This window comes from Dermacentor andersoni, chromosome 3 (genome assembly GCF_023375885.2).
Source record: "Dermacentor andersoni chromosome 3, qqDerAnde1_hic_scaffold, whole genome shotgun sequence".
Lineage (NCBI taxonomy): Eukaryota > Metazoa > Arthropoda > Arachnida > Ixodida > Ixodidae > Dermacentor > Dermacentor andersoni.
Window position 1 is genome coordinate 100,288,226 of NC_092816.1, and position 72,089 is coordinate 100,360,314.

General features: G+C 45.4%; 2 protein-coding genes and 1 pseudogene across 2 annotated transcripts; 2 read left to right on the forward strand and 1 right to left on the reverse strand.

The window, feature by feature from the left end:
• The first annotated feature begins 6,881 nt into the window (after window positions 1–6,881).
• Window positions 6,882–28,768, forward strand: LOC129386980 (uncharacterized). Its single transcript, XM_055075604.1, has 3 exons — window positions 6,882–6,908; window positions 27,311–28,553; window positions 28,645–28,768. Coding segments are annotated over exons 1-3 (1,272 nt in total). The 3' UTR covers window positions 28,647–28,768.
• Window positions 28,769–43,987: 15,219 nt separating this feature from the next.
• LOC126541620 (uncharacterized) lies at window positions 43,988–50,666 on the forward strand. Its single transcript, XM_055075597.1, has 3 exons — window positions 43,988–44,038; window positions 49,063–50,386; window positions 50,479–50,666. Coding segments are annotated over exons 1-3 (1,377 nt in total). The 3' UTR covers window positions 50,481–50,666.
• Window positions 50,667–55,648: 4,982 nt separating this feature from the next.
• On the reverse strand, window positions 55,649–55,829 carry LOC126542593 (U2 spliceosomal RNA; annotated as a pseudogene).
• Window positions 55,830–72,089: the final 16,260 nt, after the last annotated feature.

Here is a 72,089-nt window from a genome sequence, read left to right on the forward strand (position 1 = left end):
CTGGTAGAAAACCGCGCTGGCGTGTAACGGAAAGGTAAATATCTAGCTGTAACAGATCCTCGGCGATGAAAATTTGGCAGCACAATGCCGTGTACGTGCTTAAAGGCTCGACTTAAGGCTTAAGGGCTTGGCGACGCTGTACTACCACGCAGGTGTTTTTGTGATGCACAAATAAATCCAATCTCCCCTGCAGCTAAGACTACACTCTAATCTCGGTAACCTATAAGTATACCTATAAACATGAGTAACGAATAAAATGACGGTTACTTCGCCCGTCCTTTTGATGTTTTCATTATATTGCTCATGCTAAGGGTTACAATGACGAAACTGAGTGAGACGGGTGCTGCTTATTAGTTACATTGATCTGCTGCCAGCATGTAACCTCTATATTGTAACCTATAGAATTTTAGTAACCCTTAATCGAGACCCCACGGAGACATTATATAGGGAGGGGAAGTTCGCAATTTACACATTAACAAAGCGCAGGATAAGTTACCTGCGTGCACACATGGTTGATCCACTTGATAAGCACTTGTACGGGTGTTCAGTCGCAAATTTTGACTGAGAGCAAATTACTCATTGAGCCGGCAGAGCCGCATATCGGAAGTAGGCCGCGGGAAAAGAACGCTCTGCAAGAATAATGACGATTCCGGAAGTACAACCATCGACTGAGGAAGCATTATATACAATTAGCGCTTTTCACAGACCCTACATGTGTCCTGCAGAAATCTATCTCGTTGCCGTCGCATGCCGCTGCCGACACATGCCGCCGCAAGTGTTTTTGTTGTTTCTTATGGGTCTCACATTCACGGATTGGGGAGCCCTTTTGACATACGTTTAGCTTATAACATGATAAAATAATGCTCCTCTGGCACTTCTGCCTTTTTCATGAGGCGAGAAAAAAGAAGCATGGTTGTAATTATTATATGGTAGGAACCTGGAAGGGCCTTTTGCCGTGTTTACTCAGTGCGAATTTGGTTGGGTGCATGGGTGCAGCAAGCTCAATCGCAGACTGATGTACGAACATTTTCCTCATATTACAGCCATCCAGCGCAATGCGTCGTTGCCTAGAAAGCGTCCAAAGAAATTAATGAGTGTTGCCCCAACGGAAGATATATTAACTGAGCATTTTAGCAAACAATCTCTGCAGCCGAGGTGCGAATTCGGAGCAAACAAAACGCAATCATTAAAACGCTTGGCACGTTTCTCCCATTATTTTTTGTGCACTCAGCAACGGTACGAGTCAACGTCTGCAACACGCCACATTTCCCTATATTGTACAGCAGCAACACGGTTGACGCAACGCGCCAATGCATGTCAGCGCAGCAAACCCATCACGGAAAAGCCGCATACAGCCGCTCCATTACCACGGAGCCGTGTAGACAGATGAAAAGTACAGTTGGCTGAAGTTCTACCACCATGATAGCTATAAAGAATAATTGTGTTCAATGCAGCAGCATTGTTTCCAAGAGCGCACTATGTCCATAAGTTTGTGTTTTTGTTTTACCCTGAACGAACCTGTTTTCGTTTGAATATGTGCAGCCGGATCAGAATGTCCGAATCGTGCTTCAGTTACTGTACTTCAGTACAGAAGTAGCGGCCATGTTTTTATGTCATCTCTCCGCGTTTCCGTATATAGTTTTAGCATTGCATGACGGGAAGTACTTGCAAACATGGCGTTGTGAGTTGTGTATGTGCGTTTTGTTGCTAGTTTCGGCGCCAATTTTGTCAGTGGCAATGGCAGTGACCAACAGAGACTTGTTTGGGATAATGCGCGGCCGCTGCAAAGAGCCATTTTGTGACTGTGAGCGCTTCAGTGTCCTCATTTCGGCGAACATTCGCTGTGACTACTGCGACCACAGCCCCGGATCGCATGGGAAAATAGACGAACTTGGTAAGTGTTCTTGCATTGTACTGGTTCCTCTGTATTCAGCATATAGCTAGGCTGCAGCTTTTCTTTCATTATATGTCAGGGAAGTGCAAAAAAAAGAGAGAGAGAGAGAAAGCAGAGGGGTAAGCAGCAATTTGCGCGGAAATGCATCCGTGTTTCTTCCACGCTCAAAAACGACACTTTAAGGCTCGTCCACGTTACCGGCACGGCAGGCCGCCGCGCGCTGTTCGCGGGCCGCCGTTCGACGGCGGCTTTCCTCGCGAACGGCGAGATTTACTTGCCGTAGATAGGATGTGATCATATGATGTTACCGGGACCCATTTGTGTCGCATCCGTACAGCGAAGTAGCGACCGAGGAGTGGTCGTTCTGGCAACGTCGGCAGCCTTACCGCCGCTCATCGCTCGGCGGCGCCGATATCGTCGCTAGGCCTTTTCCAGTTCACGTCGAAGCGAAGGCTTATGGCGCTTCGGAATGAATCACCGACGCTCACAAGCCGCTATATTTCATACCGTTGCTGTCGCTCTTCGCAATAATTATACGCAATGCAGAAAATACGCTAATATTAGCGGCGACGTTGGCAGTGATGCGAGCACAGCCGCGCCCGTCGTCTGCCGTCGGGAGCCGTGCAGTGCAGATGAGCTGTACAGGTATCCGTGCTCTCGTTCGTGTTTAACGTTTGACAGTGGATATTGTTTTGCGTAACATGTACAATGTACGCATCACTTTATGTAGTGGAAATTATTTTGCGGGGATTTGCGTGCAACAGAAGCTGTAGCCGACGTTTGCGTTGCCGGTGGCGGAGGCGCGCAGCTTCGCGGTCGTCGATTGTCCCGTCGGTCGTGAGGCGGCAAGGTGGCTGTGGCGGCGGACGGTGCGCCGGCCGAATTTCCGTCTACATTAGACACCTCTCGCGCGGCAGACTTTCTTCGTCACTGGAGGCCGGTTTGCCGTTCAGAGATATTTACCGCTCGTGTGGTGTCGTTGGGATGCATCTTTGCTGAAAAGAATGCAGACGTAGACCAAAGTGACCACAATATTCCATAATAAGCTGAGGTATGCTGGTACAGTGCAGGTGTCCTGAGAAATGAAAGGAATTTGAGTTAGTGCCTCTCTTTGAAGTTGCTTGTCATCCTGACAACTGCAATAACTTTGAAACCAAATGACAGAAAATCTCAATTTACGCACTTTACTTTAGTTCATGCATATATAATGGATTTGATTCTATATTCAGGGCTCATCTTTCTATTATACTTGAATTCGATATGAAAGTACTGCTGCTTGAACAGCCCTGCTTTTTTACGACGATTCTCATCAGCTCTCAGATACAATCATGTGTCCTAATGTGCATCAAATGAAATTGATTTAATTTGCTCTAATAGTAATAGTTGTTGCTTAGGTTTTCTTGCAAGTAATGTTGGTCTGGACAGATCGTTAATATGTAGTGACGTCAGTATAGTGAACATGAGTGCGTATAAAGAAAAAAAAAGTGCGACGTACATTTTGACTGGTGGACCAGCCTTTGTCAAAGCGATACGTTCGGAAGATGTACTGTGCAATAACAGTGTGGCGTACATCTTTTTTCTTTATTATACTACCAGTACCAGCCCGACATATATATATATATATATATATATATATATATATTGGTTAATGTGCCATTTATGGTGCCGATATGTGGTTTACATCTATGCCGTGGCAGAAGATCTTGTGCATTGTGTTGCTTGTTGTGTGACCTCTTCTTGCCTTTCATTTACGAGCATTAAAATAATGGGCTACAGATGTCAGAAGACGAATAAGTTCTGCTTATATCCCTGGCTGAATAAAATTTTTTAAACAGATAGGAAGGCAATTTATTCATTATTTTTGTGGAGATATTTCTTCCACGAAAACTTTGGTAAGAGATGCGAACAATTAAGAAAACAACGCAGGGGAAGTGGCTCAACCTACACTAGGCTACAGATGCGAGTTTTGAGCGTTAGTTGTTTTCAGTGAGTTAGGAAATCCAAACTAAGGCACAGTCAATGCATGTTGACTGTGAGTAACACACCTGCCCGGTTTACTAGTGCCAGCTTTCCTAGCTGACTTCTCTCCTTTTGCCCTTGTTAGTACATCTCTTTGTTTTATTATGTGGGAAAATGCGACATGCATGCCGTGTTCTAAACTACATAAATAAATTTCGGGCAGTGGTTTATGTCATCTTTAATTTCTTTTCATAGATGGCATTGCCAGCTGATGAGCTCCAAGTAACAGCACCTCACATTCACTGCGCTCCTGACAAGATATGTATTTTTGCTGGCAGCCAAGCCGAAGTCATCACTGTCTCCAAGTCTGAAATACAACGGGCACTTATTTTTTGCCTTTTGGCATATTATGTTAAGAACCTAGAATATCCATTTGCATTTTACCAAATGCTTGCTCTCGTGCAAAAAGTTGTGCTGCCAGGAGACAAGCTAGTGAAAGGACTGCTTTCTACCCGTCTGAAACGTCTCTTTGCGCTCCTAAGCAGTAAAAATGTAATCTAGGGAGTAGTGCTGTTCGCGCTGCTTTCCATGTTTTTCACCAACTCTGTAGTGAAAGAAAAAAATAACATAGTGTGTGATTTACTTCAATGCGGTTGGTTAGCCCCAAAGGTGGGAGGGGTTTACACCATAAGCAGCTGTTTTTTTCACGTCATACATTGTTTACTTCTAGTCACAAGCAGTGCATTTACTTGCTCTAGTCATTTGTTCCTCTCCCTTGTGGTGAAGGCTGGTTAATTTTATTTCATTTGTGTATTCATAGGCCTCAGAATTTCTTATAAACATAGCTTAAGCATTTAACTCACCCACGCAGATGGTTGTTTTGCAAAATGTAATGCACTCTATTTGCTCTTTGCTCAGTGAGCAGATCGATGTATATCTCTGTGCCTGTGCAGAAATCTAGTATTGCAGTTATTAAATAGCATCAATTCTGATGTTTGTCATTTCACACAGTTGTGCTTCAATGACTGTATATGGGAGGTCTCAGGGATGGTATTTTTGTATCAGACCTTGTTGAACAAAAAACTTGTAATAAAGAATTTCGTACCTGAGAGTACTCCAACTTATTTTTCGAGAACATTCACAGAATATTAAACGGAACAGCTTATTACAAAGGCTAGGTGCATAGTTAGGAAGTGAAATAATGACATTGCCTTCAACTACATTAAAACAACTCATTGTCACAATATTATTGCCAGCAGCGCTTTGCAGTATGCTTTTGCTCACCTGAACTAAATTATTATGGCCAATCTACAATACTCATGCATATGTTGCTCCCCCAAGTGTTTTTCTTCATTGAGTGTACTTCAAGTAATTTTGTGCCTTTGGAAGATGCATTTTTAATAAATAGTGGCTTTTCTGCACAAGTATGTAATACTCTAGGAACTGAAGGTATTTTTGGCTTCCACATATTTTAGAGGGACATTAACTCAGAGGCAGTATATGTTAGAAACTTACAGCTGAGTTATATTGGCAGTCAAGCAGGAACTGTCCCCCAAAGGCTATGTTAAATTTAGGGGTTACTTCGGCTATTTATTCAGATGTCTTTATTGTGATTGCGCTGTATTGTTATAGCTAACCTATAAAATCTATCATGGCGTCATGATTGAAAATGTTCTGCATCTCGAATGGGGCCAACATTGTGATGCCTGTCAGTTGCCTCTGATTTCTTCTCGCCACAGATTGTCATGTAGAAGCTTGAATTATGGGACTGAAAGAAAAATGTTTGGGTCGATACCAACCCGAGCAAATTACATGCTCTCTTTAAAGCTCTAATGAAATGCATTGACAGTGAAAGTCTCTTCTTTTATAGTCCCACAATTTAAACACCAGCATAACTATAATCTGAGGTGAGAACATAGCCAGCTGGCAGGCATGACAATATCGCCCCAATTCGAGATGGCAATATCTTGTAGTGGAACAGTGCAAATTTTCTAATTTGGCTATAAAAATAGAATGCAATCAAGAAGAAAATATCCGTATAAGTTACTGAAGTAACCCCTAAATTTAACACATCCTTTAGAGGTTACATTTGCTCTTAGAAAATAAAGGACTACTGCGTAACCTCTAAAGCTGCATATTTTTCAAGGGTAACAATGTACCTTGTAATATAATGGTTACAACGTACCTTATATTTTGTATTAGTTACAATGTAACTTATAATATATTAGTTACAATGTACCTTATAAATGCGAATTCGTGCACCTATACTAAGGGTTACCCAGCTAAGGGTGTACAGCGTAACCTCTAAAGCTGCATATTTTTCAAGGGTAACAATGTACCTTTTATTTTATATTGGTTACAATGTACCTTATATTTTGTATTAGTTACAATGTAACTTTTAATATATTAGTTACAATGTACCTTATAAATGCGAATTTGTGCACCTATACTAAGGGTTACCCAGCTAAGGGTGTAGCTAAGGCCAGCGCGATAGATGCCCGGCCCTCTTGTATTCATTTTGGAACGGGCAGACTTCGCCAATTCTGAAAAAGAAAAATTCTGTTTTGTTCGGCAAGTTAATGCCTTTTAATGCGTGCACGTCAATTTGACGCGGTCAGTTTTCGCGGGTAATGCACGCGAAATTTCCGCGCGACTGGGCTCTCGAGGCACCTTGCCTTTATTCGCGGGCTTCTTTCAAGCTCGGAAACCCCTTTTTTTTGTACCACGTATTCAGCAACAGAAAGCTGTATCGGCGGTTTTTCATGTCGCTATACATTTCTTTATTGACAGCTTTCATCTAATCATAATATTTGAGAAGTTAATTAAATAATTAGGGCTAATTATCTAATTAGGCGGAATGAGCAAACAATTTCAGCATCTCCAAGCGATGGCAAACATTACCTTGATTCTATCTGACTGTGTGGCTTTCGCATATTTTTAAACTCTGGCTAAAGTTAGCTGGGACACGCTGTATACTAGTCTCTTCGCTCAAGCATAGAGCTTCAAGAGTCATGGCGTTCAATACATGATGAGTAATATTGACAGCGCCATCAAGGTCAGTTTACATAAGCACGTACGGAAGAGTTCACAAAAATTCCAAGAAAGAAAGAAATTCCAGAATTCCTTTCCCTGATAAATATGTGCACTATCCCACCCGTCACGTTATATTCATGCACTCTTATTTCAGTTCCCTTTACAAACATTAGAGCGAATCACCAACACTATCTTTCAAAACTGAGACTCAGCAGTATTATTATATAAAAGCAAATTTTCCTGTAAGCTTTCGTTGTTAACATTATTCTGGGTGGTTTTCATGTGTTGCTGCTTTAACGAATACTTGGTTTTGCTGTGAGAGGGTGGAATTGGTCAGACTTAATTCTAACCACAAATGCAGTCCAAATACACGCATGCGTCAGGTAAGATAAGCTTTTGGGTATTGAAAGCACATATTATCGGACAGTAAAAAGCCCAGCGCCAAATCCAGTTTCTGAAGCCGGACGTGTGAAACAGTGGGGTTTTCCCTGTGGATCGCAAGACAAGCGCTCGTTCTGGTTTCATCACTTACGTAGCCGCGGCCTTCGCAGGCATAACCTTTCACCAACGTCCTTGTGAGTAGCACTGGTTACCCGCCGCAATGATTCTGCACGTCGGATGATGAACGCCAGATCCGCCATACGCAACTGAGTGCATCCTGGTAGAGCCAGGCCGAGTCCCCTATCGACGTGCTCGCAATTCGCGAGTGGTGCGTGTCTGCACTACTGATGTCAAATACGGCGAGCACAGCCGGCGGTCGCGCATGTTTCCTTCTTTATAGCACCGACAGGCCTTTGTCGGAGGTAGGAACGGGCACTGTCGCGGCGACAAAAGACAATAATGTCTGCGGCCGTCGTTTCTCTTCACTTACATGTCGTTACGCAAGACGAAATTGTACTGCGGAATGCTCTTGGCGCGTGATCAGCAACTGTGAAAAAAAAAAGACCTGTTTTCTTGATTTTCTGCCCGTCTCGTGGCATAAGAAAAGTGAATGAAATTGTTCGATAGAATTTCCTGGAGTAATTCGCGGGCAATGAACTCACACCTCATTGCGGAATGCATTTGCTACTTGTTCAAAATTATTCAGTGACACAGACAACAGTTCTAGGACAACTGAGGACGAAGAAGCACACGTTCTTTACTAAATGACAGAAAGCGCTGAAAACTGACATAGTACCTGTGTTAATAGAGCAAAAAAAGAACTAACGACGTGAGAAAAGGCACACTGGACACAGCCCTACTAAGAATGGATACTTTATTGTACTTGGTCAGACTAAACGCGGCTGGCAACAGTCACATCACATCAGGGAGGAGCTTGGCGGCAGTACTAACCCTATTGAGTGCGTAATCATACGAACGACAATTAAAATGTGGAGTCGGATATCTCGGAGCACAGACACGCTAGAATTCCTCCAACGAATACTGCGTAGAATCACGACTGCCTCTAACTTTAGTACAAACATGCCCACTTACTGCACTCAACAAAAAATTAGTTATTCAATTTTACTTTGATGGGATGCTGAAAGCGATAATTATAATCTCACTTTGTGTCCCCATGGCAACATAACTTATTTTGCACAGGTGGTCCTCACGTGTCTCCCAGTGCCTAATGTTATGAAAACCACCAAGCTTAATTTTGAACACCCTGCATATAGCCCCGGACAATAGAAGACCGAAAAGGAGTGTAACGTCACCACAGCATGACAGATCGCCTAGCAACATAGCAAGCCGCCGCTACTGTGACAAGAATATTATCTCCTTCTCTGACAACGCGACAGATGGGCAGCTCACGAAATGTATTTGCGTTCAATTCAAACCCCTCTACAAGGGGCTCCTTTTCTCTTGGCTCATAACACCAACACGTGTGAGTGTTTCACACATGAAGAGTACACGAGGTCTAAAATCCTAATGCGTCCGTCAACAGAATCTTCACATGTAAAGGCGAGAGGTTTTAGGCATTCGCGGAAAGCAGATCAGATTGTGGATGTGGCAACCACGGTGCAATCACTGTCACGTTTTAAAATCACCAAATATTCATCCACGAATCTCAATACTGTTGCAACCACTGTTGTTACCAAGCGAGAGCACGAAATCTTGTCATAATGTGCAAGAAAGAGGTCACCTAAGATTGCGGCGAGGCAAGACCTCACGCAAACGCCTTCTTTCTGTGTGAACGCCAATCACCAAGAGTGCCCCCCCCCCCCCCGAACGTGGATGAAAAGAAAAACTTCAAAACTTTCAAGAACTGCTTAGCGGTTAGGCCACCTTCACTCAACACCACATTGATAGCACAAGTCCTATTCACTCCGATCCATGACGTCATGCTACTGGCCCGAAATTTCCATTGCCAAGGCTGGTGAGACGAAAGCGGTGACTTTGAAATCACCGCGGCTTACTCGGGAGCATACCCGTTAGATTCTATGGCAGTCAGGCCACTATCATCACGTCATAGATGGGAGTGAACAGGCCTTGTGCTATCTAAGTGGTGCTGCTTTATTCTGGGAACTCACTACTCCATGATTCTCAATGGTGTCCTTCACGCCTTCTTTCGTACCAACTACCACACCAGTGTGTTTTGTTTCACAGTACCTCTACCTCTGAAAAGCACTATTGCTAGAATTTCTTGAAAAATTAATATTTCTTCCGTCGTCCAAAGCAACTACTGCAGCCGGAAAAGAAAGCAAAAAAGCGCACTAGTCATGTGCGAACGACGTGTACTTCTACAGTGGCAGCTGGAGGCCTGCACCAAATGTCATGCAAAATCATATGCATTACATGTTTAAATTATTCAGGAGATCCTAAGTAAAACTACACAATAGCCCGATAATTTTATAGTTTTTATTTCAACAAACCAGTAGTAAATCCAGGAAGGAGTTTCTTCCACGGGAGCTTATCAGGCGCCAAAATTAGCTTTAAGCAACAGCTGTGATGACTGCCTTGTGTCATGAAAGCAGCAACTAATTTGTCGCAAAGATTAACAGTGATTTCTGGTATGTGTCCTATGTGTGGTAACTTCCCAAAGAAAAGGTTAGTTTGTGAGCACGCTTTGTCAAACAGAACGCAAAGAAGAGCAGTAAAACACTCATGGTATTTGTTCCCTGGCAGTTGTAACACTTCCGCTACCTTCGGGGCTTGAGCTTGTGCCAAGCTCGATTATGAGGCTCTGAATATAGACGTAAATTTCGCTATCCCAGTCCATGGTTCGTTTTCGATTCTTTCCACATGAGCGCAGTTCCGCTTCCAGTTTCTCTCGTTTACTAAGTTAATTCCTCCATCCAAAGTATTCTATGTCAGCAACCTTTGTTGCATTATTAGCAACCACGTGCTCTTTCACTAGACTCCGAATTAGCTTTATTAGATTGAATTCACAGTGATACGGCGGCAACCTTTAAACATCATGACCAGCTGCTTTGGCGAGGATGTTACCTTTGTACCCAATATGATTTTGCAAATGCTCATTTACAAGTTCCAGAAGCTCCGCCTTTCGCTGATTAGGATACAACGGGGCGTTCTTGCTTCTCAACCATGGCTGAATATCACCTTTTCTACTGGATGCAGATGCCACCTATTCAAGGTGAACGCTTTGATAAGAAAATTCCAGGTGTCATTTTCTTTGAAGACACCGGTCGCGCGTTCAAAATTCGGCAACCAACGTTCAACAAACGACTTCGCGAAACGGTGACCATCCATCTCTGAATAGTAATCACCGAACACTCTTTGCACGAAAGAGAAGGCGTGCTCCATTTACGAAGCCCTTCTCGCTGCCTGGGTGCAGCACAATGTGGCGACCACGCTTGCCAGATGTAGCTCGGAGACCCGACGTTGGTCCTTGTCGGAAAGCGTCTTGCCGTTTCACAACATGGGTGTCTTCCCACACCTTTTCTTTTGTGCGTTCTGCAGTTACCCAGGTCTCGTCGAAGAAGTATACGGTTCTGCAATGAAAATGGAGCGCTCACTTGGTATTACTCTTCGTTCCATGACGTAAACGTTAGCGAAAGTCTCCCAATCCACAAAAATTGGCAGCATCTCAAGACGCAAAGAGCACACTATTCAATGCAATAACAAGCTTTTTAGCTTCGCGTTGAAGGGACCTCGGAGCGCTGGATACGGTAGCTTTAAGACGCTACATCAGCCCCGCCGTATTCCACAGAGTGACGCGTAATGAAGGAGTGTTTGGGCAACATGCATTACTTGCTTCCGCATCTACTGCACGGTCCACAGGTACTTTCTTTGTCAAATGACCATACCCTGCCTTTTCGAAAGCGCGGAGTTCCGTGTCATCTACCGGGAAGCGAAGCAAATGTCGTTTAGCAGTCTGCGCACAGTACTTTCCTTCACAACAGGCATCTGCATGTCGGGGTCAGTTGACACATCCTTAGCGATTTTCACAGTCATAGGCAAATCGTTATGCATGAAATATTTTAGAGTTTTAGAATAGGGGCCCCAAAAGTCTGGGGCCCCAAGAAGGCTTGCGGGTGTTAGCGTCGGGGCACGCAGGAGTGAAGAGTTTTACAAAAGGACTTTGCTTTTGAGGATAGCGTGTTGCGCTGACAGCGGTACAACAGCATCAAAGAAAAAAACTATAAAACAATTAAATAAAATATGCCATTTATGATAAGAGTGATTTTGGCGTCCGTGTAGCGTTTAATTATAATTTAGAGGTTATACCATTAGCAGCAAGCAATTAGTTGCGTTTAGTTTTGAGTAATCAACTTTACGTGCCTTCACCAGCCAAGCTAAGCTGTGTCAGGCCTACAAGCCATGTAATCGGCAATCGAATTCGGAATCTGCGGCGTATAATGAACCAATCTTTATAACACACACTAGTTGAGAGAAAGCGATAACCACAGTCACTTCTCTTAGCTTGTGAAATTCACGCGTTACCATAAATGGAGCCCAATGTGGTGCTAGGTTAGAGCCGTCTCTTCGATGGGTGCCGCCATGTTTGTTGACGCAAATCTTCTGGAGCAACTTTTGGGGCTCCCGCTAAATCAGTGAAATGGCGTGCCCTACGCAAAACCCAAACGTAGTTTGGATCTCGCTCATGCGCATTGGCTTCAATGCTACTTCTCTGGCGCTCAAAACGTTTGGGGTCCCCTATTCTAAAAATCTCTATTGATGTACCCTGCGTCTCAAGGAACGAAGTGTGAAGCTGTCATACAGCTGCATTTTTGTCCTTCCAGTTTTCATAATGCTTCTTCCCCGCTTAAAGCCAGATCTTGTCCGATTTGGAGATAGCAGCGGACCTCGAAGGGCCTCTGCTTTTATCGCACTCACCGAACGCACACTCCCGCTGGTCAGCTGGCTGAGATTCTTATGCACGGTGATGGTGGTGAGACCCGGATGGGCGCGCGTTGTTGCAGCATAAACGTGGCAAACCATTTGCTTCGTCTGCTTACACCGTCATTTATTGGTGAAGTTCATCCCAAGCTTCTGTGGCGATTAGACGGTTAGATTAGATTATAGAGGTGCAGCGTCTCGAACGGCAACATCTGCGTCCCCAGCCAGAGGCTCAGTCTCAACGACGGCGCCTGAAACGTTAGCATCCCAAATTCCGCTCATGGAAACTTAACAAACCACAGGAAATTCGTGTTAGTTCACAAAGAACCTAAACGCATTTAAAAGGGAGGTCTTCAGGGAAGGGCATCCCATTTAGCGATGAACGCCTGCCTCAAGCGCAAACTCTCTCAGGGAGAGCAGCGTGTTTCCGGCTCGACTGTCATTGCTTGAGATAACCCAGACTTCAGAGGCGATTACATCTGGTCGCAGGTATTCGTGCCGAAGATCTGTGTATGCGAAGGATGACAGATAGCGAATGTCTGATGGTAGGACGGTCGCCCATTGTGCATGTGCAGCAAGCTATTGTTTCGGCGGCTTCTTCTCATTTTGTGTACTTGTATTTACTGCCAGCGGCTACCATGCAGGTGTCTCTTATTCGTCCCATATTTAGCGACGATGCCTTCTGTCAATGCCGCGACTCCAGTCCGGATCTCACGCATGTGGATTTGAGCAACGCGTGGCAGTCTGTGTGCTAGCGGATGCTTGTAGAGGGTGAGGCGTCCTCCTCAGTATGCCGCAGTAATTCAGGCCGCCGGGTTGGAGTCATGCCGCCCAGGCCGGATGTGCAATGCGACAAAGTGTTGTCCGAGATCCCGCCCGTCGACACATGCGCAGTTTCGCTGTCTTGGCTACCGGCGTGTTCTGGCACCAAGTCCACCCTCACATCTAACCTACAAATGGTTGCGCATATGCTAGTTGGTTTTTAATTATGTATTGGAATTGATGCTCCATACTTCTAACAGGGCGCACATCAAGAAAACACTATCGTACTGATTGCAATAAAACATGCGTGTTTCCCACATTTCTTTCCTTCTTGCTTATTATAACTTTGTGGACGCATGTGTAATGTGCTTTCTGAAGGTGAATAAAGCAGCTGTCAGCTTCGGCATCATCTTGTGTAATGACCCTCTTTTCTTCGTGTATGTCCTGTTAGAATTAAACAACGCAGCTTTGTATTCATGCTATAACCCATAATGTGTTTGTAGTCATAATGACACAGACAGGCGGGTCCATTTTACGGGAGTTGTCAAGCCGCTTCATTACTTTTCTGCTGTCGGCATGAATGACAGCGCATTCTCCAGTTCGACGCTGCCCCCGGCACGATTATATAAGCCCCTTCAGAACCACGAATAGAATGGCAGAATTTTCGAGTTCCCCGGAGCTAGCTCCGTAGTCACAGTGGTACATATATGTGTATTAGTATACGGGGATATCATGGCCTAGTTTACGAGTCGTGTAAAAGAGGCTCATGCTACATTCGTAAACCCTGCATTCCTGTTGATATTTGTGAGATGTCACTGCTCCAGTCTATCTGTCTTGACCTTTGAGTACTGCAATACCTAGGAAGTGGGCAGTATCATTAGGACGCCTCGCTTGGGTTTCAGAAATATAGGACTGGTTCCAATGTCTTAATATTCTAAATTCCGTCTGCAATATCGCAAAGACAATGGGGATATGCGAATCGAGCACTTTTCCCCTAAGTCTCGGATAAGAAATTACAGAGAGCGCGTCACAACGCAAATGCGCATTTGTGGGACTGTAGAGCAGAAGACTTCGTTAGGTGTCCCGAAGCGTTGGGTGTCCTGTGCTTTGCACATCATGTGGCATAGGGTCATGAAGAACACCTTCTCCTCTGGCAAGCTTCGAATAGTGAGGGCGCCCTTTTCCTCTCAAACGGCGTCAGCCAGTGCAGCGTAAGCAATCTCTACCACTGGTATTTCAGGAAATATGGTAATTGACTCGTCGCCCTTCAGACAAGCGTCCTTTTCCTCAACAGCTTTCACTCATGCTTCGCTAAGGATAGACGTGCTTTCCCTTCCGTCTTCATTCCAATGGAGACGTCTAAGTAAGCCCACAGATGTTTAACTGCCGCGGAATTTCGCACACCCCAAACTGTCAGCCATGTTCTGGATAAAATAGTGCACTTAACGAGTACTTCATTTAACAGAAACAGACCGACACTGGCGTCCCTTAAAAGCGGTGTTAACTATGACGGACCCTTAATCAGCCCTCTGGGATGCACATAGAAGACTCATGAATGAAACACCGCGTATATGCAGCACTGTCAGAAATGGCACCCCCCCCCCCCCCCAAAACAAGCACTCGTAACCGCATGCCATCATTCTCACTGCCTGCCTCCCGTCCGCTTTACAGGCACTACCGTCGACGCCGCCGCCGCCGCCGCCTGTGACCTCACCTCTCTCTCCCTCCTTCCCGGCGACGCTCATAGCCACTGCAGTGGCCACCATTGCGTCCTCGTCAACGCCACCCCCCCCCCCCCCTCCTCTCCTGGCTTCTGTTTTCCTTGTGTAAAGCGCACAAAAAAGGAAAAGAAAACGCGACAGAGAAGCGTGAGAGCGTTAGAAAACGGCACAAAGTGGGAAAGCAGAAAGAAAAACTTGTCCAAAGAAAGGAAAAGCGCACGGAGTGCAGCAAGGGGGTGCTTTCAGGTTTGGCACGCGTTGTTGCACTTTCTTTTGTTGGCGCGTTTTTGTGATGCAGTTTGACGTCATTTAATTAATTGGAGGTTTTTCCAAGAAAATGTTTCATTCTCTTAAGGAACCGCGAAATGAGAAGAAAGTAACACGTTTTTGCGACCCAAATGGGAATGAATACTGTGGGGGTTTAATGCATCGAATATTGTAATTATTGCCGTTTTGCGAAGTTTCAATCAAATAGTATTTATTGTCAATGAACGTTTACGAATATATAAATAGCTTGTGCATACTGTTTAAAATATCCAGTTGCAAGTTTTTTATCTAGTTGCTACAAACTATTACCATCGTTGTGCTTAAAATCAAGGGTACTCTGGGGAGCTGTGCATTTTAATGACCTCAAGTAAAAAAAAAATGCTTATAGGAGTGTAGGAGGGCAGCTGGCCAGCACACACGCAGGCAATCGGTAGGCTGTTTTGTGCCAGTATATGCTTAAAATAGGTTTTTCCGCAATGACAAACTGATTTACGTCTAAGAAAAAGACGAAACAGAAAGTTATGCACGCTGAACGCGCATGTTGGAATGTACGTGAAACTATCATTTAAATACATTATAAGTAAAGGCTGTATGCGCAATAGTGTTTTTTTCCTGCTGTAAAGAAAGATCAAGGATGAGATGTCCATGTAGCGATGTCGAAAGGATGAAGGCCATGCATGACGTTCGTCGAAGGAAGAATAGTTATGACAAGTTTCTGCGCAGAGTATAGCAACACAGATATCGCCACACTTAAGAATTCTGCTCCATTTGTGCCACACTATAGCACAAATAATTCTTAGAGGTTCACCAAGAATGCACTATGGGCACATGTCGAATAGGCAAGTCAAGATTCTAGTAAATAGAAAAATCTGTTGAATATATGTGGCACTCGCAGTTGGAAATCGGTGTGCTTTAAAGAGAGCTACGAGAGCGCATTATCTGTTGAGGTTTCATGCAAGAACTCATATTGTTTATTACGCAGAACCGAGGGGCATCTACTTGTCCCACTTTATCGGTCAGCATTCACTGGTGATATAGGCCAGTTTGATACCACTAGTATTTAGCGCGGATATCCACTTCGTATCTATGTCGTCAAATATATCCTAGAAATACCGGCCAACCCAGCAGCAGTCCGCTGCCACATCACGCCCGGGAGTTTAGGCAAAGATAGCTTTGATTTAAAAATCCGAGTAGATATGAGCGAAATGCTGATTTTTGTAAAAAGAACGTGCTCGCTTCTATCAGATAGGTTGTCATGTGTGATGAGTGCAAACGCAGTAATTAAGAGGCACCGATGCATTCTCAATTTAGATAGGCAGAAGAAGAAAGTACATATCTATAGTCTCTCATCACTTCCCGTATAACGAGGACATAACCTTAATACAGAAAAATACGCATGAGAAGTAAGCAAATCAGTGTGAAAGGGAAATAGCGAGTGTGAGTAGGCCCTTCAGCTTCATATCGCCCTACATATGAAATGGCTGTTCTCGCTTATCTTGAAATGAAAGATTATTTTTGTTGTTGTTGTTCGAAGGTTGTGCCTTTTAGCGTGACATTCAAATAATGCCCCACGATAAACGCTATAGTATGAAGTGTGAACACTTTCTTCGTGGTTAGACACCGACCAACTGCCTGCCAGGTCTGCCAGCCTGACCCCGCCTGTAGCAACATCAGCATCACCACCCACAGCATCCCTTCCTTGGACCCCACGTACAACGTCGGTTTTTTAACGTGTCACGCGGCCTGATTAACGCATATATCGAACCTGCGGTGCCGCTCTGCTAAGCCTGAAAGCGTGGGATCTAATTATGGCAGCGGTGGCCTCACTTCTATCGGACTGAAATGCAAAAACGCCCCTGTGCCGTTCGTTACGTCCAAGTAAAGAATCTTTCAGGTTGTCAGAATTATTCCGGAGCCCCCGCCCCCACTACAGTGTGGCCGATGACCATATTGCCGCGAGACAGAAGAAGTCTGTCTAGGACAGGGCACGTATAACCACAGAATTTAATTTTATATGCCACAAGGAAGCATTCGAATTAAATAAAACTACGCATTCGCCGGTAACGGCCATATTTAAAGCGTCACACCGCACAAGACTCCCAAACGTGGCTGTTAACGTGCACATAGGAAGATAGGCAGGCGTGTCTACATTCGGTATTTTATCTAAATATGTAACCTATGCGATAGAAAAAAAAATGTACAAAGTGAGCGCTGAGAAGCCAAGCACCATGCCCACTGCACGAACACAATGTACCAATAAATCTTATGTTTGCGAGCCAACATCAATCTAGGTTATATGCAGGACACGCAACTGTTGCCGATCGGACATACACGCAAGCACAGAACCATTTACAACGAAAAATAAACCCTTCTATTTCATATGGAAAGAATCCACGCTCGCTGAAGATTTAAAGGACAATTTAGAGATACATCCTAATCTTCCAAAATGTACTCGTCGCACATGTACGTGTTTGTGGTGTGCATAGCATGTTAACTCGCTGCTACATATAACGTAAGAAAAAATAGGAATACGCGCTTGTGGTGTAGTAGTTTGAATGCTGGTCTGCCACGTGGCGGCCTTGGCATCAAATCCTGTTGCGCGTATTTCCGGTGAAATACGACGGTTCACAGATGCGCAAAGCCTTGCATACTCGCCATGGCGTGATTGCACTTGCTAAAAAGTAAAAAAAAAAAAAAATCTCACACAAATTTTTTTTACACAGAGCTGCTTAAGCTACTGGCGGCATATATTTGAAATTCATACTAACCGTCCTTCTAAATTTGTTCCCACATAAAATTGACGCATTTGCCCTGCGGGAAGCATATTAAGCATCCTAGTTTTCACTTTTATGCCACCAGATTTTGTATCCACTTTCGGCAGGCCACTTCATATGCATGATTCCGTTGATTTTTTTTTTTTGCCCATAAAGAAGCCCGGCTAACAAAACGGGCCACATATTTTCGGCCCGCGTAACTAGGGGCCCTTTGTTCTCTGCACCACAAACAGTCGGGACACATATTAAGCGGCGTTATTTTGAACTCTTCTCCTGCATAATTGGCACTCTCATACGCGGGGTTTGACTTAGGATGTAGTGTGACACCCATTTCGGAATGTCCGACCCCATGCGTTTCTCTGTATAACAGATCACGGAGGCGCATCGCCAAACTCGTGACTATGCATTTGCTAAATGTCCCAGTGTTGCTAAGGAAAATGAAGCAAGGCTCATTTCCGGATGGGGTTGTGTAATATCTAGCTGGAGCAGTTCGTCCGTTACATTACAAGCTTCGCTCTTTTCTTCCCGTAGGGATCCGAAAGCTAAAGAAAAAGCAGCAAATTTAGCTTAAAGGGTGTATTTGGTTACTGTTAGAGGCCTAATTAGAGAAAGAAGAAAAACAAAGATATACCTTATACAGAGGTGCAGGGATTCCACCGTGTAAAACAGTCATTCGTCTGTGCACCAGCGTAAACGAATAAGTTAAACACAAGTTTGGCTCAATCTTGCAATAATTTTTTTGATCACGTGATGTAAACGTCTCCCAAACCTAGATCCTCCGAAAAGCAAGGTCACGACATATGTGAACCAAGAATCGGCCACCTAAATAGACTTGACTAGTACATACCCCAAAAAATTTGATGTATTTCAAGTTGTGTCTTACTCGCAATAAAGCTAAAAAAATCACTCACTTGGCTTATTCGGAATCGGACAGACCTAAACCAGACTCAGGCAGACTTACCCGGTTTCCTAGTCTCACCGGCTCAATTTGACTCACTCGGATTCACGGAATGTGCGACTTAGACATGAATAATCAACTGTTCAGGAGAAACACGACTCGCAGAACTGCCGTCTCACACATCAGTAATGTCACTCGCGTAAGGAGGCTGACTTGACACAGATGGCTGATAGCGCCGAGTGCAATGCCTGCGGTGTCGAGGAAACCATAGAACACCTACTGTGCTACTGCCCATCTTATGAAAATGAAAGGCAAGACCTCTGCACAGCTCTCAATCAGCTAGATGGAAAGCCGTTCACCTTGAACAAGATCTTGGGATCATGGCCTCGCATATCACAGCTACAAAAGGCCACAAAAGCGCTGCTGCGATATTTGAAAGCGACCGGATTGAGTCAGCGTCTGTGATCCGGACTGAGTGACCGACTGATATCTCCAGTGGACTTTCTCTTTTCTTTTTTTTCTTTAATCTTTCCGTCCCCCTTTCCCTTTCCCCAGTGTAGGGTAGCCAACCGGGCTCAGTCCTGGTTAACCTCCCTACCTTTCATTTATCATTTTCTCTCTCTCTCTCTCTCTCCTAGCTCTATATGCGCCCGGACTCACAAACGCCAGCTCACGCAAGCGGCATTCGCTCAGTTGAGTCAGAACTGCATAAAATGAGGACATAATTGGCACTCGGTGTCCACCGACGATGCGCGTACAGCAGGTGGGCGTGTGTTAGAGGGGGAGAAATGAAGATGTGATTAAGTGACTGGGCGTGCGGGTTTGTTGTTCAGAGCAAAGGTGTGTCACCGCAATAATATTTTAAACAGCATGCTGAACCGTTGTTACTCGCCAAGGGGTATACACAGTATGTGTGTACTTTAACTCTGTGTCTGGTACATCTCTGAAGTATTAATAATTATGGGGTTTTACGTGCCAAAACCACTTTCTGATTATGAGGCACGCCGTAGTGGAGGACTCCGGAAATTTCGACCACCTGAGGTTCTTTAACGTGCACCTAAATCTAAGTACACGGGTGTTTTCGCATTTCGCCCCCATCAAAATGCGGCCGCCGTGACCAGGATTCGATCCCGCGACCTCGTGCTCAGCAGCCCAACACCATAGCCACTGAGCAACCACGGCGGGTTGTCTCTGAAGTATGATTCATGCTTTAAATCTAAAACGAAGACGAGCGTCACAAATTCGTATTGAGGCCACAACAACTAAAATAAATGCAGAGCGAACAACAGTGCATGTGTTGTGTCTTTCGTCTTCGTTTTCACCGAGTTACTGCTTCAACCATGACAAATCACTCCTTCGGAAGCTCCCGCAAGTTGGGTGGAGGTTCATGAAAGGAAAAAAAATTGCATCCTGTAGCTCCCTGGTACAGTCAGGTGTACGACAATTTTAACCTTTCCACTTTCCAGCACGAACCAGCGCCAACTTGCCTAGATTTCTGTCTTCTTCCATATAAAATTGTGTTAGGTGGTCAGCGATCCTTCGTTCGTAGTTCAACCATAAGGCTTACTGTTTGAAACGGAAATGACTTCTAGGTAAAAGTTACAATAACACAAGATCAAGGGCACTCATCCTCGAGAACTCACTTCTATCTTACTCGGGCTGACAGCCAATTGCACTCATTTGCGTTTTCTCATACGAGAAACAAAACTCGGAATTTTGAAAACCCACATTCGCAGTTCCTTCCGAGTTTCAATACGTTTCAGTGCCTGCAATGTTCAGCGTCGCTTGCACGAAGTCTAACACACAACATAAGTTTGCGCATGTATGAATACACAGCGCGGGCGCACAAAGCTCCTCCCCGAAACACGGAAATGCTGGCAGCATGCAGAGATCGCACAACCATACTCGTTCTCGAAAAAAAATAAAACAGCAGCCTTCATAGTTGCCACATCAAAATTTTAGCGCACGTCGCAAATCTGTAAGCGAATAAGGCACCTGCGATAATATTTTAGCGTCTGAACCTCGCTGTAACTTAACTTCCCATAGAGCCTTGTCTCTCTAGTTTTTTACTTATTCCCCATGCCGAAATCTGTAGCACAGTTCTATGTAGTAAGGTTGTTCTGGCTTTTCACTCATCACGCCTTCCAAAGTCTTGCAAATCTTACATATTAAGTCTAACGACAAACGCTATTCTTCCACGCGGCAGCTTCAGATGCCACATCAGCGATTCGATATGCCTAAAGCGCGTGTAATTCACGCGCATGCCAATGTTTGCTCATCCTCCTACAAAACATGCCATGCGGCATGAGCAGCTGCTCGCTGCAAATGTATTTTTGTCTTGACACCTGCACCCGCAACTATTCTCCCCTTATTGGTGTCATACAATCTTAACCACAGAAAAGCTTTCACCGGCGAAATCGGCCGTGCCTGTAATAAATCAGCGCTCTACATGCAGAAATGGGCCACTCGCACCTCGATGCTAACTAGTTTGAAAGTGGACCACTCCCATAAGACATGGGCCACGCTGACAACCTCCCTTTTCTGTTTCATAAAGTAGTCTGAAAGATATGAGAAAGGACGGTGGCATGCACGAGTCTCACGACAGAAATAAATTAGAAGTTGTTGTGGCACGTATTCCCGATCTCTATGGTAGTTTGTAGAATGCGGTTTGCGAGGTTAATGTGGATATTATAACATTGGCTTCTCAGAAACATTTACTACTGCAAACTTTCACTTATGGAAACGCTCGTGCAGAAGACCGCTTGTCTTGCCTACGAGCACGGTTGTAACTAGGCCCTCGTCGTTATTTTGTGCTCAGAAACGTTTTTAGGAGCTCACATCAAATAGAATAATAAGTTCGCAAAGCATAGTGCTTTAATTGCCGAATAAGGGCATGTAAGAGAAAATAATAATCGGAAAATAATTATTCTACATTTCACTTCAGTAAAAATGGTGTGCAAGTATATAATGCGGCTAATTGGAGGAATGTTGTAATCTAGATGAAAAGACTGACCGCTAAAGAAAAAAGCGTTCCAGTCATCAATACTGGTCAGGATCGAGGTTTGCTCATTCAACTTAAAACGAAGTACGTTAGCACACGTCTTGACAAAGGTCTTCAAGAAGTCAAAGAAAGTACTACCCGCGAATGGATAGTTGTCAAAAGAGAAGTCAAGCTTGGTTGTCGAGGATCGTTCTTCAGTTTCACGTAATAAATTCCTGCGGAAGCCATGCTTTGTCAACATCAAGAGTAAGTAATATTGATTGCCTTATTTTATTTGAGAAGAAATATGCGCAATTACATTTTTGTCCTATTTTAACAGGTTGCAGAAAGATTATGGGGGCCGAAGTATGCTTGAAACACTTGATTGTCTGAGAGCAAAGACCGAACTGTTTTGTAAAAGCTCTAAATGACCAATGTCAGCACCAAAGCTTAATGCCGTCCTTTGATTAGCTTTCGAACGTTAGCCTGAAGTAAGTCATGGACTAAAGAGTATTCACTTTATACAATAACTTTGAACAACAGTGCGCATCAGCCGATACAGAAAGCGTCTGCGCCAGCTGAAACGAAGAACCTCATCACCTGTCGGATGTATGCCGTTGCATGCTCGCCGACAAAGTGATGCGGAAGTTGCTTCTTCTGTTTTAAATTAGTCGGTTTCATGCAGAGTCTGTTTGATGTTATTTTATAGAATTTCTTCTATAAAACAACCATTGTCGTAATACTATACCGCACCAGTCAATTCCGTGAATCTTGTCAAATCGAGCCATCTTGCTGTCCACGCAGAGGATATTGATGAGGCGAAAATTCTAATTCTGCCAACCAGGAATTAATATATCCAAATAGGCCTTTCTGATGTTTGATATTGTATGAGCGAGAGAAGCAGTAGAATTGTAAGTCTGTCTTGAGTTGTGTCGTCATAAATTGCATGCAGATTATGTGGCACAGACGTCAGCCTGAAGTATTCGCTCACTGTATAAAGAGTATTCACTTTATACAATAACTTTGAACAACACTGCCTCTCACAGAAGAATGCCAAAATTGAGGCCCGGAATCTTAGGAAAGTATAGCATTCGCCTGGACCAAGTAGGGCTGGTGTGATGTATAGATAATTTTCACTCAATCCAATTCTTACCTAAGCTCTGGCTGCTCAGGAACAGCCCTTGACGGCAACAAAGTAAGCAGAGCGTCGCGCAGTGCAGTGAAATCACGTGGAAATGAAATTAATTAAAATTCAAAGTGTAGAGTATCCCGTACGATGATTCGCTATCCAATATTTTTCTATACGTCCTAGAAAATTCGGGCGAAACAACCGCAGTTATGCAAATGACGCTCACTACGCCACTGGATAAAAGAAGAGAAAAGAGCAGGTAATTTATCTACTGGCGGAATGCAGGAATAAAAATCAAACATCGGCGCTTTTTTTCCATATATCTGTTTGCCTTAGGTTTTAGGTTGTCGTACAAATAATTAAATAGTAAAATTCTCGCTCTTATTATTGCTCAGAAATATAACAAAACATGCCATCAAGTTGGTCTCAATAGGGCAGAAATCAATACGTGGCTTGTGCTCATTTTGCCCCTGTCGGTTTTCAAGAAGATTGACAATTTCTGAGAGATGTACTGCTGCAGCGTCAACGACGATGGAAAAAACAATAAAACATTGAATGAATTCGACGTCCTATTTCATTGGGCAATCCAATATGCAGAATGAACGCCAGGAACTGCCACGTGGTGTTAAACTTGCGTAGAGTGTGTTTAGGTGAACGAAAAACGTTTTTGTCTGAAGAGACTGCAGAAACAGCCTGTGTTCGCGCACATGGAGAGAGATACTGTTGTGCGAACGTGCCCATGCGATATGATTTAGTCCAACATGCATTTTTTGGTTCTTATTAGATTAGTACACACTGAAACTCAGTTTAGAAGGTATTGTTATGAGCATTCTGCTGGGTTTCAGGAAAGTAGATGCATGAGAGACATGCGATCTGTCGAAGCTAACGCTGGCCAAGCTGTTAAAACAAAAGGGCTACCAGATACGACGACGGGACCAACAGTGTTTTTTATCCGCCGCCTTATACCCTTTCGCGAGTTTTTTTGGTGCTATTGAGAACTTAATTTGTCAAATCTTTTTACCGCATTTCGAAGCTCCATAACAAATGAAAAATTATTTGCAATGTGTGTTAGAGATAAATATTTGCGAATGCTTGTGTCGGAGCTTTAAATAAAAAAATGAAGTTCTAGGGTTCAGCTATCAGAAGCAACACAGAGTGTATAAGTGACGCCTGGGGGGAATCGCAATGAGATAGTTAATAGCGCGAACAAAGCCAACGAAAGAAAACGTCAGTACATTACAGAGGGCTAGACATTGACTGTACTATACCTAGACTTCAACATCAGATGAAGTCTAGCACTCTGTCCTGACCGAACTTTTCCCGTTATCCTTGTTCGCGCTATTGAGTATGTCACAGCAATTGTATGTCCACCAACTAACCCAACGCTCTTGGTTACACACTGTGCAGCCTAAGGGGGAAACTGGCTGAAATTCAGCCACATGGGATTCTTTGACGTGCACCTAAATTGATGTACACGAGTCTATTTTTTTTTTTTTTTTGCATTTTGCCTCCATTGGAATGCCGCCAACGATGCCTCAGAAAGAAGCACTGACCTTGTGCATAGCTGCGGAGCAGCCTCATTGCTCAGCCACGGTTGATCACCAGTTTTGACTGAGAGGACGCCATGGTGCGGTTGGCTCAAGAGTCATTATCTCAATACACGCGATAAGCAGAAAAAGAAGACAGACGTTCAAGAACCGCATTATGTTGCATACATAATGTCAACAGTTGAAACCATATCGTCAGGATATTCGCAGTAGAAATCACTACTGTGAGTGGCTGTCGGGGTTTTGTTTGGTTATATAATAAAATGAAAGCTAATTTTCTGCGCACTGCAGCTGCAACATTGAGCAGATATGAAGGGACCTATAAGGACTCTGTAGGATAGCACGGGCGGTGATTTGCCTCATCTTCTTTTCGCTCCTCGCTTGTTATTTGTGTTACTGAGATCGTGCATAGGTATGTCATTTCTTGAGATAAAATAAGTTTTTCTCTCACTTTCTAATTAGCAGCTTTAAAGCGATGTAGCTCCTGTATGAAATGGTCGATGTGCACCATTTCCCATTGTCCGTAGCGATTAGAGCACACTAAACAAGTGTTTCGTAAGGCAGGCAACTGTGGTATGGTTTAACAAAAAAAAATGAGGTAACTTTTGGAGCTAAAGATTCAGTTGAACGTTGCGGAACTCTTTCCTGACTATTCAAGCGGGTACCGTTAAAGCACGTGGTACTTGTATGAAATGAATGCACTTCGGCAGCTTTCCTATTCCTTTTGGCAATATCGATTAGCGCACCCTAAACATATGTTTCGTAAGAAAAATACATGTTCAAGTACGTAAGAAAATTGAAAAAATAGTGCCATAACAAAAAAACAGCAAGAAAGGTGATCTTTTCTGTCATTCTTTTGTCTGTGCACCATTTTTCGTTTTTCTTACGGGCTGTAACATGTCTTTGTTTAAATTAAAGCTCGCCCAACTTTATGCCCTAAAGTACCGTAAGAAACACAGCAGTGGATTCCGTGCCATAGAGGAAACAGTAGCATTCGATTTCGAGCACTTCAAGCATTCTTTCAGCAAGCACAAACCATTGCATAGATATTAAGAGAATTTTGTCATTTATGCGTACTCCTGTTCGATTCCCGCAGAGAGTTCTGTACGAAAGCGCGACCTTAAGCCCATATTACTGGGCTTCGCAAATGCTAACACAGTAAGTTGGTGATGTAGGGGGTGCTGAATTACTGATGATAGGGACGTCAATTGCAGTGACTTTATTACTGAATATAAGGAAATGTGTTATTGGTGAAAGCTTATAAACTATCTAAATGTTTTTATCGAAAGAAATCATTCTGCTGCGCTTCATAAAAAGCCAGTGATCGCGTATAGTACCGCCATCGGGTTCTACCGGAGATCGATTTAAGCTAACAAGAAAATATCAGAAGGTTTTGTCAGACTATTTAGGTTTTGAAAGCCTGCGTTCCTAAAAGGCAGTCTTAAGTTCAGAGAGACTGTCAGCGCCCCTAGTCTACACAAATGCAAGGCGCGCTCTTCGTCCCTTAACTTTCCGCCTTACAAATGCAGTTTGCTATCAATCTTTGACCATTTACCGACATCTCTTGAGAGATCTTCAGTTTTATGATAGTGGCTCTACAGGCCATGAAGCGGCATAAGTGGTGTCATGAATTTATGCGCACAACCTAAAGGTATCCTTCATCTGGTAGCCAGCTAGGAAGACAGGATCTCCACGGGAATTCAAGGCAAGAAAAAAAAATACACTGAAAATCCTCACGAAATATGAAAAGCAGACACCGCATCTCATTTTTCTTAAGATCGATTAAGCCGGAGGGACGCGCCGTTGCTTCATACAAAGTACTCGCGCAAAGCGATCTGCCGCATATCAACCCTCTCAGACCCGTGTCCTGTTAAACGTAAAGCGCCCTACGCCCTCGCCTTCCGCGGGGGTTTGTTGCTCAATAGCTTTGTCCTACGGGGGGGAGGGGGGGGGAAACTAACAGATCACTCAGCTTCTACGTTGGAGGAGCGAGAGCTCCTATTCCCGGTAAAGGCCCCAAAGGTCGGAAAATAGACTACTTAGAAAAAACGGTACTCGGCATCCTACGTTCTTCATACAACGGTGAATCCTCACCCGGATCTCAGGTTCTAAGTAACCAACGAACTAAGAATGCAATTGGGGTTAAAGGCTAAACGTTATAGCATTAGCTGTTTTATTCTTTCCCTTTCGATTACACTCTTCTCATATCGGGTATATAAGCGGCTCGGAAACGAGCGAACATGAGCAATCCTTGGTTTCTCTGAGGTGTTACTGCCACAGTCATGGTAAGCCCAATCCACCTTGTGCTTAACATCTATAATCAGTTGGAAGATTTTAAAACTCGCTCAGTTCATGTAGGCACCAATCATATTCAGTTTAAGATTCAGGATAGCAAGTCGCACGTGACAGGATGCGCATGAATCTATGGAAGGCTGCGTTGTTATTTAGATGTTCGAGTATTTCTCACTCTTCGGCCTTATTCTCCCCAATTGCCGTGACCACACTAAAATAACGTTTTTTAGACAACTCATGCAACTTCTTCATCGTGGAAGTACAGTTAAAAAGAGAAATTATTTATTTATATTCGAGTAAATATAATGCCTGTGAACCGCTATTCGGACTATAGTAAAACTTGTTTCAACCTAGCGTATTAGTAACCTGATGTGGAAAATTTTGTAAACTCATTATTCGAACCCTGACTTATCTATCTCGTTTGAGAAAGGTAAATACGAGAAGTGTCGTTCGCGCAATAAAACAAAAGAACTGTAACCAAGTATTTCGTGACTAAATACACGCACTTCCCACTATAGCTAGTCGGTGTATGCCTAAAGTCTAGCACATAAATTGTGATTGTGCATAGCCTGCCAATAAAATCCGTTTTATAATAATTGTTCCCCCACCGAAAAGTTGACAGTAAAGACTGTGGAAAACGAAAATCGGCTGCTCCAAAACTATTCACACAGGTCTTTATTCTTCTGCAGTAAAGCGTTTTTCAGATAATACCAGTGGAAATATTTATAAAAAAATTATACAAACTTGTCAATTACGTAATGTCCTCTATTACAGTTCCGGCTCACCGTCATCCTGGCCCTGGCCTCCAGCTCGCTTGCTGGATTCCTGCACAGTGGCTACAATCTCGGCCACGGTGTTGGCCTAACCAGCTACGGTCTCAGCCACGGAATTGGCTACTCCGGCCTGACCGGCTTCGGTGTCGGCCACGGCGTTAACTATGGACCAGCCTCCGGCTACGCTGTAGCAGCCCCAGCTCTTTCTGGTGCCGTATCCACCTACCACGCTGCTCCAGCTGTGACCACTTTTCATGCTGCCCCAGCTGTCACGGCTGTCCAAGCTGCGCCAGCTGTCGCTACCTACGTCGCAGCTCCAGTCGCAACAGTTGCCGCTGCCCCAGCTGTGTCCCGCGTGACCACATACCAGTCTGCCCCAGTTGTCGCCGCCGCCCCAGCTGTCGCAACCGTGGCCGCTGCTCCAGCCGTGTCGCGCTTCACCACCTACCAGTCCGCCCCACTCGTTGCCGCTGCTCCAGCTGTCTCCCGCGTGACCTACCAGGCCTCCCCAGCTGCGACTAGGGTTTACCAGAATGGCCCAGTTGCTGGCGCCCCAGCTGTCTCCCGGGTCACCTACCAGGCCGCACCAGCTGTGGCAAAGTCATACCAGAGCGCCCCAGTCGTCGCAGCTGCCCCCGCTGTGTCCCGCGTCACCTACCAGTCTGCTCCAACCGTGACCAAGGTCTTCCAGTCTTCCCCAGTCGTTGCTGCCCCCGCTTCCTCCCGTCTCGCCTACCAGGCTATTCCAGCTGTGAACAAGGTCTACCAGAGCGCTCCAATTGTCGCCGCCGCCCCAGCTGTTGCCACCGTCGCCACTGCACCAGCCGTGTCCCGCGTCACTACCTTCCAGTCTGCTCCAGCTGTCGCCACATACGCCGCCCCAGCTGTCACCAAAGTGTTCCAGTCTACCCCAGTTGTGGCTGCAGCCCCTGCTGTGGCAACCGTCGCCCACGCTGCCCCAGTTGCAACCTACGCCGCTGCCCCAGCTTTCGCTACCGTTCATTCCGCTCCAGCTGTTGCTACTACCACCGTTCACCACGCCCCAGCTGTCGCCACTGTCGCCCACGCTGTCCCAGCCTTCGCTGCCTACCACGCAGCCCCAGTCTACGGCTACGGTGTTGGAAACCTAGGCTACGGTGCTGGTCACTATGGTCTCGGACACGGCATCGGTGTGTACGGCCTGAACTACGGCTACGGCCTTGGCACTCCCTTCGACTACAACACCCTTATCCGCAGGAAGAAGTGTGAGTACATTATAGCGCTTACTAAAAAGCAGAGTGCGAGCTTTACTAGGCTGCAAACTAATTCGTCATGTGTGCGCTTTTCTTATTGCAGAAATAATTCTACGCTTCAGAGGACATGGCGCGCCGAAACGAAAATGAAGAATATGCTATGCTTGGGCTCAGCTGTGCATATTGATAAATGTATTGTTCAAATAAATGTTTCAAGTGTACAAAAAGGTGGCAGCAGTGATTACATTTCGACAGGTACAACAAAAAACGCGCATGTAAGTGACTTGGATTGTTTTCAGCGTCGTAATGAGGACCATTGTGTTGTTGATGTAATTATATTTCATCCTGATTAAGCAAGGCTGTCTGCTTTCGTCACTCATTTATAGGCGCTGTCTTGGCAAAGAATGGAAGAAATGGTGTCAAGACGTCACTATGACTGAATTCGATTTACATTATCAAACATAGTAGGACCATTACCTTTATGGAGGTGAAAGTTCCCGTTTCCTGTGCTATACCATTCTTGTTCATTACTTGGATGGCTTGTGTAACATCAGGCGCTCATGACTGCATTGTAGACCTTCTCGTTCTTATTGATAGATCTATTATTTACAGATAATGAAATGTCTAGAGAAAGCGCACATTTCCTGGCATAAATTTGAGTACCTCTTAGAGGTCTGTACATCGATACTTGCCGCCTTGTAACTTGAAACAGTACTTTTGCTCCAATAATGCCAAAATATTAAATTTTATTCACCAAATTGTGCAGGTGCTTGAATTTGTAGGTAATCACTCAAACGAAGAATCCTGCTTACACAGTCAAACCTCAGACATACTGGAAGTGCCGAGTGTGTAGTTACCTGCTTATACATGGACAAAGTCATAATCAATCCCTTTGACTTCCAGTCGTTCTCATGTTTGACAAATAAAGGTTTTGGTGAGCCTCCATTTCTTATATTGAGGAAGTGTCGATCGATCCCTAGGATCTCTTTGTCTTAGTTAACTCGGGATCAATGTTGAACTTGTCAGTAAACGCAGTGCCCAGATGTGGACACTCTCATCAGGGAGTGTGCATCCTCACTTTGCCTCACCCTCAAGAATTCAGGTGAAAATGAGGCCAGGATTGGTGTCAGAATCTCCGTAAGGGCGAGAATAAGAGGGGAAAGCCGTGTGCTGAGGCCGAGTGATGGCGAATTGGCCGGAGTAAGGGTAAAGAAGAATTGATGATTCAAGTCGGTTCGCTTAGCTGCATTTCGTGTTCGTCCAGAAACATCTTTTCATTCGGTCTCCAAGTCATGTTCTCACTAGCACAAAGTGCCGATTTATGTCACTGTTGGCCAATGTAAAATATCGATTAAACTTGTGCAAATCTCAAGCATTGCGCGAATCGACCTTACGTGAATCATTGTGCTAGCAGCTTGCTATGCAGGATTGTTTGGGGTACCGCGAAGCGTTACGAGTCTGACAGACGTGTTTGTGCAAAGCCTGTATTCATTTGGGTGATTCGAGTACAGTCAAATAGAATTAGCGCGCGCACGTGTGTTTGATGACAGGACCAAGATAATGACGACGGTAACGACGATTTCATGACTTCTACGAACGAGCTAATTCATTTTAGCGATCTCCCTTTTGTATTTTGTATGTGTATATATTATGGGTGGATCTAAATTGTGTGAACGAGCGGCGGATGATAGAGGGTGTAAAAAACGCAGAAACTAATTGCTCACTAATGTCAGTACATGGTATCAATTAGAATACGCAAACGGGTGACTTCACGGCGATACTGTAACACAAGCTTGAGTGCGTGTCACTTTATAGCCATTCTGGCGAGTGGCGCAGTACGGCTTCTAGCCTTGGCCGAGCCGTGATGGCACTGCCATAGTGGAATTCAATCCAGCGTTGTCGTACTCGGAGGCTATGTGCACTATGAAGGAGCACGCCTCTATGTTTGATTAGACAGCCTGGTGATACAGAGAAGAGCCGTGAAAGTCCGGTAGGATCTTTGAGCGTAATGAGGAGGCGGCGCCTTGCTGTCTGGCGCTCTGAAACCAACGTTCGTTCAATCGTTCAATCACTTTTCGAACGGATGCAACCACCACTGACGAAATTCATGGATCTTACGTGTGCCACCTGGTTTTACAACAGATTTCACTCGATAATAAGATGCGAAAGTCGCCTTACAACGATACAACGAATCATACAACGATCATCACAGCATCCTGAACAAGAGCACATAGTCATCGGCCCATTCGATCGGCGTAACTTCTTATCATGGAAATGTCATGCCATGCACGCATGCATGTATTTAAGCCATGAATACATCTCATTCTTCTCACGCATGTCATGACATTCATGGGAATCACGCCAACCATTTTATTCTATATACATACCACGACATGTCATAATGGTCACAGATGAATGCCATGACACGCATAAGCAACTAATGTTCAGTGGGATGAACGTATGCCTTGTCATTCAATTCATTATCGTCATCTCATTTATGGCATTGATGTTATGACATCATTGCCATTAACGCAAGTTCCGTTCTCAAAAAACATATATATCAATATATCTATGACACGACTGAAATGATGGGGCACGCATCATATGAATGAAATGTATGTCACGACATGATTGTCATGAATGACATAAATGACATGAGCGGATGGCGCGTTCTCATTATTTAACTGGATGTGTATAAGGATGTGCATGGCGAGACATGCATGCATTGCATGACAAGACTAAGGCGCTATGGCATGCTCATGCATTTGTTCTCAATAATTTTATGTCATGCAATTCATGGAGTGCGTGAATGACATGACACCATGATAATCATGTAATGACATTTATGTGATGTCATTCATGTCAAGTCATGCAAGCATGTATGCCATTCATATCCAGATGTATATCGATCTTAAAAAACGAATATGACAGCATCATGTCATTGATATAGTTTATGCCATGACAAGATACCATGAGAATCATGTCATATCATTGAGGTCATGACATGACACGTCATTGTAGGCATTTTCGTTCATAACCTAACGTACAATAGCTGTCATGAAATCCATGTCCTTCATGTCACGCCACACTTGTGATGCATGTCATATCACCAGTGTCAGATCATGCATCTATTTCATTCGCATCCTAGCATCATCATCATCATCAGCCTAGTTTTATCCTCACTGCGAGGAAGAAGGCCTCTCACAACTTTATCCAATTACAGCAGTATTGCCCTAGCTGATTCCTAGTTGAGCCGACAAATTTTCTAATTTCATCACCCCACCTAATTTTCTGCCATCATCTACTGCGCTTCCCTTCCCTCGGCCCTCATTATGTATGACTAATCATCCACCGGTTATCTACGCAACTGATATCCTTATATATATTGAGCTAAAGAAACGACCATGACGTTGCCATGCCATTCATGCCATTCATCTATAAATACAAGTCACATGAAATATATCTTGTCAATAATACCATGACATGTCAGTCATGTTATGTATGCGTGCATGTCATGGCTGCATATAACAATTTTGATATGTATCGCGTTGGAGGAATGGCCACGACGGTATCACGACGAAGAACACAAGATAGATAGATAGATAGATAGATAGATAGATAGATAGATAGATAGATAGATAGATAGATAGATAGATAGATAGATAGATAGATAGATAGATAGATAGATAGATAGATAGATAGATAGATAGATAGATAGATAGATAGATAGATAGATAGATAGATAGATAGATAGATAGATAGATAGATTATAAACGCTTGAAATTGGCAAAGAATGCTTTGCATTAGCATGTGAGAGTCTTGGACGCAGTGAACAGTGGGAAGCCACAGCCATAAGTAGGCTGTCTCCTTTGACCAGATTGAAAGCAGTGTGCAAAGATAAAATATTCTTTCAATACTGACAGTATTTTTTCTGTAAGATAAACTTCGTTACATAATTGACTAACTGAACACCAAACACCATTGCTTCTGAATCTCTTGTCGAAGCCTGAATGTCACCTCGTAGGAGCGGCGTCATTAATTTGATTTTTTATCGGATGTTGGCCACTTTGACGTTTGATAGGTTTTATGAAGGTGCGAAGTTTAATTTCCTTGGTGACGAAGTGAGTGTTTAATTTATTCAGGACGCTATTCAGTCATTCATTGCGAAACGGTTTAATATAGATTCAGACCAACGCTGTCAGAATCCATGGTGTCCTGACCGGCCATTGCTGGGACTTTCCAGCCAGCGTCAACGCTGCCTTAATGTTACCTGCAACGCCCCCCCCCCCCCCTCTTAAAAATGCCTTGAAAAACACAGCAGGGATGGCTATCACTACTCGTATTTCGCTTCTCCCTCTATTTTGCCTTATCAAGCATCCTTCTCATGGTAAAAGGGGACTTTTATTCATTGGTGAAACATAATAGTAATACTCATAAATTTGTCAGTTGTCCTTGATGCAGGTTCAAGAGCACAATGTGTCCGCCGGGGCATAAATTCTACTCACGGAAAAACTAAAATACCTTTCGGAAGCAGCGCTCCGAAAACCCAGCGTTTAAATGTATCCGTTCAAGTTGTTTGTGCAGCCAGACAACCAGCCATGTTGCAGAGCTGGCCAGTATCGAATACACATATATTTTATATACTATCTTAAGATATTCTTCGGGTACCTTGTATCTGTATCATGATACATTCGTAAGGAGGTGTATTAGTATGGGTACTTTGGCTACATCACTTGAAGTATTGTGTTTTTTAAGATAAAAGTTACACCTATCGCAGAACCTATGACGATTGCCACAGGTAGTTAAGGCTACTAAATGTAGCAATAAAGCTTATTTGAAAGGACTGCAATATTATTACAGCCCGTTTTACTAGTAAACTAACACCAGCAAGTATATGAACATATCATTAACCAGCGCTAACTTCAAACTTGTGACTTTCCTACTTGACGAAGAGCAAGCGCCAGCCACTTCTACTTTCTTGAAAAATGTAGCATGCTCTGGAGGGCTATGAAAAAAAGAGTCACTGTGAAGCAAAAATAAAAGCGTCCGTCATTGCAAAAGGATGAACAGTTGGACCAGTTAGCATGGTAACATAGTCTTGGTTTATAACGCGATGTGACACAGACGAAGACTAGAAGACAGGAATAGCGATCCTCCTGTCTCTTTCTAATCGCCATCTGTGTCACTTCGTGCTACAAACCAAGAATATGTCACCGTCATTGGTTTACACATGAGAATATGATCAATAAGCTTAGTTGTGGAGGGATTATCAGGCCACTAGGATTAAAAATGAGCTCTTCCCTAATAACATTTTCTTTCTAAATTGATGTTTTTTGGGGGCATGTAGCAACTGCACAATTGAAGTCAGTCACTATTCAAAACATACCGTGCAGCTTTTGCATCTTGCAAGAATGTCAGCACTTTACTAATTCATAAGAACGGAGACGTCCAAGAATTGAAGAAATATAAGCGCATTAGTATGAATTCAGTATTGCGTGCCAAGGCACAATTTCTATTCACCAAGAAAAGAAAGTTGGCTTCCACAGCGTGTATTCTACAAAGAATAACATCCATGTATAATTACGTAATTCAGAAATAAGTGGAGTACCACCAACCTCACAATGTGGTTTCTCATAGATTACGAAAAGGAATTTGGTTCAGTAGAGGCCCCAGTAGGCATAGAGGCAGTGCATAATCACGCAGTACAGGACGCCTACAAGAATATTGCAGCAAATATCTATAAAGACTCGACGGATAGCTTGATTCTTCCCAAGAGAAGTGGAAAACATGCAAACCATGAAAAGGGTCAGGCAACCACACACAACTGCTTCAAAACTACTCACTGCCTGTTTAGAAGTATTCAAGCTATGATACGGGAAGCATTAGGAGCGAGGGCCAATAGAGATTATCTCCGCATCCAACGGTTTGCAGCACGTTTTCCCGTTCAGCAATGCTGAGGATAGATTTCAACAAATCTTGAGGACTTACAGCGAGAAAGTGTAAACGTATGGTTGATGATCAACACGCAAAAGACAAATTTAATCTTGAATAGCCCGATAAGAGAAGGCGATGAGCAAAACGAGAACAAGCTGAAAGCAGGAGCCAACGTTTCGACAAGTGGATTTATTGTTCATCGTCTTGAACTTCCAACTCCCACCTTCCCCGTGTTTTCCGTGGTAAGAGAAGAGGAATTCATTATCAGCAGCCAGCCTCTAGATGTGCAAGAGTACGTTCGTCTAAATCGATTATTCACAAGGGACGCTGATCATAATACAGAAGAATAAAAATGGGTTGCAGCTCATGCGACACACCACGGCCGGTCTGGAGCGCGCTTCAGATCGGCTTTGGGCAGCCATGAACAAATCATAACCATAATAATAACTAATCATAACCATTAGCTTACCGCTATCGTTGAAACGAAAAGTGGATCTTCATTGATTTCTTCAGGTGCTAACATATGGGGCAAATATTTGTAGGTTAAAAAAGGTTTCAGAATAGTTCAAGGACTGCTCAGCGAGTGATCGAGCCAGAAATGTTAAGCGTAGCGTTAAAAGACAGAAACATTGCGATGGGTATTATAGGCTAAAGCAGTGTAGGCTATATACTACATAGTTAACATAAAGAGGACTGTGCAGGACATGCCGTGCGTAAGGCAGACAACCGGTGCTCAACATGAGTGACACAATGGGTGCCAAATGAACGGAAGCGCAGTGAAGGACAGCAGAGAAAGCAGAGACTTAGGCGGTGTGAAGACAGTAACAAAAAGGCAGGCATGACATGGCAACAGCTAGAGCAAGACAGTAGGGCTGTGAGAATGCTGGTAGATGCCTTCGTGCTGCCGTAGACAAAAATATAGACTCGTGATGATGATATTGCTAGTGTTGTCAGTCATGATGATGTCGTTGATGATGATGATGATGAACCGTTTTGCCAGAACTTTGTACGTAGCGCATGTTTTTTTGAAATATGAAAAGAAAATGTTCCGTGAAATGAATTGCTATTGCAATTAGGTTGTCCATACTAATTTCTCCACTGTGCGCCCAAACGCGTTAATCTTAACATATATTTCTTTCACAAGACGGTTCCCGTTATGGGGCCAAAGCGTCTTCTTTCCTTTTTCTTTTAGACGACTGGTCGGCACTCGATATTTCCCGCCATAAATTTTCGCGACCAGACGGGAACCCGTCTGGTCGCGAAATATCGTTCATTTCAAAGATTTCATAGATTTTCATAGATTTTCATAGATTTCTTTACAGACTTCGAGCACTTTCTGTGCCCTCTGCGATTACAATTCACGTCACTGTAGCACAGATGCTCCGCAATAGAATTAGAAGCCGGAAAAACAGATTCTACACATGAGAAGGATGTTCTATCGCACATATTGCGCTCGCGGTAGTCACACGGCCACCGCTGCTGTATACAAATTTCGCCCACCCACCTCCTCGCCGCCAAGGTGCTTGAAGCCATGTGATGTGTAATAACACTTGTTGCCAGTTTTTATCATGGTAGCTCTGTCTAATTGCTTACAGTCTGGATTTCATGAGTCCCAACCCCATGGCTGCCGTCACCACCAGCCAGCATCGCGAGAAGGCGTACAATGGAATGCGTAGCCCGCTTTCTCTGTAGGATCCGTGAATCAAGTAAAAGCCTAGATTTCTTTTATAACTATCCATTGCAAATTTACTAACCTTTAATATCTGCTGTCCTTAAAACTAAAAACCTTGACAGAGTAAATGCATATACGTCCTCATTTACCTCTGAATGAATACTGACACGTTAAAGTTACGCTTAAGGCACATATGAAGTCGGAAAAAATGAAGAGATTACTATTATGCACTGACAAATTTTTTTCACTTTCTATCAAGAACAGTGGTTCTTTGAGCGAGAAAGCAAAAAAAAATTTAATTGTTGTGTGACCACCTACTATGGACAATTATAACCCTCATATTACGTGAGCGCTGGCTGATTCACAGAGAGTGGCTGAGATGTCATGTGTCGAGCACGTCGACTAGGTCAGTTTTGGTGAGGCTGAGTCAAACTGATGAGCATCAGTGTGACCTTCAGCGGAAATTTTCTACTAATCAAAACCGTATACTGACATACAGAAAATGATGAAAGACTTCTATACGAATTGTCTATCTGTGTAAATCGGTTTTATATTTTCCTTTATTATCTCTGTGGGAAAACGTGCTTAATAGTTATTGCGCTGTTTCCATGCGCTACGGATGAAAACTTGCCATCGAAAAATTTGATACTATAAGAGTGCATTCTTAGAATCAAATACCACGATCTGGCTAGAAACAGTCGCGCTCATGCTTTTGATTACTCAAAAATTTATTTTGATTCGATACTGTCCTGTTCTGTATAATTTGATAGCTCGACTTCATGTCCATCGTGGTCATCGATGCTTTCTCGCTATCCACGAACGAACACCTTTTCTGTGAAGCGTCAAAGTAATTTACTGATTATTTTTGGCTCATTAAAATGCGAAGCATTTTTTGCAAATTTTCGGCACTTTTAGTGTGCCTATCGATATATCTGTCGAGCCTCCTACCTCGTGATGCTGTCGTGGCCGTTTCTTCAACTATGCATACATAACAAGAATAACACCGTGATCTCCATGGCATGACATATTTCTCATGGTATGTAATTCATTACCTAAATTGTATGAATGACATGATCCTGTCGTGGTCGTTTCTTTAACTCAATATAAATAATAAATATGAGATACATGGCTTGAACCCCCCCCCCCTGACATGGATAACTTGACATAATTTCATCATATGAATGGCATGAATGTAATGACATCACTGCCCCGAATTGCACGACATATGTTATGTACGTCATGGTATTACATTAATGACAAGATATGCACGGGCATGTCATGCCGCGTTATTCTTATCATTTCGTGCATGTAATTTCTCGCCCTACATATCCTGATACATATTCAGTTAAAGAAATTAAAGAAACGACCATGACCCCAGCATCAAAAGCAATTAGGTCATTCATGGCAATCAAATCACGGTGTGCATATCTCGTGTCAGTCATGTGATGCATGCCATATCAGTACATTCCTGTCATCGGTATGCTGATACATAGCTGGTGAGAAAATGGACCTGCATTAATGCTATAAATAGTACATAAACTTTGATGTGAAAGACTGTGACGCGCAATCGAAGGAGCTCACTTCGAGGCAACAACCGCCGCCGCTGCCCGTGAAAGCGGTAACGATCGCGAAGGCCAGTCCCCTGACCCTGACAAGCTGACCGTAATGGTGAGTCCACTAATTGACGCAAGGAGCCGATGTCGAGGACTTCCGTGGAAAGTGCGTCAACTTCAGGTTCTCAAATTCCCACGTGGTTGCCTCGCATGCTGAGGCGATCGCGCAACATTGGTGCCGGAGTCCAGCGGAACGGTGTGACGTCATTAGTGTGATTTTGCAAACGATTCGACGATTATTACGGGCCAAGACACAGTCATCAGATCCCCTGGTCTACTAACCTATGGAAGGTGAGTGTTTTAAAAACGGACATTTGGTGTAGTGAGTGTGCGCTGATGTGTACTCACATGTGTGTGCTCAGACATGTAGTGAGCTCAGACATTTAAATTGCTCCTACAAGGGGTGCGCACCTATATCTGGAGCCAGTTAAATTACGTAAAATAAACCATTTTTCTTTGCTCCTACTACCGGACGTAATCATCCCTGTGGCTGGAGGATTCCTGGCCAAAACGCTACCCGGAGCCGCAACGGCACTCCCATTTACAGCCATTCGTCCGAATGGCTGTAAAAGAACACGGACTTAAAATTGTGTTACAGTATAACTAATTTCTGCATTTCTCACCCATCTATAACTTCCACGCCGCTCGCTTACATCACTTCGATCGTTGGTACAAATCATGCAATCATCGTTACAGTCCTTGTTGTCTTGCTGCTATCGTCACGCACGTCCTTGCGTTAATTCTAGTTTGCTATGTTCGCATTACACACACAAATGCTGGAATCACACAAACACATTGATCAACTCGGTAACGCCTTGTGGAACATCAAACGCAGCTGCATAGTCAACTACCAGCAAGATTATTCGCGTAACGTCGATTTCAACAGTGAGGGAGATCGGTAGATCTTTGTTTTCGACTGTCAGTCAATAATTTCTACAGTCAGTCAAATAAAATAAAGCGAGTGCTGCCGCGAAATTCCGGTGATCAGCGAGATCGACGTCGAGTTTTGCAATCCTTTTTCTAGAAATGTCGACTGAAGTGGTCATCATAGCGGATACTATTCAGCACACTGTCTTAGATGAACGTCGTCTGCTAATTCATGATCTGCAGTTTGATGCAGCTCGCCTACAGGCACAAACGGAGCAACGCTATAATTGTCGTCTGTAGTATATAGGCAAGAAAATATTTGCAAGGAAGATTCCTCTAATTTGTTTGATTGTAACGACCTCCGTACACAGAACCAAGCCCCTCGCGAGTTTCGGCCGTCGTCCTCGCGTGGCTGGTGCGTGTTTTACGCGCTTCGGCACCCTCATTGGCCTGCCGATTGCGCGTAACCTCGTTACACTTGAGTTTCCGCTCTTCAACGCCGGCAGCTTCCTTCCGACGTGGCAGCATGTTGCCGTTACGCATTCCTGTAGGGCAATTTATAGTATGCAGTTTTCAGTGTGTCAGGTAGCGGTCGGCGTAGTCGGAGAGGTCACGCCGGCGATGCCAGTTTAGCCGAAGAATTGCACCCTCGATAGGTTCAACGCGTTGAACGTGACCCGCAGCAGCGCGGCGATTATCTGTAGCTTCAGCACATGCGCACAAGTGCACGACGAGCGAGCGCTTTTTCGTTAGGCGAATAAGAAAACTCAGCACGCTCTCTCCTGTGCACCCGAATCGTAGGGCCCTATCGCGCCTGCCAGCCAAGCTAGCGTTCCGTGCACTCTGGTTTAGGGACTTCGGCGTGATATAAGACATGTTATATCACAGTGCCGGCCGCGCCAGAGGGCGCCGAACGCCGCCGGTGATGCGGACCGCGCCAAATGCAGGACTGCATGAGCATCCACTTTTCGCCAGTCTTGCGGAACCTGCGGGACTGCGCCGCATGCGGTGCGCGTCCACGCCACCCGGGAGTACAATTTAAATCACCTTTCACGCACTAGAACATACCACGGGCGTTCTGACGTAAAGCTATTCCAAGCTTTTCTGTTTCAATTCTGCAATCATCCCTCTGCCATTGACCAACAGCGTCTTTTAACCACCCCCACTTCGCCTGTCTGTCACGCGACATCACGAAAACCACGGTAACTCCCCATCTGATATGATGTGAACACACTGATTATGCATGACTGCAAAGAACAAAAGAAAAATACTTATTTTTGATTCGACGCTTTTTGGCCATTAGACCTCGGCTATTGGTCAAAAGTTTTCGGGCTGCACCCGCTTCACCTGCCTGTCAAGCGATGTCACATAACCGCGAAAACTCACCGCGTCAAAGTGACGTGTACGCGTTAAATATGCATTAATATGCCGAACAAAACTGACTTTTTCTCAGAATAGCCGCAGGCTGTCCCGTTCTGAAAGGAATAAAAGATGGCTGCCGCGAATCGCTCAGGCACTGACTATTCGCACCTGCCGAAGGTTTATTTGCGTAGAATAATACTTTTTGCGTGGCTGTGTAACGTTTTCGATCACTTTGGACACGTTTACGACCTCGTTCAGTCAACTTTTCTTTACTGATGATGCTTTTTAGCGGCATTCTTAAATTTCCGTTGCATGCCGCCGCGATTGTCGACGAGCCATCCCAAGCTAAGTAAGGGAAAGCGGACCAATCGCAGACGCCGCACCACCCTCTACACTCTTCATCCGGTTATCAATTTTCATTGCACTGGCTAGGCCCCATCGAATGCCTTTCCAGTTGAGCCGTAATCCTCCACTCTTATCAGCCAATTGGATAAAGCAAGTCGCTCAGTATAGGCAATGCCATTCGTTTTTAAAGGAAAGGAAAGTGACCTCCTATAAATGAGGAGAACAGTTGCTTGGCCTCTTTAAACAAACCAGCGGATTACAGCGCGATGCTTGCGTCGGCGGTTACGAAAATTTGACGTCAGGAGATTGCAATAAAAACATATTGGAATAGTTTTACGTTAGAGGGCCCCACGCCGCGCTAAGGCTTCCTCTATGCCGACCACAGAGTAGAGATCAGTGAGACCGGCGCGCTGCTTTCGCCTCCGTGCGCTCAAGGATGACACCGCGCATGCACACCATAACCTGCTTCTCTGTCCCAGCCCTTTTATAAATATTTTGTCTAATGCTAACTTTATTCAACCGATCATGCTGGAATTGCCTTTTTTCTTACCTTCCATGTACAAAAACTTCATATAGAACATATCAGGGAGTATGTAGCTACATAAGCTTTGCAGAAACATATTTCATGTGTTCATGTACCTTCCTAGTGAATGTGTTCATGTACCTTCCTAGTGCACCTTCCTAGAATCCTAGTGAGACAATACTATTAGAACTCTGCTTTTTGGAGAACGTGTACCATAGGAAGTAGAAAAAGTACTTTTTCCCCGCGATCGCATGGGCACATGCGCACAGCAATATCTCCGTAATACCATGTATGTTAACAGAGTGCATTTTTCCAGTTTGTTCACATGAAAGCGTTTTTTCATTGCCTCAACACATACACAAGTTAAATATCACATGGCCATTCCTAGTGTTCAATTTTTCATATTGAATTACCACGTCATCTGGGGTATTTAAAAGCATTTTTTATTGTCCGTGACGTTGTAGTGGTACGTCTGTCGCAATATAATAATCTTCTCAAAAAGCAGTGACAACAAAATGAGCGCAATCCAATTATTGATTTCTGTCGGATAGAGAAAAAGGTTGACCGCAAGATTCGTTACAGTTTTCGACAATAATTTAAAAGAAAGTTCCGCTGCTACATATTCTTATTCAGGCAAACAGATCACTGAATATATTTCTCTATGTCCTTTTTTCCATCCTGACCCCTCGGAAATAAGACCACTTGATCTTTTGCCCAAAGACGAAGGGAACATCATGCACACATAAATTTGGTAATCTTTTTCCTATATTCCGCGGTGTCTAAAAAAATTACAGTTGGGGAAACATCGTTAGAGATAATTTACCGCTACTATTTGAGTTCCTTTCATTTTCACACTATATATGTGGATCGAGCTGCGCTCTGTTTACCTTATCGTCTTCATAGACAATTCGTGCACAGCCGGCGCTAAGAAAGAAATAGATTTGAGCGAAAGTGATCTTTATAATATACTGGGCTTTTTGTATTTGAATATTCTGCTCATTCAAAAGCCTATGTTATAGCTTTTACAGATTCCGGGTCAGGGAGTCGGAATCCCTCAGGGGAAGCCACGACAAACCACTCGTGCCCCTTGACGGCACCTTAACGAAACATTTAAGAGCTTGAAATTTAACTGAAGCCCTCTCTACGGCGTCTGTTATAGCCCATGTTGCTTTGGAAACATTAACCACGTAATTTGAAGTGAGGTGCCTGACAAATGAACTTACCCGTACATTGTTCCTCATAATTACACAGTTGGCAATCACACCCCTTTGATACCCTTGAGTGATTCTCAAGGGTATCAAAGGAGTGTGGCTAAATTACCACCAATGCCTCTTAGGCACTTTCTTTACGTAACCGAAGCACTTCACGCCTCTTTTTACGCAGAAATATATACAGGGTGTACGAACTATCGTGCACCCAAATGTAAAGATATGCAAATGAGATGCAGCTGAACAAAATCAAGGTAATGTTGTTTGCCCTAGCGTGCAGATGCTGAGATTATTTTTACAGCGAAGCTATTAAGGGCTACTTTCCCCTCTAATGTTTTCGTGTGTAGCAAAACTCCCTAAGATATTGCATTGCTGTGACGACCCGCGGCGGAGGTGACGCAGGCCCTAAGCACTCCCTATATATGGGCCGATACCGAAGATAGCACAATACCCGGCTGACCCGCGGTGGACGTGAAGCAGGCATTACACATTCCCCATACGTGGGCCGATCGCCAAGATAGTGCAATGCCGGGCAGATTCCTGGTGGAAGTGAAGCAGGCGTTCCACCCTCCACATACGTGAGCCGATGACAAAGCTGGCACAATACCGAGCCGACCCACGGCGGAAGTGAAGCAGGCATTACACACACCCCATACGTGAGCCGATCCCGAAGATAACACAATACCAAGCCGACCCGCGGTGGAAGGAAAGCAGGCGTTACACACTCCCCACATGTGAGTCGTTCCCGGATCTGGCACAATACCTGGCCGACCCGCGGCGGAAGTGAAGCAGGCGTTACACACTCCTCATACGTCAGCCGAGCCCGAAGCGGGCACGATACCGGGCCGACCCGCGGCGGAAGTGAAGCAGGCGTTACACACTCCTCATACGTGAGCCGAGCCCGAATCTGGCACAATGCCGGGCCGACCCGCGGCGGAAGTGATGAAGGCGTTACACACTCCTCATACGTGAGCCGTACCCGAATCTGGCATGATACCGGGCCGACCCGCGGCGGAAGTGAAGCAGGCGTTACACACTCCTCATAGGTGAGCCGATCCCGAATCTGGCACAATACCGGGTCGACCCGCGGTGGAAGTGAAGCAGGCGTTACACACTCCCCATACGTCAGCCGAGCCCGAAACGGGCACGATACCGGGCCGACCCGCGGCGGAAGTGAAGCAGGCGTTACACACTCCTCATACGTGAGCCGATCTCGAATCTGGCACAATACCGGGCCGACCCGCGGCGAATGTGAAGCAGGCGTTACACACTCCTCATACGTCAGCCGAGCCCGAAGCGGGCACGATACTGGGCCGACCCGCGGCGGAAGTGAAGCAGGCGTTACACACTCCTCATAGGTGAGCCGATCCCGAATTTGGCACAAAACCGGGCCGACCCGCGGCGGAAGTGAAGCAGGCGTTACACACTCCTCATACGTCAGCCGAGCCCGAAGCGGGCATGATACCGGGGCGACCCGCGGCGGAAGTGAAGCAGGCGTGACACACTCCTCATACGTGAGCCAATCTCGAATCTGGCACAATACCGGGCCGACCCGCGGCGAATGTGAAGCAGGCGTTACACACTCCTCATACGTCAGCCGAGCCCGAAGGGGGCACGATACTGGGCCGACCCGCGGCGGAAGTGAAGCAGGCGTTACACACTCCTCATACGTGAGCCGATCCCGAATCTGGCACAATACCGGGCCGACTCGCCGCGGAAGTGAAGCAGGCGTTACAGTCCCCTTAGTGAGCCGATCCCAAAGATAGTGCAATGCCGGGTAGACCCGTGGCAGAAGGGAAGCAGGCGTTACACACTCCCCATACGTGAGCCGTTCCCGAATCTGGACATACTGGGCCGACCCGCGGCGGAAGTGAAGCAGGCGTTATAGTCCCCATACGTGAGCCGATGCCAAAGATAGTGCAATGCCGGGAAGACCCGTGGCAGAAGAAGCAGACGTTACACACTCCCCATACGTGAGCCGATGCCGAAGATAGCACAATACCGGGCCGACCCGCAGCGGAAGTGAAGCAGGCGTTACACACTCCTCATACGTGAGCCAATCTCGAATCTGGCACAATACCGGGCGGACCCGCGGTAGAAGTGAAGCAGGCGTTACACACTCCTCATACGTGAGCCAATCTCGAATCTGGCACAATACCGGGCGGACCCGCGGTGGAAGTGAAGCAGGCGTTACACACTCCTCATACGTGAGCCAATCTCGAATCTGGCACAATACCGGGCGGACCCGCGGTGGAAGTGAAGCAGGCGTTACACACTCCTCATACGTGAGCCAATCTCGAATCTGGCACAATACCGGGCGGACCCGCGGTGGAAGTGAAGCAGGCGTTACACACTCCTCATACGTGAGCCAATCTCGAATCTGGCACAATACCGGGCGGACCCGCGGTGGAAGTGAAGCAGGCGTTACACACTCCTCATACGTGAGCCAATCTCGAATCTGGCACAATACCGGGCGGACCCGCGGTGGAAGTGAAGCAGGCGTTACACACTCCTCATACGTGAGCCAATCTCGAATCTGGCACAATACCGGGCGGACCCGCGGTGGAAGTGAAGCAGGCGTTACACACTCCTCATACGTGAGCCAATCTCGAATCTGGCACAATACCGGGCGGACCCGCGGTGGAAGTGAAGCAGGCGTTACACACTCCTCATACGTGAGCCAATCTCGAATCTGGCACAATACCGGGCGGACCCGCGGTGGAAGTGAAGCAGGCGTTACACACTCCTCATACGTGAGCCAATCTCGAATCTGGCACAATACCGGGCGGACCCGCGGTGGAAGTGAAGCAGGCGCTACACACTCCTCATACGTGAGCCAATCTCGAATCTGGCACAATACCGGGCGGACCCGCGGTGGAAGTGAAGCAGGCGTTACACACTCCTCATACGTGAGCCAATCTCGAATCTGGCACAATACCGGGCGGACCCGCGGTGGAAGTGAAGCAGGCGTTACACACTCCTCATACGTGAGCCAATCTCGAATCTGGCACAATACCGGGCGGACCCGCGGTGGAAGTGAAGCAGGCGTTACACACTCCCCATACGTAAGCCGATACCGAAGCGTGCACAATACCGTGCCGACTCGCGACGGGGGCAGACCCGTAGCACAAGTGAAGCAGGCGTTACACACTCCCCATACGTAAGCCGATACCGAAGATAGCGCAATACCGGGCCGACCCACGGCGGAAGTGAAGCAGGCGTTACACACTCCCCATACGTGAGCCGATCCCGATGATAGCACAATCACGGGCCATCAATCGGGCCAGAGCATCAATTGATGCATGATTCACGAAGCGCGTTAGGAAGATTGAGATTCTTGATTGCTTCCTTCACAGCTATAAATAAATATAAATAGAGTTCTCGGGTTTCGCATCTAGAAGTTTAGGATTGACACTTGGAGCGGAAAATCCGGGTCCATTGCGAGTGGAATGCTTCGAAGCGCACGCTAATTGTGTACACGAGCTTTTTTTTTGCGTTCCTTGCCTCCATTTGAATGCGGCTACCACCGCCTGGAAATGAAGCCGCGACTTTGGATTTTGCTGAGTAGCACGCTAGCTGTTCCGCCACTGCAGGTTGCTAGCATTGACTGAGACGAAGCATCCGGTCACATAGCGCGTTTTACCCGAGCCTGAGTACCGCAAGACATATGATAGTAAGAAGAACATATAGGTATTCAAAAAGAGGATTCTGCTAAGTACATAACCTCATCAGTTAGAACCTAAAAATCAGGACACCCATGGTACAACACTAATATCTCAGTGGATGTCAGAGTGCAGAAAATCACAGCTAATTGTTGCGCACTTTCTGTAGCTACTACTACAACTAAGTGACTTTGAAACGGGAAAAGAAAATATAAGTGCTGCACCGTAACTGTGTCTCTATTAGGAGGCCACCTCAACAGTACTGCACGGGGAAAGGGTAAGGGGAAGAAAAGAGTCAAGAAAAATACGGAAGGAGAAGGTCGATGCAAAGGCCGTAAAAAAAAAAGAGAATGAAAGCGTGAGACGGGCCTTATAGCAGCGTATAAAAGTTAGAGGATTCCAAGAACTCAATTAGAGCAGCAAAGGCTCTTTTGAGTAAGCATGAAAAACCCATAGGGAAAAGAAAATCCTCAGGACGTGCTGTGGGGAGTCCTAGGCGTCGGTGCGAGGTGATTACTTTTTCTCGAGCTGAGCTGTAAGCCGCGCCGTCGAGTAGGATCGTGTGAGTGTTTCATCAACTCCAGCAGTGCAATTCCGGCAGACAGAACTGACAGTGCCTGAAGGTCGAGCGATCCGCTCCGCAGTTTTGAAACAGCCAATGCGGAGACGGAATAATAGGGCCCTGTCGGCCCGCGAGAGTTGGAGTTTTGGTAGCGGCCGGGTTAAAACGCCGGCGGCGACGCGATTGTCAGGGTATTTATTTCTGACTACATGCGATATTAGTTGGCGTGCTGTGTCAAACACGCAGATGAAGTTGGTGTAGGGCGTCATGTCATCGTGTGCCTCTTTGGCGAGGTGATCGGCTTGTTCATTACCACCGATTCTGACGTGCGAAGGAACCCATTGGAAAATAAGATCACAGCCCATTTGTTGTGCGTAATGAAACCTCACACTTTCTGTAGCAACGAACAAAAGTGAAACGGGTTATACGGATTCTGCAGGACAGCAAGCGCGCTTATTTCCTGTGGCTTGTTTCCGCACCTAGCTTGTTACTTGTCATGCGCGGCCTATGTCATGCTTAAAATAAAACTTCGATTATAGAATTCAAAATAGAGCATGCTACTTGCCTCAATTTGTAAATTTGCGCCGTTATATTACTGTGGACCCTGTATCAAATAAATCTACCTATGCAGCATTTCCGATCACCTAAATCGAAAACGCTTGCTAACGAAATGTTTCTTTAGAGCGGCATCTGCGGATACTGTTTAATGAAAGAAGACAATAGCCAATGTTCTAGCATTAACAATGAGGTTTAATTATTCTATCAAGAACGTCGCATTGCACAAGCTACAACAAAATTTATTTAATTTAAAAGTTTGTTCTTTGAATTCCCGCATAGAACTCTGCGCCAAGGTATGCACTCATGCCCAAATTACTCCGTTTCGCAAGCGCTATCAAGCTACCTCGGTGAAGTATAGGGCAATCAATGACTAATGGCAGGGAACTCAAATGCGGTGTTCTATTTATTTAATATGAAAAGAAATTTTCTAACAATTAGGAATTATCATTTTCTTTTCATCCAAAGAAATCTTTCTTCCGCAGTTGTTTGAAAGCAATTGCTCCTCTATAAAGTATTGCTTTCCTGTTCTTCGGGATATATTCCTCAAAGTAATAAACATTAGAGCAGGTAATATTCAAAATAGGTGCGCTTACACTCCCAGAAGGCACTCCAACGTTCAAAGAAGTCGTTCGCGTCCACTCGCCACACGTACGAAAAGAACGCTTTGGAGCGCTCAACTTCTTTCTGAAAACTGCAGTGTGATATCGCTATGTGTACATTTAACCAGCATCCCTTTAGTGATTTGTAGTTTCGGGATAGCGGCTGCTCAGGCCATGGAGCCCCGAAAGTAGTGTAGCGAATTGAAGTATAGAAACTATCGGGATCCTTTCGTCAATAGCCTGATAAAATGCACGAACCAATTTAAATTCAAGGGAGGAAGCAAATCTTTCAAAAACCTGAACACAATGCGGAAAACTGTTGTTGCATCTCATTTTTCACAAGATCGATGATGCCTGAGGGCCGCGACGTTGCCCCATACAAATTACTCGCGCCGGGCAAGTTGCCGCATATCAACCCTCTCACACTCGCCGCGATAAACGCCAAGTTCCCTACTCCTTCCCCTTCCGCGTAGGTCTCTTGCTCAATCACGTTTGCGTACGGGGGTCCTAAGTAAAAGATTACTCAGCTTCAAAGCTGGAGGCGCAAGAGTTCCGATCGTCAGAAAAGGCACTCCTAAAAATAGGAAAATAGAATACCTAAAAAAAAAACGGTACTCCGCATTCTTCCTGCTGCATACAACGGTCTGTGCTTAACCGGATCCCCGATTCTAAGTATTCGCCGAGCTAAGAATGAAATAATGTATAAAGGTGACACTTGTTTGCATTATCTCTCCTCACTAACTCAGCGTTCGTTCTCTTTCGATTTCGCCCTTCTCACAGTGACTATATAAGCGATTCGGACACGAGGAAACATCAGCAGTCCTTCTCTTCTCAAAGGTCCTACTGCCACAGCCATGGTAAGCCTAATTTGCTTGGTGCTTTACGCCTATAGTCGGTATGAAGTGATTAAAACTCACTCAGATTATGTAGCCGCCAATCATATCAAGTTTTAGCTTCAACATAGCAAGCCGCACGTGAGAGGATGCGCATAAATGTGCGGAAGACTATATTTTTCTTTAGCTATTTCAGTGTTTATCAGAATTCCGGCTTATTCGCTCCTATGTCTGTGAAAACATGAACTAAAAAACGTTCTTTAGACAAATCATGCCCTTTCTTCAGCGAGCCCAACGGACTCGAAAATAACGTTTCTTTTACTACATTCGAGTAGATATCAAATTTGTATAGCATAATTCCGACATTACTAAAACTTCTTACAACCTCGTGCATTAGCAACTTCAAGAGGAAAATTTAATCCAACGCTCACTTATCTCTCTCGTTTTAGAAAAAAACACCCCGTAAGATGGCATTCGCGTTATAAAACAAAATAAATGTATCTGAATATGTCGTCACAATTTACAGCTAGTCGGTGAACGTGCAAATTCCTGCTCGTCAATTGTGATTCTCCATAGCGTGCGAAGAAAAGCTTTTTTTTATAATTATTGTAGCTGCACACAAAGGATAAAACTAAATCTGTGGAAATTGAAAATCGTGTGCTGCGCAAAAAAATCCTACAGCTTTTCATTCCTCTGAAACTACGGCTATTAAACTAATACCAGTCGAACTATTCAAAGAAATATTACAGAAAATTATCAATTACGTAATGTCCACTATTACAGTTCCGTGTCGTCGTCATCCTGGCCCTAGCCTCCAGCGCCCTTGCTGGATTCCTTCACGGTGGCTACAATCTCGGCCATGGTGTCGGCCTAACCAGCTACGGTCTCAGCCACGGGATTGGCTACTCCGGCCTCACCGGCTTCGGTGTCGGCCACGGCCTTGCCTACGGACCAGCCTCCGGCTACGCTGTTGCTGGCCCAGCTCTCTCTGGAGCCGTGTCCGCCTACCATGCTGCTCCAGCCGTGGCCACTGTACACGCTGCCCCAGCTGTCACTGCTGTCCACGCTGCGCCAGCTGTCGCTACCTACGCCGCAGCTCCAGTCGCCACCGTCGCCGCTGCTCCAGTGGTGTCCCGCGTGACCACCTACCAGTCCGCCCCAGTTGTCGCCGCCGCCCCAGCTGTCGCGACCGTGGCCGCTGCTCCAGCCGTGTCCCGCTTCACTACCTACCAGTCAACTCCACTCGTTGCCGCTGCTCCAGCTGTGTCACGCGTCACCTACCAGGCCGCCCCAGCTGAGACTAAGGTCTACCAGAGCGCACCAGTCGTCGCTGCCGCTCCAGCTGTCTCTCGCGTCACCTACCAGGCGGCACCAGCTGTCACTAAGGTATACCAGAGCGCCCCAGTAGTCGCGGCTGCCCCCGCTGTGTCCCGCGTCACCTACCAGTCTGCCCCAGCTGTGACCAAGGTCTTCCAGTCTTCTCCAGTCGTTGCTGCCCCAGCTGCATCGCGTGTCGCCTACCAGGCCGCCCCAGCTGTGACCAAGGTCTTCCAGTCGTCTCCAGTCGTTGCTGCCCCAGCTGTCTCCCGTGTCGCCTACCAGGCTGCACCAGCTGTGACCAAGGTCTACCAGAGCGCCCCAGTTGTCGCCGCTGCCCCAGCTGTTGCTACCGTGGCTGCTGCGCCCGCCGTGTCGCGCGTCACCACCTTCCAGTCTGCTCCAGCTGTCGCCACATACGCCGCCCCAGCTGTCGCCAAAGTGTTCCAGTCTACCCCAGTTGTGGCTGCCGCTCCTGCTGTGGCAACCGTCGCCCATGCTGCCCCTGTCGCCACCTACGCGGCTGCCCCAGCTTTCGCTACCGTTCATGCCACCCCAGCTGTTGCTACTACCACCGTTCACCATGCCCCAGCTGTCGCCACTGTCGCCCACGCTGTCCCAACCTTCGCTGCCTACCACGCCACCCCAGTCTACGGCTACGGTGTTGGAAGCCTAGGCTACGGCGCTGGTCACTATGGTCTCGGCCACGGCTTCGGTGTCTACGGACTGAACTATGGCTATGGTCTTGGCACTCCCTTTTACTACAACACCCTCGTCCGCAGGAAGAAGTGTAAGTACATTAGAGCATTTTCTAAAAGGCGGATTGCGTGTTTTAATAGGCCGCCCCACTAATACATCATGTGTGCTCTTTTCTCATTGCAGAAATTATTCTACTCTTCAGAGGACATGGAGCACAGAAAAGAAAATGAAGACCATGCTGTGCTTAGACACATTTGTGCATATTGTTAAATATTCTTTCACAATAAATGTTTTCATTGTACAGAATGTGGTGGTGATGGTAGCCATGATCCTGCTACAGGTACAATAATAAAGGTGCATGTAGGTGACAATGATTGCTATCGGCATCGCAACGAGGACCATTGAGTTGTCCCTCGTTGCGATGCGTTCTTCCCTCATTAGAGATAGTTATCTCCTTTCACCAGTTATCTACGGCGTTCTTCTTGGGAAAGAATGCAACAAATAGCGTGAAGATATAACTAAGACTGAATTTGATTTGCGGCATCAAACATCGTGGGACGGTGACGTTTATGGGCGTGAAATGCTGCTGTTTCCTCAGTTCTAACGTTCGTGTCTTCTAACATAGACGGTCTTCGTAACGTCCGACGCTGTAATCATGACGGCGCTGTGGAGCTTCTACTTCTTACTTGTAGATATACCATTAAAAAATGAATAAATGTCTAAAAGAGGTCGACAATATTTTTGACAACTTTGGTACCTGTTTGATGCCTGTCCATGGAGAGTTTCCGCCTGCTAACTTGAAACAGTATTTTTGGACAAATACTGCCAATATAGAAAATTCAATTGAGCATATTGTTCAAGTTCTTTCACTTGTGGGTGATTGTCTTAACAATCAAGCTTAGCTTACACAATTGAACCTCTGTCAGCAGTGCCAGACTCAACGTGCCTTCAAGCAGACAGAATCTGAGCGCCGAGAGCAGAGTTAGCTGTCTTCACTTGAACACAGCCATCCTCATTATTTTTGACGTCCAATGGTTCCATGTTTTTCAAATAACGGTGCTGGTGAGCCTAGACTTCTTATATTGAGGAGGTGTTCATCAATCCCGGGGACCTCCTCCCCTCAGATCCCTTTGGATTAAAGTTCAGTTCGGCAACAGACTCGCCCAGATGTGGGCACTGTCCTTAAAGCGTCCTCACCCCAACCTTCCCTCAGCTACAAGGATAGACGTGAGGATGAGGCGAGGGGTGCAGTAGGAATGTTGGTGAGGGCTAGAATAAAAGGCGGATGTCTTAATGAAGAAATAATCCTTGAAGCCGCTACGTCCATCTGCATTGCGTATTCTTCCCCAAACGCTGTTCAGTTGGTCGCCAAGATGCGGTCATGCTAGGACAATTCTCGGATTTATGTCCACGTTGGCCAGAGAAAAACTTAAGCCAAACATGTAGGTGACTTTAGACGTAATTAACGGTGGGAAAACACAGACATCACAGGCCTTTGAGCAGCAAGAAACTGGTTTACAAAGATGAAATAGTTTTTCAAAGCTGCCTATAGTCGTTCTTCAAGAACAATTTTCTGATGTAACGTTAAAACTCGGGACCAAACTTCATTCTTTTTTTATGTCTTCTGGAATAATCCATGTGATCCCGTAGTTGTGACGTGAAGAATTTTATATTGTGTTTCTCGCATTCCCGGGATTTTGGTGCTTGATAGGTTAATTAATCATACTACATAGTTGCTATTTTGATCATGACGCTATGCAATCTTTTAATGAGAAACAGTTAACCATAGATTCATACCAACGCTGCGAGAGTTCATGGCGTCTTCACGAGCCATTGCAGGGGACCTGCGGGCAGCGTAGACACTGCACGGATGTCAGAATTCCCGGAGAGGCAAAATCCGTATGGCTATCACCAGCACTATTTCGTTTCTGTGTCTTTTGACCTTACCAAGCCGGATACCTTTCTCTTACCGTAAAAGGAGGCTTATCATTTGTGTAAAGAAATATTATTATACTGCTTAATTTAATATTGTTCTTCTTAAAATGGTAAAGTATAAAAATGGTCCGCCCGACGTAAAGGCTAGTGAATGGAAAATGAAAATATTCGTCGGAAGCAGCACTTTCAATATCCAGCGTATAAGATCGCCAGTTCAAAGTCTTTAGCCTGAAAACCCGCCAACTCGCAGGTCTGGGCATTATCGAAAATACATGCATCTTAGATAGTGCCTCAAGATACTCTTCAGGTATCTTTTATTTTTATCATGATCAACTGGCAAAGTTGTGTATCAGTTTCGGAATTTTCGGTGAATCAGTTGAAGTACTGTGCATCTTCACATATAACATACGCCTATCAAAAAATCCTCGGCGACGACCACAGTCACTCCAATCTACCAAATGTCGCCAATGTATTCATTCTAATAGACTCAAATTTCATGTTCACCGTCATTTTTAGTAAACAAACACGAAAAGTAAATATAGCATGTTCTGCAGCGCTTTCGAAGTGAAGAATCGCGGTCAGACAAAACTAAAAGTGACTGTTATCCGTTTCCTTATGAATATATCATCAATCAGCTTAGCTATACGAGGATAATCAGGCCGCTCGCATCAATAATAAACGCTTTTCATTTATGATCCTTTTAACTTACTTTCCTTTGGAGGCGTGTTGCAAGTGCACAATTGAAGGCAGCCATTATTCAAAGCATACTAATCTGCTTCTGCTTTTGCAAGGATGCCAAAACTATACTTATTCATACGAAGGGTGACGTTAGAGAATTGAAGAATTAAAGGTGCGCTAGCTTCAATTCAGTCTTGTGCACGAAGGTTATGTCCAATAAAATTAGGACAACTTTTGACTTCAATTAACAGCAAAGGGTAATCTACAATGAATTAGGCTCATGTCATGAATGAGGGCCCATCGTTACATTCAACAAAATATTAACATGCAAGAAGACAGGACGTGAACAGACACACAGACGTAGACACAATGCGCAGTATATGTGTGTTCGTCTATGTTTCCGTTCATGACGTGTCTGCCTCACACAGTTTAGCATTTTGTTGAATCTATGAACTGACTGGGCCAACAACATTCGTGACCATCATTAGTTTACACATCGGTGTATGTTTAATCAGCTTAACATGGGAGGATGATTAGATCTACAGGAATAATATTACATGCTTTTGATTAGTAATTTTATCCGTGTTCTGGAGGATCATGGCAGCTGGCGTATTTTCGTACATTTGCCGCCGTGCGTATAGCTACGGTTGATGATCTCTATGTTGCTCATTAGCGCGCTCGTGGTATTACAGTAAAATTATTGGAATATTTAATCGTTCATCAATTTACTGTCATTTAGGCGTAGGTATTTCTTTTTTCGTCCAAATTTAAATTACACACCACGGAATCCATACTGGAGGTATAAACTCGGGAGCCTGGCCATAGCGTAATTTACAACGATGCAACTCAACAAAGAGCTGCTTACAATTCTAGCTTTCTTTATTTAGGATGTCGAAACATTAAACCGAAAGCCTCCTTAGATGCGACTATCCCCAACAACTGTTGTGCTTGTCTCCAGAATGTTATATTCTATATCGAGTTGACATGCACAAAATAATCAGTACGTGGCTAAAGGAAACAAGCAACCACCAATTTTTCTTCCAGTGTTCAACGTAATTTGAGCACATAGCAATACGTCTCATACCCGAATATCACAAGCCCAACTCATGCAATACGATAAGACCGCGACTGGAAGGCGATATGGTCTGAATCTCGACAGAAAGCTGAGCGAGTTGGTAAGGATTCATTATGCAAAAAAGGGGCGTTCGTGTTGTCAACTTCTCTACTCGCGTGTCCTGTCTGCACGCCTCACCTCTTTTCTGAATCTCGGTGCCGCGTCAGACCCAGGGGTCATCATAATGGGTACAGGTTTTCACTGGCCACACGCTACGGTAGTTGTGGAAGTTCTAATGTCGAGAAGGGGTTCTTTATTGATTTTATTAGTGGTCTCTTGATGCCCCATATCCAATCACGTGGGGTCTTGCTGCAGCTGGTGCGCCATGTATAAAGAGGCCGACTAAAGCGGCCGGCGGCTACTTACCGGTAAAATAGGAAACACCATGCTCCCAGAGATGTGCCCGGGCATTAGGGGACATAAACGTGTGGAGACGGGTTAACATCCCGAACCATGAGGTCGTCCCCACCGAAAACTTACTTTAGGTTGAGATATGGCAAATTGACGCCATCCCAATTCAGAAGGTTGGTAGCGATCCACCCTTCAAGAATGCTAGGTAATATAAAAACTCACGCAAAACCAAACCTCTCTAGGAGTGCATTTAGCATTGTTTGGTAGCTGGTATTTGTGTTTCTCACCCCTTTTTTAACTTTTCGGACATGTACTAATATTTCAAATATCGGCATTTCGTTTTGCACGTATTTATTCAGCAATAACTGCGCGGTGCGCAGAGAAAGTTATATCCTGTGTGAAGTTAAATGCAGGAAGTTTGCATTAGAACGACATTTAGACAAAAACCGTGCAACCGCTTCAACAGAACAAGTGCCCGTTTGTGCGAGTGCTTGCACAAACTAAAGTTTTTGTCAAGTCGGAAATACAATATTAACATTAGCCTTGCGGGCCACCTCATTTCACCCGTGAGATGATAGGTCGTGAATACACCACACAAATACTTTTAATGCATTTCCGCCATGGCGCTCGCACGCGCCACGTCTTGCTATGTTATCATTGCTTAGCCTGCTTCATGCACTTGTAAAAATAATTAGGCGGGATAGCTTGCGCTGAGAAAATATATATTTTGTTCCCTGGCGGAGCTACCCGACATGAAGTGAGGGAATTATTTGGTAACCACATTAAAAAAGATAAAGATTTCCTGTAGTTCACCTTGGCAGCTCTGATTTTAAAAAAATCAATTTGTCGAGTTGAACAAACCGAAGCAACATATAAATTGTGAGGGATGCCATCAATGGGCGCTCAAGAATCATGCCATTCTCTTGGAATTCTTTAAGTGCACAAATTAAAAGCACCCGAGCGTCCTTTCTTTCTTTTTTTTTGGATTTCAGCCCCATCGAAAGGCAGCCGCGATGGCCGAGAATGAGTTTACCGAGCAACCTTACCATGGAACCTAACCAAGTCGACTAAATGTTTGCGTTGCTACTGGGAGTTGAATCCATGACATTCTGTTCAGCTGTGGAGCACCACTGCCGCTGAGCCAGTGCGGAGGTCAGCGGCTTTGAACGCTACGATGCGTACAGTAAATGTTTTTACAGCGAAGCTGTACATGGCTAGGTTAAAGAAAAAACATTGCATGGGTCTATCGAGCCATGTAGGTCGAGAATTTCTCTTCATACGTGGGCCGATCCCGATGACAATCTAATACCGGGCCGACCCGCAGTGGAGGTGAAGCAGGCATTGAGCCGTCCGCCAACGTGCAAAAAAGTAAGTTTAATACTTTAAGTCCAAATACAACCCGTATTAAAATTAAGCTGATGAGAGCAGATACTGCACTTTCACCCGCGTCGGCCATGTTAACGTTCGCACCGCCCTCTTTTTGTCGGCGTTTCAAGAGCTTGCTTATCTCCTTACTTTCCTCCCTCTCTCCCATGATGGCGGTCCCGTAAGCGTGCTGCCTGCCAGGAACCGCACTCGGAAAGAAATGCGAACCGTCCATGTGGCCCCGATCTCGCAAACATGGGACGCTTCACCGGAGCAACGGCCAGGTTTCAGAGGGAGTTTGTGGGGAAACAATATTGCGTGACCTGCGCTGTGTGCGACTGCTCGTGGTTTTCGAATGACCTCACAACCATTACTGCACTGCGGGACGCCGACCAACGCATGATCGCCTTGGCTACGGCAACGCAGTGTGTGCCCTCGGGTGCGTGTCTGTTCTAGGTGCCGGAATTCTTTAGTTAAGGGCATAGTGTCCCGTTTTGCAACCGTACATGGCTATGTATAACTCCCGGTGCCTCGTCATTTTCCGAGGCTCAACAGCGTGGAGGAGCGACTAGTCGCGCCTCGCCTTCCAAGTCCATACGGCGTTTGACGCACGGCAATGGAGAGTTCGCCACTAAGGGGCCCGCATACACAACTTCGTTGGTCATCCAACTTCACAGAGTGGAATGGCACTAATTTTTTTTTTCTAGCAAAGCTTTAATTATCCCTGCATGATAAGGGAGAAAAAAAACTGTACGACGCTTAAGCATCGCCTTTGAGTGGAACGCGTTAACGTTATCGAGCCCTGTTCGCATCGATTTCTCATTCGCTTGCCGTGATCTTGAGCCATATAACTATTTAATTAGCGTGACACAACATTGCTTTATTTGTCCACAATGCGACTTTCTTGTGATTGTTTTCTGCAAACCAAACTCATCGGGTTGTTCAAACACAATGAACTATCATAATCGTCTTTAATTTCCCATAATTTCCTCATTGATCCGAATCCATCACACGTGTCTCAAGAGCGAGCACACGCTCCGGCGCTTTATGCCCTAGCGCTGATGTCATTGCTCCTCCTAGCGGCCTTCGCGAGCAGTGGAAGCTTTCCGCTCCTGTCGCAATGCAACGGGGACAGGCGTTCCTTCCCTCACAGCACGGTTGACGTGTTCACCGAGAAACTAGACGGTTACTATGCCGCTTCTTTCCTCCAAAATCGAATTTTTATGCAATACCAAACCATCCGATTGTTCAAGTACAATGAACTTTAACAATTACCATTAATTTCGCATAGTTACTTCATTCATAATTCGGATATTCATAATTACTCCTGTATACATCAGTGCATCTCTTTAAGGCACTTCGCCAAATTAAAGACAGCAAACCACTCACTAGGTCCCCCTTGTGTCCCCACCTAGCAGCCACGGCCACTAAGACATACCTCAAATAGCAACTCGAAAAGGGGTTTGGGTTTGAGTTTCCGCGTAAGAGAACAGTGTTTTCTCGTATATTAAAATAACAGTCCAACGCTGTCGTGTCGCCAGGTTGTGTGTAAGTTGTACTTTACGAATTTTCTGACAAATTTTACTTTGAGAAATTCAATTATTTCAGTAACGCCTATGCGCCACGCGGACGGCCTGCGTGGTTCGAGAAGCGCGGTTCGGGATGATTTTTTCCTCACGGACAACTATGGCGACACCGACGCCAATGCCGCATGGGATTTTTTTGTGACACAGGGCCCTTAACGCCATAGCGTTTAAAAAATACTTGAGATTCTGGAACTGTATTATGCTGCCTCTACAAAGCTGATATCTTTTCACCTGGTTCCTGGGACACTCGCGGCACAAAGGCATAGTGTCGGTCGCTTTGCAAGCTTTATTTCTGTCAAATATATACAATTATAGCTGATTGCCTGCATAGTCTTTAGCACTGAGTCCAAGTGGAATAACATATCTGGACTCCGCAAGGCAGCACCTGTGCTGATTCTCCAAGTCTTAATTCGGCGGCTCGCTTATAATTTCGGTAGAAAGGTCATGCATACTTATGTCACTTTTCGAGAAAAGTAAATCTGTTGAAACTTAGTTTTGCATCCTTTTCTGCCTTTCCAAGTCAGCGCCGCTAAAGATCTTTGCTGCCTGTATTAAAAAGAACGTTTCACCGCATTTACCATTGCTACGTAGCGACTAATGCACACTGAAGAAATTTTTCTTAAACCCATTAGAGGCCAAGAAAAATCTACCCTGTCAGATTTGATGGATTTTATGTAGGCATTGAATTGTCACACGATAGATGCATGATGAAAGCTTAATGAATTGTGCTTTACTGTTTGAAAAGTAACAAATGTGTACTTTATAAACTACGGTGGGCCCTTCTAGAGGGAGGGTGGGCACGACACAAGGTGGCAACGTATGGTTTATATCTTGGAGCTACTCGAGACAGAGCACTTACACCGAAGATTCACATCCGACATTACGCAGGTCCAGTTCGTATTGTCATCTAAAAAATGTGTATGTTAGTGGTAGTTTTCGCGGTTTGGCTGGTGTTTTTACTCCCCCAGTGCTTATTAATATGTCTGCGGCTGGTAGCGGGGAATGGTTTTCGTGTTGGTTTCATAGACGCAGGCCTAAACTATTTATTTAATGAAGATAATTGCATAATAATTTATAACTCGGGAAGAAATACTGCGCGAATGTCGTCACTTTGATAATGAGCAAAATAGCTGCGCCGAATAGCACGACAGTAATAAATTACCCAAAATAGTGCCGCGATGCGCAAGAACAGCTTTTGCAGGCGTAAGCATAAGAGCGCCGGCGCAATGCACCACATTGTGTTGCTGGTCTCGGTGCGCTTCTAAAAGTAAGTTTTTTCCTATTCTGGGGGGTCGGGGGGGGGGGGGGGGGCGCCGCGCTTGCTAACAGCCGCAGCCGAACGTCGCACGAATAAAACTAGAGCTAGCGATCTTTTATCTTGCAGCTGAGTCGGCGAGCGAGGGTAGGCGAGCAGCTCTCGGGATTTTCCATGCTTCGCCGTTGGTGGAGCGGGTCACGTGGTTGTGCTGACGTCGTTTCGGCTGTAATTCGCATTGCTGGTCGCGCCTTTTTATTTTTATTTTTAATGTCAAAGCATTCTATGCCCCATGAGGCGAAAATCCGGCGTTGTAGTCGGCGGAGTAACCGCATGACGGTACCAAAAGTGGCCGACGGCAAGGAGTAAAACCACATCAAAAAATACTCAAGCTGGCGTCAAATTTCTCAGGGAAGTTCCTATTAAAAATGTCAATTAATGCATTTGAAAAGAATAATTTGTAAATAGCGGTCGGGGCTGAAATCGAACAAGGGCTTGCGGGATGCGATACGAGCACGCATCCCCGACGCCACGCCGGCTCCGCAGCTTCGCTAAACTAAACGTGTGGCCTGGTGCGTGTGTCGTTGGGCACTCGCAGCCAATGGGTAGGGGGTAGCTCCTCGTCATGAGTGCATAAAAAATTGTAGAACGCTTAAGCTTCGCATTTAGGATCAGAACGCGATAACACTTAAAGAACCCAGACTGTTTCTGAGGCCCCCCGGGAGCTGCAGATTGTGTAACCGTAATGTTTACTGGAAAGCGCTGACGGCGAAGCATATGCACGAAAACGAGCTTTGTGGTAGAAACGCGGCCTCTTGCGTGGGCCGCGATGGATGGATGGATGGATGGATATTATGAGCGTCCCCTTTGGAACGGGGCGGTGGGTTGCGCCACCAAGCTCTTGCTACTATACTGCCTAATATCCTAGCTAGGTTAAGCAATGAAAAAAAAACACTCTGAACTACCACGCCCAAATTTTCTGATCCCCTATTGCGAACTGTACTTTTGTACGTTTCCGTCTTTTGTCGTTTCCCTACTTTTCTTCCACCAATCCTCCAGTCGCCTCTTACTACCGCCGCGATGCGGCGGAGGTGAGCGCCGTCTGGAGGTGTTGCAAGTAAGCGGGAGAGCCGCTTTGTGGCCTTTGAAATATGCGCGCCGGCGCTCAATGTATGGTAGAAACGCTGGAAACGGAGTTTGTGTTTCTTTTTTTACTTTTCGCGTAACTGAATTACGCTTTCTTCTATAATCAGGCTACAATACGAAGCTATCTATCATGTCTGTAGCTTGTAAGTTCTACTGTATGATTTTTCTGGCATATTTTACATTTAGAAATTCAATTAGTTCAGTAACTTAATTCCGCTACATGGAGGGCCTGCGTGGTTGGACATGCGTGGTCAGAAATTATTTTTGCCGAAGCGATGGGTCGACTCTGGGCGCCGGACGGTGAAGCCGCATTTTCTGCGACACATAGCAACTTAACGCTTCTGCCTTAAACCTGAGTACGTAAAATAATAAAAAAAACGATAATTTAGAATTGAATGCCGCTGAGCGGTCCTTCGAGTTATGAACTCCTCGCGGCCAAGCGAGCGCGTTGAGACGCTTGGCGTGTTTTCATTTGGCCTCACCGAGGAACAGTTAAATCACAGGCGAAAGCTTGCGCGGTCAAGGAACGCGGAGAAGGGACATATCACTAAACCGACTATAATACTTTCGCACTCACCCACGTCAGCAGCCTTAAGCGGGTCTGTTGAATTTTCGTTTTGTTCAGTTGACAGGCGCCGGCGACAGGGCGGCTGCTCTTGATCGCGGTCCACAGCCCCAAGGTCACGTTGATCCCGAGTCCTGATGTCGCGCCGACCGCATGGCAGCGCAGCGCGATCGCCAGCGATCAGAGTGCAGACTGAGAGGGAAGTCATTGGTGAGGGAAGCCATGTGTGGCTAGGGGATTCCGAAAAGAAGATGCCAAGAGGAATGTCGCTCCCTTTAGCTTATTGAAGGGGCTTACGCCCCAATCACTCAATGTGAAATGCCAATATCTAGAGATGCTTCTAGAGACTCTAGTGAGTGGCGAAAGGAAGTCAGTTACACGCAACATTTTGGTGTCAGCTAGTTGATGCTGTCACAATACCCGTAAATGGCTTCGAGCAAACCACTGTGGAGTTCAATAACCCTAAAATCTTCACAAAGTTTGTAGGAACATACATCTAATCAGTTCACTAGAACTTAGAACAAAATTAGTAGGCAAAGTCCTTTAAAAATTATTAAATTATGGGGTTTTACGTGCCAAAACTACGATCTTATTATCAAGTGGTGGACTCCGAAAATTTGGACCACCTGGTCCGTGCCCCTAACGGTAAGTACACGGGTGTTTAAGCATTTCGCTTCCATCGAAATGCGGCCTCCGTGGCCGGGATTCGATCTCGCGACCTGCTGCTTAGCAGCCTAGCACTATAGTCACGGCAGAGGGTGAAAAATCCTTTAGGGCCCCTCTTGAAAGATTTTTTAATGGTGGCGAACACAACTTTATGTGACGGTTACCCTCCCTAAAGATAATAATGCTCTAAATTAAATCTTTCATGCTCCCTACTGCTCTAATAACAAGATCTATATGGTATAGACAGCTCCAAAATGAGAAGTTGCTCGAATATGCTCTGGAAAAACATTTCATCTGCTAAGAAAATTGCTGTAACGTTGCTTCGGGCATTCCAACCCCCCCCCCCCCCCCCCCCCTGCACCCCCATGGCTGACACAGGTGAAACAGAGTGATAGCTCAAGCATTTGGCTCAAGTGACTTAAAAATATTCAAAAGGAGTGGTGGTAGTTCTGCATTGTCAGTCGATTTCTCAGGTTGCATTCATTTTCCGTGATTCTCATCGTGAATTCAAAGCAAACTGATTTATGCTATACTTTTCTGGTATATTATGAGATGGAGACAACTGCTAGCTCCGATTGGGGGTTACCCAACTTTCATACCCATCTCAACTCGTTTGCACGAATATATTCGGGATGATCATTTTTAAGTTTTATGGTATTTTCAAAAATAGCCTGTTGCATAATTCTAGTTTTTGACGTAGATAATTTTGAGAGGGGGACATTAATTACATGCTTAAAAATCGAAACACACCTTCAGTTAATGAACAGAAGTTTACAAATAAGTTCCAAATAAATATTTACGGCACATATTGCAAGTTAGGAATTGTAGCCAGAGAGTTTGCTAGGTCTATCCTTTTGGAATGAATTGCCAGTACGACACCAGCTGCCAGCTATGTGACGTCAAACTCGCCGTAAAATGTATTGTTGTTCTACTTACTTTATTTAGCAAAACGCTCTTTTTTTACGTTCAAGCAAAAAAATGACTGGAACCGCCCATGTATTTCTTCCCATATTTTATATCTGAATTATTTTGCCGAAATGGAGCTAAAGCTATAGTATGTGCTGCAGGAACAAAAAGCCCTTCTGGCATACAGAAAAGGGCTACGTATTTCAAAAAGTACACCTGTACTGTTTTTGTTTTAACATTATAAAAGCGCCTTCATTATTTACGGCATATCTTCTAAAAGTTATACATAAAACTAGGTTCCGCAAGAAGGTACTAAGCTTGATAGGAAATTATACGATATGCGCGTAGCGGTACTGTTTTAATGCCTACTCCTCCAAGTTTGGCGATGAACACATCAATCACGCCATGCAATGGACAGAAAAAGAATGACAACATTGCGGTTATGCTGACAATGGGCTTCATAGTAATGGCATACTAAATAAAACAGCATTTTTTCCTGGAATATTGAAAAATAAAGCTGTTGTTTTATTTCACAAAGCACATTGTGAGTTCATATGTTAGGAAAGGCTGCAGTTGATACCATTTAGGAAAATAATCAAGGAAATGCAATGGCAAGTAAACAGCGAGCACAAGCCCGCAAGTAGAAGCGATTGTATGAACATTGAGAAATTTAGGTAATCCTTAAATTTACCCGTTCAATTGCCGCCTAGGATTCTATACCTAGCTATGCAGTCACACACCTATTACACAGTTTCCCAAACCCCAATAGGCTAACTCGATGAAGTAAGTGAATCTCTATGATTGCTTCCAGGGAAATCAGTTGCAGCAATTTATTCAGTGAAAGTACAAATCACGCCTCTTCAAGAATTACGAACTATCCAACTATGGCTATCCAAAATCATTCTACCGTAGTGTTTCAAAAACGAGTAATTGCGCACAGATATTGCTTGGACTTCCTTCCGGATGTATTTCTTAACGAAACAAAGAAGGTTACATGACAATATCCAAATAATGTACGGCGCAAGAGCCTAGGCTCCCAGAATGCAGTCTCACGTCTACGAAAGTTATTCGCGTTCTTATAATACGCTAACGAAGAGCACGCCTTTCCCCATTTGACCGCTGTCTGATAATTTCCATTTGCTTTCGCTTCAACGTTTCACAAATCTCCTTTGCTTTATCCCTAGCTGGGTAACATTAGCTCCTCGGGCCATGAAGCGCTTAAAGTGGTGTAACAACTGGACGTATTAAAACTAAATGTATCATTTTATTCGCTAGCCAGCGACGGGGGCACACACCTAATTTTATATAGCGCCGAAATAAAAACAAACAGAACAGCCTCAACCAACTACGGAAGGCAGTCCACGTAGCTACTGCAATTTTCTCTTAAATGTATTTATTCAGCAATGGCTACGCTATCCTCAATTAACGTAGTATTCAGTGATATTCACTCCTCAAATAACACTCAGCCAGAAATTAGGAGGACAGCTCAGGTCAAGCGCGAAGACATGACAAGTGGTCATTCTAGCGTGTGTCTCTATAAAAGAAAGTTTGTTCAAGCGAAGGTTACTGGGGACCAGAAGATACAACACCAACGTAAGTCTTGCGGACCACTTTCTCCAAACCCTGAGATTTCTCGTGAATGAACGACACAACTACCTTTGGTGTGTATTCCCTCATGGGGCTCGCACATGCCACGTCCTGTTTCCTGACCTTTCTGAGCGTGCTTTCTGCAAATGCAATTAAAAGGGCAGATTGTCGGGATAGTCTGCATTGAGAAGATAATCTATTTGTCTTTGCACTCTCCCGAACATCAAATGAGAGCGTGGCTTCTGAAGTGCGTTAAAGAGAGAAAGTTTTGCGGTTGTTTGCTTGGCCAGATCTGATTGGGCAAAATAAAATATGAATTTGTCGCTTTCAATGTACTGAAGGAACACAAAGGTTTTGAGGGGCGTCATATATGGGGGCTGAGGAATAATTTCAAGCTCCTTGGATTCATTACAGGCCCGTGAAAGTACAAAAGCGTTTTCCCATTTCGACGTCATTGCAATGCGGACGGCGCGGCTGGGTATCAAACCTGTGACTTTGTGTGCACCTGAACACCACCATAGCAAATGAACCAGAATGGCGGATTATCAGTTTTGAATGATACGGAACGTACTGTAAATGTGTTTTTCGTCTCGGAGTAAATATTTCTGAATGACGAGCACAAAACAAATTTCCTGATATTCCGAAATTGTACCATTATAACCCGATTGTCAGGAGCCTCATGGTACAACGGCGTAACATCGGTCAATTTGTAAGCTTTATGACGATCGAATATGTACAATGGCTCATTGTTCGCATAGTCTTTAGTGGATTGCTGTATGTGGGCTCTGCACGACCACATCTGTAGTAATTCTCCTAGGCTTGATTCCAGGGCTCCCTTGTCATTTGTCTAGTCAGCTCATGCATATGTATGTCATTTTCAGGATATATCAATATTTTGAAACTCAGCGTATGGTCCTTATCTGCGTTTCTATGTTAGCGTCGTTAAAGGGCTTCGGTCAATGAATCAAAATAAGGTTTTGGCGCATTTGCCGTTGCTACGGAACAATTGAAGCAAGCTGAGGAATCCTTGTTAAACCCATCAGAGCTTAGGAAATCCTATACCGTGCCACATTTCATTGGTTTCTAGTAGACACTGACATTTTCGCAGTGTTCAAGTTCAAATTTTCATGAATTATGCTTTAATGTTTCAAATGTTAGAAAAGTGTGCTTTACAAACTATGATTGGCTTTTCTAGAGAGTGTGTGTGCGGTAGGTGTGGGGAGGGGTTACAAGACAAGATTGGAGCATTGGAGCCTCTCGAAACAAAACACTTACATAAAAGATTCACACCTAATTTTACGCAGGTCCAGTTCATATGGACATATAAAAAACAGCATGTTAGCGGTATTTTTCTTTGTTTGACTGGCGTTTATACTTTTCCAGTGCTTATTGTAAAATCATCGGGCAAAGCAACAGGCGATGGTTTGCGCATTCGTTTCATAGAATCAGGGATAAATGATTTAATTAATAAAGATATTGACATTATATTTTATTATCAGTGGTGCGAATACTGCGCCTACTTCACCGAGTGCGCAATTTTTGTACTAAAGATAACTGCTGTGCCAAATTGCAGTGAAAGTAGAAAAATAGCCGATAATGCGGACACGCTTGCCTGTAAAGCTATTGATGGCATCAGCAAAAGATCGCGGGCGTGGTGCAGAGCGTTGTGTTGTTGGTAGCCCGCGCCGATTCAAGTTCTAGAGCAGAAAAGTAAAAAACGCGAGCAGCCTCAATCCACTACGGAAAGTAATCGATGCAATCTTTCATATTCTTCACATCGATGACGCCTGAGGGTAGCGTAGTTGCGCCATACTTCTGACCCGTGCAGTGCAAGCAACCGCATATGAACACTCTCAGGCCCTCGCACTCCTAACCGCCGACTGCCCTGCCGCCTCACCTTTTGCGTTGCTTTTTTGCTCGATAACTTTTACCTTCAGAAGGTCAAAGTAGGAGACCGCTCAGCTTCAACGTTGAAAGCGCAAGAGCTCCCATCGCCGCCGTAGGCACTCCGAGGGATCGTAAAATAACATACCTAAAACAAACGGCGATCCGCAATCTTCTTGCAGAATATAACGTTATGCGCGTTGTCAATGTGATCTGTGGTTCTATGTGCGTGCATCGACCTATAGAGCGATATTGTGGCTGCATGTGCCACCCTTTTTGAATTCTCTCACTCATTAATTCAGTAGCCTCTCCTCGTCGCTTTCACTCTTTTTATGTGGGCTATATAAGCGTGTTCGGGTCGGGGGAAACTACAGCAGTCTTTTGTGTGCTAACGGTACAAGTGCCGCAGCCATGGTAAGCCCAATACCCCTTGAGCCTTACAGCGCTAGTTTCTTGGAAGTGATTCATACCACACTCACTTCAGTTTGAGTTTGAACCATCTTCAGTCTCAGCATCAAGTTAGCAAGTTGCACCTGATAGGATACGTATTAATCTGTGGAAAGCTGAGTTCATTCTTGGATAGTTCGGTGTTTCTAAGGCTACCTCTTCATTTGCGCTTTCGGTTCTGGCACATGAACTCAAAAAAAGATGTTTGGATGACTTCGAACACTTCCTGAAAAAGTTGACAATAATGGAAGAGAATGCTTATTGATTTATAGTGGCACAGAAATAATGTTTATATGTGATAATTTCAATGTAGGCACATTTTTTCAACTTCCTGTGTTAGTTTTCTCAAGTCGAAAGTTTAATTAATTTAATTCCGGCCCTCACTCCTCTTTATTATTTTTTATATTAAGTAAGCCAGAAATGCCATTTCATGCTAACTCAATGCACATTATATCATAAGTAGATCAGGCATGTGCAGTCTCTCACATGAATTCCAGTTACATACAGCCTGCCAAGAACTCTTTTAGAAAAAGCTAAGAACAACATAAAGAAAATCAAAAGACTGCAAGAAAAAAACAAAAGACGGCTGCTGTGGTTACCAATGAGAAAGGTATCGCTGCCGAACTGATAGTTGGGCGAGTTGATACGAATTCATAATGAAATATTTAGTATCTTTCCGAAAATGAAACAGTTGTAAGTAAGCGCTCGTGCGTCCCCCTGCACTGTGTCCTTGTCAATTGTGCGCGCTAAATATTTCACTAAGAGAGGTATCTATTCATCGGCAGTAAAGCGTTATTCACAAAAATAAGTAAAATATCCATAAGAACAGTGGATAAATTTATCAGTATTTTAATGTCAAATATTTCTTATAGTTCCGTGTCTGCGTCATCCTGGCCCTGGCCTCCAGCGCCCTTGCTCAGTTCCACTTCAGTGATTACAGCCTCGACCACGGTGTCGGCCTAACCAGCTACGGCGTTAGCCACGGAGCGGGTCATTCCAGCCTAACCGGATATGGTTTCGGCCAAGGCATTGCCTACGCACCAGCCGCCAGCTACGCTGTTACAGACCCGGCTGTCGCTGATTCCGCCTACACCTACGATGCTTATCCAGCGCTGACTGCTGCTCAGGCTTACCCAGCTGTCAATGCTTTCCACGCTGCACCAGCTGTCGCTAATTACGCGGCGGCTCCAGTCGCCACTGTAGCCGCCGCACCTGCTGTGTCCCTCTTCACCGCCTACCAGTCTGACCCATTTGTCGCGGCCACCCCAGCTGTTTCCCGCCTCATTTACCAGGCTGCTCCAGTCACAGCTGCCGCCCCTGCTGTCTTCGGCGCCTCGTACCAGTCTGCTCCAGCGCTCGCTAGCTACGCTTCCCCGGCTGTCAGTGCTGTCCACGCTGCGCCAGCTGTCGCTACTTACGCCGCGGCTCCCGTCGCCACTGTTGCCGCCGCTCCTGCCGTGTCCCGCTTCACCGCCTACCAGTCTGACCCATTCATTGCGGCTGCCCCAGCTGTATCCCGCCTCATTTATCAGGCATCTCCAGTCACAGCTGCCGCCCCTGCTCCCTTCCGCGCCTCCTACCAGTCTGCTCCAGCACTCGCTACCTACGCTTCCCCAGCTCTCAGTGCTGTCCACGCTGCGAGAGCTGTTGCTTCTTACGCCGCGGCTCCAGTCGTCACTACTGCCACCGCTCCTGCCGTCTCCCGCTTCCCCACCTACCAGTCGTACCCATTCATTGCGGCGACCCCAGGTGTTTCCCGCGTCATTTACCAGGCTGCACCAGTCACAGCTGCCTTTCCTGCTGCATTCCGCGCCACGTACCAGACTGCTCCAGCGTTCGCTACCTACGCTGCCCCATCTGTGACCAAGGTCATTCAGTCTGCCCCGGCCGTTGGTGCCCCAGCAGTCTCCCGTGTCACCTTCCATGCCGCCCCAACCGTGCTCAAGGACCAGCAGAACAGCCAAGTTACCACTGCCAAAGCTGTTGCGAGCGTGGCTGCTGGCCCAGCCGTGTCCCGCGTCACCACCTTCCAGTCTGCTCCCGCAGTGTCTACATACGGAGGCCAAGCAGTCACCAAGGTGTTGCATTCTGCCGCAGCTGCGGCTTCTGCACCAGCTGTGACCACCGTCACACACGCTGCTCCAGTCGTTGCTGCCTCGCACAACGCCCCAGTATATGGCTACGGCGTTGGAAACGTCAACCCCAGCGCTAGTCACCATGGCCTCCACCCCGGCATTGGTGTCTACGGCCAGAATTCCCGCACCCACAGTAGGAAGTGTAAGCACCATACAACATTCGATAAAACGCTGAATGCTATTTTGAATATTTCAGAAACTGATGTGTCACGCGTATGTTTTTCCCATTGCAGAAATGATTCAACTCTTCAGAGGACCTGGCGCGTCGAAAAGGATATGACAAACGTGTTGGACTTAACCTCAGTTGTGCGTGTTGTTAAATTATGCTGCCAAAATAAATGTTTCCTGTTGTACAAAATACATGGTGATAGTGATGACGTGGCTGCAGGTGGGACTACAAAAATTTTGGCAGAACTCATCGAATGATGATGGTCTACGGAAATGCGTTAGCATTCAATGAATACACAGACACAATGTATTGCCCCCGGCGAAACTAGTTATTTATGAGGCGTGTATTGCACCAGGCCTCCTATTTCGCGCTGCCCTAAGAACACTCGGCGCCATCCAGCATCGCCACCGTGAAGCCTGCGCGTGGCCTCGTAAATTCATGGTGCGCCGGTGCGTGCAGTCGATGAGAAACGCGACATGCGACAACCTGGCTGCTCTCTCACGCTTCAGTTTGGACAAGCTGTGTCATCTGGTGACACTGCCGAGAAGACCGCGCGTGGCTTCTAGGACAACAAACGTGGCGCCCCTACGCTTTCTAATGCTAATAATTGTTCCCTCGCTGGCCGTACACCTAGGTGGCACGTACTTAGTGATCCAAGTTGGCAATATGTTATGTGAAGACCGGCAGATACCCAGTGCATTCAGGGTGCAGCTTGACAAAGCGTTGGTGTGAAAAGCGTCCTTTGAAAAACGGCACATACCTAGTGCATTTGTGGCACAGCCTACTAATGCGGCGAGTCGCTGTTCTTGAGGAACCTCTGTGACGTGAGTTCGATTGCGCTGAGCATCAGAGAATTTTAAAAAAAAATGCTGTTCATGATCGTAGAGGGGCTATTACCAGCAGGACACACCTAGAGAGAAGGTTTAATAATGCGAACAGCAGAGAGGCCGGCTTGAGGTACATTCCTGTAGCCAGCTACTCTGCGCTGGGGGGAAGGGGAAGACGGAATAGAAAGAAAAAAGAAAAAGGAGCATGATGTGTGACGATGATGAGGAAAGATCTAAAGCTTATATAGTAAGCAGTTTGAACTACTTAAAGCCCCTGCGGTTACAGGCCCGTGCTATTTAAAAAAAATCAAGTAAGGCCGGCCTTAAAAGTCGGGTTAGCGGCTGGCCAATGGCCCTAAACAACACCCTCCGACAGAGGAGGGCTGCCGAGGCGCGTAAGAACATTATTCAACTTTTGACGCTCTTCGACGTACTGAGAGCAGTCACGCAGTACATCCCCTGCAGTCTCTTCCACATCCCACAGTTCACAGTCTGGTGACTCGCTGCGTCGCATGAAGTGCACGTGCCCTCGCGTAAACCTTACCCCCAGCCTAAGTCTGGGCAGGAAACTGTCACAGCTGCGTTAAATTTTGGGTAGTAGCCTAAATTACATGATAGAGCCCAACCTTTGGAGTCGTCTGTGACAATTATTCGGATTGTCCCAGCGCTTTTCTGTCTCTGTTCGGATGACCCTTGCGAGAAGTAAGTTGGCGTGCGTCCTTGAAAACGGAATCGCAACCAGTGACACTCGTTACTCGAGCGCATTCCTGGCTTCGGCATCGGCCAGTTCATTGTCGTGTGCAGCAAATTGACTGGGAACCCACTAAAACGTATTATGGAGGCCGCTCTGGAAATCCCATACTCTGTGAGAGCTTTCTTTCATTATGACTCTAGCTATCTGCAGAGGTGATTTTGTGCCACTAAGGACATTCCATACTGCAGGAGATTGTCGCAAATATAGTGCACTGCCTTTCTGATTGCCACTAGTTTCGTGGATGTCTGTGTCACCTTGTTTTGCAAACGAAACTATCGAATGGCCTGTTGAGCAGGCACGATGAAAGCAGCAACTGATGCATACGACGAGACTGACCCGTCTGTATATACACTCATCGATGAACCATATTCAAGTGTTAGAGGTATGAGGCCTACGGTAGGTATTCGCGATTTTATAGAAATCCCTGGAATGGAGAGACGTATCCGTAAGTTGGACACTACCCATGGAGGCATACGTGGAAGGTCAGCCGGGGCAAGGTATGAGGTATCGCAGATTCTTGGCATTTAATGGCTCTCGAGAAAGTGGAGCCCAGCCGTATGCCAGGAAGTGTCGATAAGGGGTGGCGTCTGTGACGGCACAGCAGCAGCAGGCATAATCGCAGAGGATCGCATTGCAGAAATACAGGTATAGGGGCGAAGCGATTTTTCTCAATTGTACCGTAAATGGAGGCGCAACGTGGAACGCCTAAACATGCTCTCAGCGCCTGTGTCTGAGCCCTTTTCAGCGTACGTAAACATGACGGGCTTATACCAGATAAAACTGTGAGCTTATACTGAATGTAGCGGACGTCGAAAGCGTGGTACAGCAGGAGCAGCGAATGCTCGCATGGGCATACCCGCTTCATACCGGCCCGAAAGTGAGAAACTTAAGCAAGTGCAGTCAATTTCTTCTGTAATATTACCGCATGCTTCGACCATGAAACACCGCGGTCAATGATAACGCCCAGGTATCTATGGTGGGTCACATATGGAATGACATTGCCGTTAATAATAATCGGATACCAACACATAAGCTTTCGTGTGAACGCTATGGCAGCGCACTCATGCGCGGCCAGTTGGAGTCCATGGCACTGCAGTTACCGAGACACAGCTCGCTGCAGTCTTGTACGAAGTTGCGGTCGCATGACTCCGGTCGCTCATATGCATATGTCGTTGGCGTAGGCAATGAGGCGTATTGTATGAGGAATGCAAGGCCAATAAGGGCAATATTGACATAAGACCATCGAATAAGCCTATATTGAATAAGCCCATCGACATAAGACAAGGTCTAACAAAGATTTAGTTCACCTACATATCCTCTCGGCTCGACGACGGATCGCGCGGAGCCATTCATACTGAATATGAATTGTCGTTCTTGATGTAGGTACACTGATAAACTCTGTTATCTTCCGCACTGACGGTACAATAATGACTTCTGTATAAGATGGTGAGGTGATGTCTCCCCAATACTCTTCTACACATGTAGAGAATGTGAACAAATCAGGACAGCGTAGACGCAGTTGAGTGCACAAATCACTTCATCTTCGCATATGTTGGTACATGATCGCTCCCTTGCATTTTTGCATCCGACCACCACCTGACAGATGACAGGAGGCTCTGGGATACAATAGGGAGGAGAGGGGGCAGTTGCACATACCTTGTTACCCAAATTGGCCTGAAAGAGGTTAATTGACAGGCGGAATACACCTACTGGCACATACCCAGTGACTCAAGAAAGAAGTTCATTGGAGACCGGTGCTCCAAGTCGACGTCATAGTTTCTTCGAACAGGGGTACCTACCCGGTCCCGCATCTGCAGTGATTCAGTTAGGCGTGAAATATTTTCGTTTCTGTCACATATGTACACATACTCAGTCACCCAAGATGATGCCACGTTTGGTTTTGAACCATGCTCTCTCATCACAGCAGCTCGAAGTGCTACCCGTTTGACGATAGACTACCCAGTAACCTAGGCAGGCGGGAAAACGGATAGATAGATATCTAGATGAATAGATAGATAGCATCTGAAATTGCGTGAAATACCCTAATATTGCTAACGCATTAAAACAAGGGGCACGTTGAAGACAATATTATTGCTGTCATCTTCTCAAATGCTAAAAATGCGTTCTGGCCGTAACCCTAACTTACGCTAATTACTTCAGCTCTCTTGCTTAATTTTTGGACGCTACTCTTGGGCAATGTTGCAGCAAATGGCGTGATAATTCGAATAATGTTGAATATGATTTGCATAATCAAATCCAGCTGGACTATCACTTCTATGGGCGTGTAATCCTTTTGTTTCCTTTGAGTGAAAGTTTACGTTTAGTACTTTAATGGTATGCGTAACTTGAGCTGCAGCAATGATGATGTCAATGTAGTGCACCTATTAGTGATTTAGTGATTCAATATTTGCAGCGTAAGCAAAT

What these genes read in the sequence shown, in the direction of transcription:
- LOC129386980 (XM_055075604.1), top strand. Translation starts at nt 6,882, where the DNA reads ATGAGTAATATTGACAGCGCCATCAAG. An exon ending in ATATTGACAGCGCCATCAAG is followed by an intron (nt 6,909 to 27,310) that starts GTCAGTTTACAT and finishes CCTCTATTACAG; the next exon opens with TTCCGGCTCACCGTCATCCT.
- LOC126541620 (XM_055075597.1), top strand. Translation starts at nt 43,988, where the DNA reads ATGCCGGGAAGACCCGTGGCAGAAGAAGCAGACGTTACACACTCCCCA. An exon ending in ACGTTACACACTCCCCATAC is followed by an intron (nt 44,039 to 49,062) that starts GTGAGCCGATGC and finishes CCACTATTACAG; the next exon opens with TTCCGTGTCGTCGTCATCCT.